This window comes from Dendrobates tinctorius, unplaced genomic scaffold (genome assembly GCF_039654945.1).
Source record: "Dendrobates tinctorius isolate UK_male_01 unplaced genomic scaffold, ASM3965494v1 ptg000083l, whole genome shotgun sequence".
Classification (NCBI taxonomy): domain Eukaryota; kingdom Metazoa; phylum Chordata; class Amphibia; order Anura; family Dendrobatidae; genus Dendrobates; species Dendrobates tinctorius.
Window position 1 is genome coordinate 18,256,052 of NW_027361751.1, and position 72,089 is coordinate 18,328,140.

The window sequence follows — 72,089 nt, forward strand, 5'->3', positions numbered from 1 at the left end:
CTATTGTACTGTAGGGAGGACTACCAGGAGACCATACATCCTAGGCCCTTCACGTCTGTGCTGCCTAGTATGATGATGTCTGTAAAGCGCTGTGGAAATATATTAAAAAAATATAGCAGACATTTTGATTTAAACAATAGGTTATTGTTTCTGATACATTTCCTTTAAGAGCAAGAATTCTTTTTCTTGATAGGGCCTCCTGGCCATTATGTAGACATCTTAGGCTCTTTGATCAATAGTTTGTTTCGTAGGGAATTTATTCTAAAGAATTTAACAACAATTTTAATATTTTGTTCATAAAAATTAAAATATAATACAAATATTAATTTGTATAAAATTGGGTGATTTACTGTATTTTATTCCATCAAATGTAATTTATTTTGAAAACAAATCCATAAAACACAGTCTCACTCATATAGAACCATCGCTGGGATCTTGGAAATGTTGCAGTATGATAACTAGTATTCACCTATACACAAGACCTAAGTGAGTCTCAGGATAAAACCTTCTAGATTTTTCTTTCAGGTAGTCCACGCTGAACCCAAGATCTTTCATGTTGGAATGGTAAGTCCTTAGGTCTCTTAGGTCAGAACGGAAGGCGGTTTCTTCCAATTTCCTGACCAGGGCTTGAAGTTCGGAGTTGAGGTTCTGCAAAGCTTCATTTTCATTGTGCAGAATGTTCTTCTCTTTTATGGCGAGGTCACGTTCCCATTTGGCTAGAGTTATCTTCTCCTCAAGTTCTTGCAATCTGTAAGTTCATGAATATACAGATAGTTGTAGTGCAGAAAAAAACAATATAAAATGGAGTTGATGAAATGTTCGGGTTTCTATATAAGGCATCATCTGATATGACGGTCAGTCATAGGGGGTCATACGAAAGCCTAATATCTGTCACACTAATAAATTATAAGGCAGACATGTGAACCTACAGGTGAAAGCTAATCCATTCTTATAACCCTTAAAACTTCCTATATTGTCAAGAAGGTGTTAGTTTCTTATGTGAACCAGCCATCTCTGCTCTAGAGAAAGACCAACCATTAAAGGTGGATGTATAGGGTTTGTGTTCATAAATACCAGTTTGGTCTCTCATGGCATAGACATTTGGGTACTATGTGTTGGGTATCCACATACACATATCTGTTCTTTAGAAGTTCAAAGGGATTTTCTGAAAAATATAAAACGTTTTACTATCCATGGGAAAAGAGATAAATATCTGATCAATGCAAACCCCATCAATCACCAGAACTGACCTCCCTGCTTTTTCCAGCCTAGTAATTTATAAGGGTGCAGTGATCAGACATTCGTTATCTATGACAGATGATAAATGTCTGTCTGAGGAAACCCTCTTTAAAGTGATGAGTCCAGGATAGGTAATGTAAGAGGAGTGACAAAGGCCATGTATGTAAAGAGCCAGATCTAGAGGAGACCTACAGTACTTTAGTCTACATCCAAAAGAGTCTTCCAATCTGGACATCAACTTTCCATCTGCTCTATTAGGATATATTAAATTTATCATGGGGTAAAGTCAACTCAGCACCATCATATTAGCTACAGAGACACAGTCTACAGGAACATTATACAGCGTGACTTCTTAATATATGGCCACCAATTCATTGGCGTGAATGCTTCGTAATACAAAAGTAGCCTCTGCTAGAGAAATACCACAAGCATTTCAGAAAAATTCTTTTGCTTATGAGGGACAGAATGAAAAAAGAACTTGTCTGCTTATTGTCTGAAGGACCTTTTTATAGGGACCATGTGAATTGCTTGTTATTACTATTGGACGATACCAAACCAGCACAACTCTCAATCCAATGTAGACAACTCCTAATGATTTGAATGAAATGATCCACAATGTTTTGTTGATCATTGGAAGAATTCATTGAAATCAATGAACTTAAAGTGCTGGATTTCCCTCCTGGGGAGAAGTTAATTTCTGCTTCTCCAGCTGATAGGAGTCCTGAGCAGTGAACTCCTCAATATTACAGGACAGATGAAAACCTGCATCCTTCCCACCCAAACCAGACAAAATTACTTTTGGTTTTCACACATTAGAGAAGCAACAGACGTATGGGGAATTTGTTTTACAAGACTTGAATACAACATTCATTGACTGCACTATTGGGTCAGACTTGGAGCTTTACATTGACATTATTGATGTACTGTATAGCATGGTGACGTACTTGATCATGAATTTGCTTTGCATCCTTTGAATTTTCCTCCTCAGCTGCATATTTTCTTCTTTGAGTTTCTTGTCATATTCCTTATGCAGCATAATGGATTCACTTAGGACGTGTTTAGGTTGTGAAATGGATGATACTTAGGAGAAAATGTGAAAAAAAAAATTATTACTACACAATTATAAAGCCCTTCAGACACCATAAGCAGACAACAGCTCTCTGACTACTCAGCGTTGTTCTTCCAGTAGCTATACCTGCAATCCCCTCTATTTTAGAATTTTGGATAACTAGAGGAGGAAGACCTGTGAAGACTCAGACGTCAAGGTTAGATTTCAGAAAGGCAGATTTTAAGGGTTTCAGAAAGAGAATTGGAGGGATCCAATGGCTGGATATCCTTAAAGACAAAAATGTCCAGGAAGGATGGGAAATCTTGAAAAATGAAATTCTCAAAGCACAATTGATAACAATTCCGAAAAGAGGGAAGAATAGGAAGCATTTAAGGAAGCCAGGATGGATGAACACAGAACTTAAGCACATGCTAAAAAGGAAGAAAAAAATGTTTATAAAATGGAAAGAGGGAGGCATATCTAAAGAAGAATATAATGCTGTCTGCAGAACCTGCAGGGCACAAATCAGATTATCTAAAGCTGACAATGAATTGAGGCTTGCAAGAGATGTCAAAAGCAATAATAAAGGATTTTGGGGATATGTCAAAAGTAAAAGAAAAGTCAAAGATGCTATAGGATTTTTACAGGATGAAAATGATGAAATGGTAAGACAGGATGTTGAGAAGGCTGAACTTTTAAATTCCTATTTTGCATCTGTTTTCTCTCAGAAAGGAAATGTAACATCAACTGTTCTTCACTGTCCTATTAAGGGAATGGAAGAATCCAGGATATCTATAAACAGAAAGATAGTGAGGAAACACTTAGCTAACCTAAATGAATTCAAGTCTCCAGGTCCAGATGAATTATACCCCAGAGTACTGAAGGAGATAGCAGAAGAAATTTTTGAACCCCTCTCCATAATATTTGAAAATTCTTGGAGAACAGGAGAAGTCCCAGAAGACTGGTGAGGAGCAAATGTTGTTCCTATCTTCAAAAAGGGGAAGAAGGTGGACCCAGGCAACTATAGGCCGGTGAGTCTGACTTCTATACCAGGAAAGATCTTTGAACAAATTATTAAACAACATGTATGTCAGTACCTGGATAAGAATGAAGTGATTAAACAGAGTCAGCATGGGTTTGTAACTAATAAGTCATGTCAGACTAACTTAATTTCCTTCTATGACGGAATCACTGATTGGGTGGATCAAGGAAATTGTCACGCCACGCTCACCTGGGGGCGGGACCTCGGTCCCGACGTCATCTCTTCCGGAGCGGCGGTCACTCCGGGGGTCCCGTCGGGTGCGCATGCACAGCTCTCATCCCCGGGTCTCCTCCTACATGTCACGTTTGCGCGCTCCTGTCAGTGCTGTATAGGGCTCGGTCCTCTCTATGGTAATGGAGGACCTGACCCAGAACCTGTAGTGGTCATGTGCTTTCTGGTTAGGTCCTGACCCGGAACCAGTAGTAGTCATGTGCTATAGCAGACGACCTCCCCCTAGGGGAGGTGCCTGATTATTGTTGTGCTTCCTGGCTTGGTCTGCCGTGTCCCTGCCTGGCTGTGCCTCTTGGCACACGCTCTGAATCTGCACTCTGCCTTGTACTCGGTTGTGCCTCCTGGCACACGCTCTTACCCTGTACTCTGTCTCATCCTCAGTTGTGCCTCCTGGCACACACTCTGATTCCGTGCTCTGTCTTATACTCAGTTGTGCCTCCTGGCACACACTCTGATTCCGTGCTCTGTCTTATACTCAGTTGTGCCTCCTGGCACACACTCGAACCCTGTGCTTTGTCTCATACTCAGTTGTGCCTCCTGGCACATGCTCTGATCCTGTACTCAGTCTCTTACTCTGTTGTGCCTCCTGGCACACGTACCAATCCTGCTCTCTGTCTTATGCTCAGTTGTGCCCTCTGGCACACACCCTGCTCCTGTACTCTGTTACACCTCCTGGCACACCTGCTGCCTGACTTAGTGCTCTGTCGTGCTCCTTGCACTCATCCTGCTTCACTCACACCCGGACGCACGAAGTCTCTGTATACCACGTGTTCCCGTGTCCACGCTTTACACGTTCCTGCAGACACACTCACCCACTCGTGTCTCCTGTGAGCCAGCCGCCTGGTGCCAGCAGTCATGGTGCCTCACCCCCTGGGGCTTGCCCCTGACACTCCCTGTATAGGGGGGGTCTTCACTAGGTCAGCTCGCCCTGGGAGGGTTGGTGTCACGACCCAGAGGGTCCACTCCAGGAGTCGTCACGGTATAATCAGGCCATGGACCCTGCTGGTACCACCACCTCCATCCAAAAGGAACTGGTGTTCCTACGGGAGAGTCAGACCAGGATTATGCCTTTTTGAAATCCATGGAGTCCCGTTTGTCGGCCATGCAGTCCTCTGACCCAGGGAATGCTTCCCAGCTGGCCAGCCTCCAGCAAGAACTCACACAGCAACGCGACACCCAGGCCCATATCCTCAACTATATGGCGTCGGTAGACAGTCGGCTTCTTTCCATACAATCCGTTTCTGCCCAGTCCTCGGCCCCGCACCCGATGCCGCGCCTCGGCAAGCCACCCAGATATAGCGGGGACCCTAAGTTTTGTCGAGGATTTCTGAACCAATGCCGGTTACATTTTGAGCTTTTGCCGCAGCACTATCCCACTGAGCGCGCCCAAATTGCCTTTATTGTTTCACACTTAGAGGGGGAGGCGTTAGCATGGGTGAACCCCCTCTGGGAGCGCAATGACCCACTCGTCTCTCAGCTTTCCACCTTTTTGGACACCTTCCGCAAGGTGTTCGATGAGCCGGGTCGGCTGGCCTCTATCACTGAGTCCCTCTTTAACCTCCATCAGGGTACGCTATCGGTGGGAAAGTATGCCATCCGTTTTCGTACCTTGTCCTCCGAACTCGGCTGGAACAACGAGGCTCTCGTAGGGATCTTTTGGCGTGGCCTGTCCGGTCGGATCAAAGACGAACTGGCAGGTCGGGATACTCCCACCTCTTTAGAGGATCTGATCTCTCTGGCGACATGCATTGACCTGCGGTTTCAGGAACGTGCCCGTGAATTAGCCAGAGAGAGGAGTTCCTCTCACCTCCTCCGTTCCTGCTCCAAGAAGCCGGGAAACTTCTCCGTGATTCCTCTCCTCCCCTGCTCGTGTCTGTATTATTGAATCTCGGTGCCAAGCGTTATTCTGAGGAGGCTTTTCTGGATTCTGGCGCGGAGGGGAATTTTATCACACTCGAGGCGGTTAAAAAATACCGGATTCCTGTCAGATCCCTGGAAACTCCTTGGTCGATTGTTTCGGTCAATGGTAAGTCCGTGCAGGAGACCGTTACCCAGGCCACCGAAGAGATCGAGCCGCAGATCGGAGCCCTGCACCTGGAGAAGATCTCCTTCCTCGTCTTGTCTACCATGTCTTACACACTTCTTCTAGGCCTCCCTTGGCTACGGACTCATGAGCCAACCCTGGACTGGCGGTCAGGCGAGATACTCCGGTGGGGACCGTTCTGTCAGGAGAAGTGCCTGTTGCCTGTCCGTCCGATGAACTCTGCCGGTCCATCCCCGGCACCTACGGGTCTGCCATCGGCTTACTGGTCCTTTGCAGATGTCTTCGACAAGAAGGAGGCCGAGACTCTGCCCCTCCATCGGCCATATGACTGTCCAATTGACCTCATTCCTGGTTCTACGCCACCCAGGGGTAGGATATACCCGCTATCCCCTGCTGAGACCCAAGCTATGTCTGAGTATATCCAGGAGAACCTTGCGAGAGGTTTTATTCGTAAGTCCTCCTCGCCCGCGGGAGCGGGATTTTTCTTTGTAAAAAAGAAGGACGGCTCCCTCCGTCCTTGCATAGACTACCGTGGCCTGAACGATATCACGGTCAAGAACAAGTACCCATTGCCATTGATCCCGGAGCTCTTTGACCGACTTAGAGGAGCTCGAATTTTCACCAAACTGGATCTTCGTGGGGCCTGCAACTTGATCCGCATTCGTTCCGGGGATGAGTGGAAGACCACCTTTAACACCAGAGACGGTCACTACGAGTACTTGGTCATGCCCTTCGGCCTCTGCAATGCCCCAGCGGTGTTCCAGGAGTTCGTGAATGACGTCTTCCGGGATATGCTGTACTCCTGCGTGGTAGTCTATCTGGATGACATCCTCATTTTTTCTCCAGACCTCTCTGCCCACAGAAAGAACGTGCGTCAAGTCCTCCAGCGCCTGAGGGAGAACCGCCTTTATGCCAAGCTCGAGAAATGTGCCTTCGAGCAAACGTCCCTGCCATTCTTGGGGTACATTATCTCAGAATCAGGTCTACGCATGGATCCGGCAAAGGTGTCCATTGTCCTCGATTGGCCACAGCCCCATAGGGTGAAGGCAATCCCACGCTTCCTGGGTTTTGCAAACTACTACCGACAGTTCGTTCCTCATTTCTCCTCGTTGGTTCGCCCCATCTCGTCCCTTATCTGCAAGGGAGCTAACCCAAAGGCTTGGCCCTCTGAGGCTGAAGAGGCCTTCCAGTCATTGAAACAAGCCTTCACCGCTGCTCCAGCGCTTCACCGACCTGAGGTTAGTAGACCTTTCACTCTCGAGGTGGACGCATGCTCTACCGGGGCTGGCGCAGTCCTTCTGCAGAAATCCTCTTCTGGACGTTTTGTCACCTGTGGCTTCTTTTCTTAAGTATTTTCCTCCACTGAGCAGAACTACTCCATTGGCGACAAAGAGCTATTGGCCATTAAGTTGGCCTTGGAGGAGTGGAGGTACTTATTGGAAGGTGCCATACATCCATTCAAGATCTTCACGGACCATAAGAACCTGGCGTACATCCAGTCCACACAGAGGCTCAATCCTCGGCAAGCCAGGTGGTCCCTATTCTTCGCCCGCTTTGACTTTGAGCTACATTTTCGGCCCGGCGATTAAAACGTTAGAGCGGATGCGTTGTCAAGATCATTCCTGTCGTCTGATGCAGAGGAAGAACCCTCTCATATCATTGATATATCCAAAGTAATTACTGTGGCTCCTGTCAAGTTAACCACGTTACCTCCGGGAAGAACCTTTGTGGCTGAGAATAACCGAAAACGAGTGCTAAATTGGGGACATTCGTCCAAAATTGCCGGCCACGTTGGTGTCAAAAAGACTTTGGACTTAATCTCTCGCCATTATTGGTGGCCTTCACTCTCCCAGGATGTTAAAGACTTTGTAGCATCTTGCCCGTCCTGTGCCCAGAACAAGATACCCAGACAACCACCCTCCGGTCTTCTGCTCCCGCTTCCCGTTCCGTCGGCTCCATGGCAGCACATAGCCATGGATTTCATTACTGATCTGCCTTGTTCTTCCGGCTGTACTGTGGTCTTGGTGGCCCACTTCATTCCTCTTCCCGGACTACCCTCTGCTCCTGACTTGACGAAGATCTTCATTTCCCATATCTTCAGGATTCACGGCTTCCCCCAGCACATCGTGTCAGACAGAGGGGTCCAATTCACCTCCCGGTTCTGGAGAGCTCTATGCAGACTCATGAAAGTGTCATTGGATTTCTCTTCCGCCTATCACCCCTAAACCAATGGGCAGGTGGAACGTACCAACCAGATCCTTACATCCTACCTCCGGCATTTTTCTAATGCTCATCAGAATGACTGGGTCGGTCTACTTCCTTGGGCTGAGTTCGCCTACAATAATCACTCCAGTGAATCGTCTACCAAGTCTCCTTTCTTCATCGTCTTTGGACAGCATCCCAATGTGCCTCTACCGGTACTTCCTGTCTCGGGGGTACCTGCTGCCGATTCTCTGTCTGTGGAGTTCTCCAGGGTATGGCAGGAGACCAAAACCGCTCTCGAGAAAGCACGGGACAGAATGAAATTACACGCCGACAAGAGGCGCCTGGACGTTCCTCCATTTCTACCTGGTGACAAGGTGTGGCTCTCCACCAAATACGTCCGCCTTAAGGTACCATCTTACAAACTGGGTCCCCGTTACATTGGTCCTTTTGAGGTCCTCAGGCGGATTAATGATGCTGCTTACAAATTGAAGCTGCCTCCTTCACTCCGTATTCCCAATTCCTTCCATGTGTCTCTCCTTAAACCTGTGGTTCTTAACCGATTTCATCCTTCTCCAGGCCACACACCCCAGCCTGTTGGCTTGGGGGATGAGTTTGAGGTGAATGACATTTTGGCCATGAAGAAGGTAAGAGGGAGAACCATGTTCTTGGTCGATTGGAAGGGTTTTGGCCCCGAGATGAGGTCATGGGAACCCAGGGAGAATATCCATGCACCCCAGATTTTGTCTAAGTTTCTCTCCAGTTTTAGAAAGAGGGGGCATAAAGGGGGGGGTACTGTCACGCCGCGCTCACCTGGGGGCGGGACCTCGGTCCCGACGTCATCTCTTCCGGAGCCGCGGTCACTCCGGGGGTCCCGTCGGGTGCGCACGCGCAGCTCTCGTCCCCGGGTCTCCTCCTACATGTCACGTTTGCGCTTGCGCGCTCCTGTCAGTGCTGTATAGGGCTCGGTCCTCTCTATGGTAATGGAGGACCTGACCTGGAACCTGTAGTGGTCATGTGCTTTCTGGCTAAGTCCTGACCCGGAACCAGTAGTAGTCATGTGCTATATCAGACGACCTCCCCCTAGGGGAGGTGCCTGATTATTGTTGTGCTTCCTGGCTTGGTCTGCCGTGTCCCTGCCTGGCTGTGCGCTGTATTCAGGTCCCCTGCCTTGCACTCTGTTGTGCCTCTTGGCACACGCTCTGAATCTGCACTCTGCCTTGTACTCGGTTGTGCCTCCTGGCACACGCTCTTACCCTGTTCTCTGTCTCATCCTCAGTTGTGCCTCCTGGCACACACTCTGATTCCGTGCTCTGTCTTATACTCAGTTGTGCCTCCTGGCACACACTCTGATTCCTTGCTCTGTCTTATACTCAGTTGTGCCTCCTGGCACACACTCGAACCCTGTGTTTTGTCTCATACTCAGTTGTGCCTCCTGGCACATGCTCTGATCCTGCACTCAGTCTCTTACTCTGTTGTGCCTCCTGGCACACGTACCAATCCTGCTCTCTGTCTTATGCTCAGTTGTGGACTCTGGCACACACCCTGCTCCTGTACTCTATTACACCTCCTGGCACACCTGCTGCCTGACTCAGTGCTCTGACGTGCTCCTTGCATGCATCCTGCTTCACTCACACCCGGACGCACGAAGTCTCTGTATACCACGTGTTCCCGTGTCCACACTTTACACGTTCCTGCAGACACACTCACCCACTCGTGTCTCCTGTGAGCCGGCTGCCTGGTGGCAGCAGTCGTGGTGCCTCACCCCCTGGGGCTTGCCCCTGACGCTCCCTGTATAGGGGGTGGTCTTCACTAGGTCAGCTCGCCCTGGGAGGGTTGGTGTCACGACCCAGAGGGTCCACTCCAGGAGTCGTCACAGAAATGCTGTAGATATAGTATATCTTGACTTCAGCAAAGCATTTGACAAAGTATCTCATACAATCCTTATTGAAAAAATGACTAAGTATGGAATGGACAAGGCAACTGTTAGGTGGATTCATAACTGGCTTAGTGATCGGACCCAAAGAGTGGTTGTAAATGGCTGCACATCCAGTTGGAAGAATGTCTCAAGTGGGGTACCACAGAGCTCTGTCCTGGGCCCTGTATTGTTCAACATCTTTATCAACGATTTAGATGAAGGAATTGAGGGTAAACTGATTAAATTTGCTGATGACACAAAGCTAGGAGGGATAGCTAATACTAGAGAAGAGAGAGAGAGAGGATTCGAAAACATATAAATAAACTGGAGAAGTGGGCAGCAACTAACAGAATGGTTTTTAACAAGGAAAAATGCAAAGTACTACATCTGGGCAATAAAAATGAAAAAAGCATATACAGAATGGGAGGAATAGGGCTAAGCAACAGCACATGTGAATAAGACTTGGGTATACTAATAGATCACAGACTGAATATGAGTCAACAGTGTGATGCAGCAGCAAAAAAGGCAAATGCAATTTTAGGATGTATTAACAGAAGCATACAGTCTAGATCACGTGAAGTCATTATTTCCCTCTACTCCTCTTTTTTCCGACCTCATCTGGAATATTGTGTCCAGTTTTGGGCACCACATTTTAAAAAAGACATCAACAAACTGGAGCAAGTTCAGAAAAGAGCAACCAGAATGGTGACCAGTCTGCAAACCCTGTCTTATGAGGAAAGGTTGCAGGATTTGGGATTGTTTAGTTTGCAAAAGAGAAGACTGAGAGGAGACTTAATAGCTGTCTACAAATATCTAAAGGGCTGTCACATTGTAGAAGGATCAACTTTATTCTCATTTGCACAAGGAAAGACTAGAAGCAATGGGATGAAACTGAATGGGAGGAGACACAGATTAGATATTAGAATAAACTTTTTGACAGAGTGATCAATGAGTGGAACAAGCTGCCACGAGAAGTGGTGAGTTCTCCTTCAATGGAAGTCTTCAAACAGAGGCTGGACAGACATCTGACTGGGATGATTTAGCGAATCCTGCTTTGAGCAGGGGGTTGGACCAGATGGCCCAGGAGGTCCCTTCCAACTCTACGATTCTATGATTCTATGATTCATAGTGCCTCTTTCCACCAGTCCACCATCTAACCAGACAATAGCTGCGGAGAAGCTTTACCACATGTTGGTACCCATCAAGAATCAAGTGTCATTAATTATAGCTGTCTGCTAAAAGCTGCTTACATCTCTTTGCACAGTGTGTGAGTGAGTGTAGATGATAGTGTCTTTGGCTGGAGAGGAGACAGACCTGGCATTCCCTTCGCTCGGACAGAGTGTGTGGTGACACAGGTCAAGCACCCCTAAATCTACGTAGCTCTGGTCACAGCCTCTGAGGAAATTTTCAAAGTAGTTGCTAAGGTGAGGGTCTCCTTGTCAAATAAGGTCATCTTACCTTCAGGTAAAAAAGGTGTTTTGTTATTTATTGCTGTCTGTAAAACTTGTGCGAGGTGATGGTGACCAGTCTCATGAAGTACAGCACAGAAGGATGTGAACAGGTGATGGTCCTTGCTTATTAGCACATCGATAAGTTTGGCCACTTTTCGATCTGAAGACTCCTCGAGCTTTATTTTGTAAGACATAGACAGATAAGGTAAAATATTTACATAGAGAGTTGATGTAAAATAACTAGAAATGGTAACATAGTGATGTGACTTCTATTAGTTGTGGAAATGTAACCTGTTGACTTTACTTTTCCTACAGTAAATACAATTTAGAGACTTGTGTCCTTTCACTATTGGAGCTTCTCTATGGAAAACAAACATGTGAACGTGGAGTGTAGCATAAAATTAAGAGATCAAATTTTACTTGATTGAATTTCAATGTGCATCTACATTATTATGGGAAAATCGAGACATCCGAGTGACTTCGAATGAGGCATGGTCATAGTTTTTGGACTAACGGAGACCAGTGTTTAAAAAAACTACCAAAATTGTAGGGTTTTCTCAGTCAATGGTGTGTACAAGAGTATATTGAATATGGTGTGATAAAAAAAGAACATACAGCAAAAAGAGATCCTGTGGCCATAAAAAATTAGTCACCGAAAATGGTCAGAGGAGGATGTCAAAAATCCATCTGAAGATTGCAGCCAATTACAATACTAAAAATACAACTAACATTTCCAAATGCATAACTCATTCTTCCTTAGCACAGAGGGGTCTAACGAAAGACAACCAGTTAGGGTGCCATAGATATGTAAGGAAAACCAACATTATTTTAGTGGCTAAAAGAACAAAAAAAATTGGCTCACTGGGCAGTGGAAACACTTTGTCTGGTCATACGAATCACAGATTTCTGTTGCACCATTGGTATGAGTGGCTCAAAGTTTAGCACAAGCAGAATAAACTATTCTTTCCTGTCAAGTGGGACCCCCATACACATTTGATAGCTATTATCTCCCAACTACCCCATAGTACTCCATTGAAAACTCCTGTCTTGCCTATGAGAAAGTTGCTGCTAGATTCTTCTGGTTGCAGCTTCTCCCCAGGAGAGCAAAAGGATCAGCCTTTGGAAATCCAAGATGCTGAATTCTTCTCTTCCCATCATCTTACGTGAAAGAGTACAGAGGCCCCATACATTTTAGGCCTGTTTCACACCTACGTTGTCGGCGGTCAGCTGAAATCCGCCAAAGGTGAAAAACAACTGATCCGTCTCCGTTTAGCGATGTACGGATGACATCGGACCACGCTGTAGTACAGATCCGTGGAAGAAGGAATGCGGCGTTATTTAAAGTGACCGCGGCCTGCATCGCTGCGATCTCGCGGCCTGGAACGGGAGGTCATCGCCACGATCTTGCGGCCTGGAGGTCATCGCCGCGATCTCGGGGCCTGGAACGGGAGGTCAATGCTTATCGCCGAGAATCGAAGCGAGGGAGAGTTCCGGTGAGGAGAGAGAGAGTATTTTAGCGGCTCCCGGAATGGCATTACATGGTTAAAACTGCTCCTGGGGAAAACCTTTCGGGCATGCGCAGTTAAAAATAGCGGACCGTCAACAAAAAAAAACATTGCAGTGTCCGTCTGGTCCGCCCGAGAGCCGATAAAATTCTCACGGATCCGTCAAAAAACGGATCCAAAGGACGACCATCAGTCAAAATCCGCCACTAATGAAAATCAATGAGGAAAAAAACGGATCCGCCCAAAAATGCGCGGATCCGTTTTTTTCTAAAAGTGGCGGATTTTGACTGACGTCAAAAAACTGAAGTGTGAAAGAGGCCTAAGGCTGCCAAGCGATCTAGCCGATATCTAGTCTAATCTAGTCTAATGTGTATGGAGCCCTAATAGTCCACAGATCTTAATCGCACAGAGCATCTCTGGGACATAGAACAGACTGTTTAGATCATATCAGTACCGCTATCTAATTTGCGGCAACTACAAAAAGTCATCTTGCCCACATGTACCAATATTCTGTGCATAAAATTTTCAAAACTTAAAAGGGTATTCCTTTTATTATTATTATTTATTTATAGGACACCATTTATTTCATGGTGCTGTACATGAGAAAGGGTTATGAAGCGCCCCGGGGGCCGTGGGGTACTCGGTACTGGGCTCGTCGACTTCAATAGGGGACAGTGTCACAGTGGCCGCGACCCGGTCCGTGGCCCCAGGCGGTCAGATGAAAAAGGAAAGTTGCTTGTTGTTGAAGTGTAATAAAATGGGAATAAAGGTGTATAGATGAATACGTGACGCCACCTGTGGTATTCTGGTCAGAGGTGACCAGCGCTGCTTTGTTGTTCTCCTGAGACTGTTGGTGTGATGCAGCTTAGGTGACAATGGCTCTCCAAAGGTAGAGCAATAGTCCCAGGGTTGTTGAGAGTTGTTTTCAGGGGTGATGTTGTCAAGCGGAGTGGAGGATCTAGCAGTGCTGAGTGTTGGATGTAGAAAGGAGACAAGGACTAGGTGGAATGCAGTACCAAAGGGCTTTACTCACTGTCTGGTGCACACAGATGTCCACTTCGGTGCTGAGTCCTCCAGGTCAGGGGTCCAGTAAACGTCCGGGTAGATGAGTACACCCCTCCAACACTCCCTGTCAATATATTCCTTCCTTGGCCGTCTCACTGTGCTGGTTTCCACTCTCCTACCCAGCACCTTCACAGTCAGTGTCCCAGGCTAGCTGCCGCGGATCCTGTCAGAATTCGTCACTCAGGCAGCTTCTTGATCCTACGTGGCTGCCTTTCTGGGAAGGTAACTGTGGGATTCACTGTGGCCCAAACAGCAACCACAGCTGTCAGCTTGCTAGTTAAGTTCGTTGTTCACTTCACTAGGCTAGGGGCTGAGACCCTTCTGCGACCTAATTTCTTCCCCCACCTGATGGCTATCACCGTGGGACTATAGAAATCTCACTCCTTTCTTCTGGGAGCTTCCCTTCAAAGCCAATCTATCCAACAGCTCATCCTGACAGGAGCTGCTCCAAGCGCATCCTTCCACCTGCTCTTCCCCTGAGGGAACTCCTCACTTCTGCCTTCAAATCTCCCACTCTTTCTCTAAGCTCCGCTCACTCACTATCACTCATTGGCTGTTCTAAATCACTCCACTTTCTAAGCTCCTCCCTTTCTAACTACCTTCCCGACTAACCCCCCAACACCCTTTCCTAGCCAGTCAGGGATGAGGCCATCCTCCCGAAGGGTACACCCAGATGCACTGACTAACTAGTGTGTGTGTTGGGTGCAGTGTTAGGAGTGTGGTAAAGTGTCTCCATCTTACCTGGTCATGAGATACCACTCCTCTGGATGAGGTGCAGTACCTCTGTGGCTACTGGACCCGCAGGGGCGCCACATTTACATACAAATTACAAATATAAGTTACAGTGAACAAACTAACAATGACAGACTGTTACAGAGGGGAGAGAACCCTGCCCTTACAGTCTTACATTCTACTCGATAATGGGGAAGGAAACAGTAGGTTGGGGGGGGTTGCGGCAGCTTGGGTGGTGGTGGTGAGGTGGCACTGGGGTTATTGCAGACTGTAAGCTTTCTTAAGGCTATGTGCACACGTGCGGAATTGCCGTGGAAATATCTGTGGCAATTCCACAACTCCCTGCCGCGGGAAATTCGCATGCGGAATTCCTGCAAAAAGCTAACGTTTTGCAAGCTTAATTAGCATGCAGAATGCTAGCGTTTTCCAAGCGATCTGTAGCATTGTTTGGAAAACTGATTGACAGGTTGGTCACACTTGTCAAACATTGTGTTTGACAAGTGTGACCAACTTTTTACTATTGATGCTGCCTATGCGGCATCAATAGTAAAAAGATATAATGTTCAAAATAATAAAAATAAAAAATCGTGATATTCTCACCTTCCGGCGGCCGCCGCAGCCTTCCTGCCTCTCAGCGATGCTCCCGGCAACTCCCGCTCCCAGCGATGCCTTGCGACAATTACTCCAGATGACGTAGCATCACGCAAGACCGCTACGTCATCATAGGTCATTGTCGCAAGGCATCGCTGGGAACGGGAGTTGCCAGTTGGTGATATACGGAGGAGACAGCTTTATACAGTTGTGGCCAAAAGTATTGACACCCCTGCAATTCTGTCAGATAATACTCAGTTTCTTCCTGAAAATGATTGCAAACACAAATTCTTCGGTATTATTATCTTCATTTAATTTGTCTTAAATGAAAAAACACAAAAGAGAATGACGCAAAAAGCAAAACATTGATCATTTCACACAAAACTCCAAAAATGGGCCAGACAAAAGTATTGGCACCCTCAGCCTAATACTTGGTTGCACAACCTTTAGCCAAAATAACTGCGACCAACCGCTTCCGGTAACCATCATTGAGTTTCTTACAATGCTCTGCTGGAATTTTAGACCATTCTTCTTTGGCAAACTGCTCCAGGTTCCTGATATTTGAAGGGTGCCTTCTCCAAACTGCCATTTTTAGATCTCTCCACAGGTGTTCTATGGGATTCAGGTCTGGACTCATTGCTGGCCACCTTAGAAGTCTCCAGTACTTTCTCTCAAACCATTTTCTAGTGCTTTTTGAAGTGTGTTTTTGGTCATTGTCCTGCTGGAAGACCCATGACGTCTGAGGGAGACCCAGCTTTCTCACATTGGGCCCTACATTATGCTGCAAAATTTGTTGGTAGTCTTCAGACTTCATAATGCCATGCACACGGTCAAGCAGTCCAGTGCCAGAGGCAGCAAAGCAACCCCAAAATATCAGGGAACCTCCGCCATGTTTGACTGTAGGGACCGTGTTCTTTTCTTTGAATGCCTCTTTTTTTCTCCTGTAAACTCAATGTTGATGCCTTTGCCCAAAAAGCTCTACTTTTGTCTCATCTGACCAGAGAACATTCTTCCAAAACGTTTTAGACTTTTTCAGGTAAGTTTTGGCAAACTCCAGCCTGGCTTTTTTATGTCTCGGGGTAAGAAGTGGGGTCTTCCTGGGTCTCCTACCATACAGTCCCTTTTCATTCAGACGCCGACGGATAGTACGGGTTGACAATGTTGTACCCTCGGACTGCAGGGCAGCTTGAACTTGTTTGGATGTTAGTCAAGGTTCTTTATCCAACATCCGCACAAACTTGTGTTGAAATCTCTTGTCAATTTTTCTTTTCCGTCCACATCTAGGGAGGTTAGCCACAGTGCCATGGGCTTTAAACTTCTTGATGACGCTGCGCACGGTAGACACAGGAACATTCTGGTCTTTGGAGATGGACTTGTAGCCTTGAGATTCCTCATGCTTCCTCACAATTTGGTTTCTCAAGTCCTCAGACAGTTCTTTGGTCTTCTTTCTTTTCTCCATGCTCAATGTGGTACACACAAGGACACAGGACAGAGGTTGAGTCAACTTTAATCCATGTCAACTGGCTGCAAGTGTGATTTAGCTACTGCTAACACCTGTTAGGTGCCACAGGTAAGTTACAGGTGCTGTTAATTACACAAATTAGAGAAGCATCACATGATTTTTCGAACAGTGCCAATACTTTTGTCCACCCTCTTTTTTATGTTTGGTGTGGAATTATATCCAATTTGGCTTTAGGACAATTCTTTTTGTGTTTTTTCATTTAAGACAAATTAAATGAAGATAATAATACCAAAGAATTTGTGTTTGCAATCATTTTCAGGAAGAAACTGAGTATTATCTGACAGAATTGCAGGGGTGTCAATACTTTTGGCCACAACTGTAGGTCAGTGCCAATAGTTTGAACTGGATACGTTGGGGACTGGGACTGGGAGCCAATGAAGGGATTTCGCAGAGGGGAGAAGTGGAGGAATCGTGGGGCGAGAAGTGAATTAGTCGTGTAGCAGAGTTAAGGACAGGCTGAAAAGTGCAAGAGTGTTAGCAAAGAGGCCACAGAGGAGGATATTGCAGTAGCAGGGGTGGGAGATGATAAGGCCATGCACTAACATTTTAGTAGAACAATGGTTGAGGGACGGATTCTGGTAATACTTTTGTGTTGGTGGCGGCAAGAGGTGGAAAGAGGTTGGATGTGCTATTTGAAGGACAGGGCAGAATCAAGGGTTACTCTGTGGCAGTGGACTTGCAGTACGGGAGAAAGCGTGATATCATTTACTGTGATAGATCATAAAGGGGAGTTAGGTGAGATGGAGGAAAGATGATGAGATCTGTTTTGTCCACATTGAGCTTTTGGAAGCGCAATGAGAGGAAAGAAGATATGGTTGATAGACACTCAAAATTTTGGACAGAAGAGAGGTGACATCTGGGCTAGCGAGGTAGATCTGAGTATCATCAGCATGTAGATGGTACTGAAAGCCAAGGGACTTTATGATGTGTCCCAGGCCAAAGGTATAGATTGAGAAGAATAAGGGTCCCAGAACAGAGCCTTGAGGAACACCAACCAAGAGAGGGCAGGATGTGGAGGTAGTGTAAGAGTGGGAAACGCTAAATGTGAGGTTGGAAAGATATGAGGAAATCCAGGAGAGGGCGAGGTCTTTGACGCCAAAGGAACAGAGGATTTGTAGTAGGAAGGAATGGTCAACTGTGTCGAAGTCACATATGTGAGTGGTTCATAACCAGCTACTGCAACGCCTTGGACAGAAGAGAGGTGACATCTGGGCTAGCGAGGTAGATCTGAGTATCATCAGCATGTAGATGGTACTGAAAGCCAAGGGACTTTATGATGTGTCCCAGGCCAAAGGTATAGATTGAGAAGAATAAGGGTCCCAGAACAGAGCCTTGAGGAACACCAATCAAGAGAGGGCAGGATGTGGAGGTAGTGTAAGAGTGGGAAACGCTAAATGTGAGGTTGGAAAGATATGAGGAAATCCAGGAGAGGGCGAGGTCTTTGACGCCAAAGGAACAGAGGATTTGTAGTAGGAAGGAGTGGTCAACTGTGTCGAAGTCATATTTGTGAGTGGTTCATAACCAGCTACTGCAACGCCCTGCACATGGTGTAAGCAACATGGCTAATCAGAAGTACTATACTACATTTCTAATTGGAAGTATTTGCTAATATTATTATTATTACACCTACTACATATTGGGATAGAATGTTGGTGATGGGAATAACCCTTTAATGGAATGTATGTCACAATACTGTGGTTCTGCCACCTATTATACGGGTATTTCTAATATAGTGATCATTCAGTGTAAATACTTTTCCAGTTAGCATAAAGAATAAGGTCTCAGCTTGCCTACATTGTTATATTCAGAATTATAGTGCTATGCCACAGTGGCTTTGTATCTTAGTGTACTCTAAATTTACCTCCAGCAACCCTATCTGCTCAGTTGTCAAGATTCCATTTTCTTTGAGCCTTCTGTACACAGGAGATGTGAGAGTGAGATGTTTCACAATGAGCTGATGGTAATGCTCCAGAACACCAGAATGGCCGATATCCTTTCTTCCTGCAGAGCCCACTAAAATATCAAAGTAGACATTAAAAATCCTGGCAATGCAGTACGCTGTACTAGCAAAATGGAAGAGACATGCAGTTCTCTTTTTTATAGCTGATATTCTGTTTTTATCACTTTGCCTTAAGCTGGCAGCAAATTACATACATAGTTTCTATGAAAGTAGTCTTACGGCACAGGAAGCCCTGTTTGCCACAATTGAACCGTTGTATTTTCGCTATTTCAATTGTCACTTCTGTATCATCAAGATATATGGTAGGTTGCCTTACATGGGGGCTTCTGAAGTATTGGCCTATTGAAAATTGCATTTTTAAATCAAAACCCAAAAAGGACAATTGAGGTTTTGTAAACTTCTGAGGGTGTTTCTATAGGTTACAGCTAGAGTAGATTACCAAAATGAAATGTGTTGATTTAGAGTAAGACTGCGTGGGTTTTATTTGGTCAGTTCAGGGGATGAACTTTATGAAAAATACTGCCGTAGTTATTTGTGCTATATGAGCTAAGATCCAGAAAGTGCAAGCCATCAAAATTGTTAGAGGAATGCCATATTCTGTGACTGACCCAATGAAGTTAAGTTATAAATGCTAAATATTTAGACTTCCTTGCATGATTTACCATATAGCTCTGTTAGAAAAAAAAAAGACAAATAAAAGTATACTTTCCAAATTCACCTTGCTGCTATGTGGGAGATAGCTCAAAGCTTGCTGCTACGTTATAAATACCCCTTTGTGAGACCATGCTCCCTCTACACCCATCAATTATTTTCCGCCCTCCCTAGACAAAACACTCTTGGAATTCTTAGATTCTTGGAGATTTGGGGCATTTTGTGGCTCTCTTGAGATTTGTCTTCTGTTAGTCTTGCAGGTCTCTCCTTTTTGTGAGAACATTCTGGATTTTACGGGAGATCTGACTACTATGACATAAAGCTGTGGGCTCTTAAATCATAACTACTGTTATTACAACATTGATGGTGCAGCAAGAACAAACTGTCAGTAAAGCACGCGCAACTGGCAAGGAGGAGGCAAGAAGAGACCTTTGAAACCTGCAGAGGTTTAGAGCCATAAATGTAATTAAATTTTACTTATTGTACGGTTAGGTCCAGAAAAGAATTGTACAGTGACCTATGTTTTGGCATTGTAGCTATTTATCAAAACATATTCAAGATACAGTTACATAATCAAAATGGGCTTAAAGTGCAGACTTTCAGCTTTAATTTGAGGGTATTCATATCCTAATTGGAGAAAGGGTTTAGGAATTACAGATCTTTAATATTTAGCTGCCTCTTTTTAAAGGGACCTTAATTAATTGGACAATTATCTTAACAGCTCTTTAATAGGTTGCATGGGATATTCCCTCATTAATCCATCATCAATTAAGCAGGCAAAAGGTCTTTTTCTGATTCTAGGTTTGGAATTTGTCAGGCAGCGCAAGCGTGCCCTTTGTACTTCCAGGCATATTCTGTCTCCCTGTCGGGTTACCTCTCAACGCGCTCTGGTTGCAAGGGGTGGTGTGTCGCCTTCGGGGGCGGAGCCAGTGCTATGCCCCTCCGTGCCCGGGTGCCCCATTCCAGGGGTCCTGGCTCAGAGCGTAGAGTGGCTGGGAGGTGCAATGCCATCGCTCCCAGCAATTACACTATTCAGGGGTCACTGGACAGCAGGTTCCCCAGTGTCAGTTGTCAGGAGACATGAGATGCTATGTCTCCTGGTTCAGGTATGTGGTGAGAGGTTCCTATCTCTCTGCACTGCTTGCCCCTTTCTCTGTCTCTCTGGGCAGAGGGTGAAGTTTGAGAGTTACCTCAGCGGTGTTAGGTGATCCATGAGAGGGATATTTAAACCCACCATATCCTCTACTTCACCACTGATTGAGTTTCACTTTAGTGGTACAACTGGTAAGTCTTTGGTGAGTGTTTCTTTGGTTTGTGTTTGGTGTCTTCTGGTTCCTGTGCCCCTGTTCATGCTTCCTGACCTTCCAAGTTTGTTAGGTTTGTCTCTCCTCGTTATAGTTTACCGGCATGTTTGACCCAACTGTGGCCAGTGTGCCCAGCCACTAAGTAACCCTCTATTGGCACCTGGGAAGGACTCTGAAAAAAAAACCCCTCCCTTAAGTGGAAGTGGGTGAAGAGTACCCCAGCCCTCTAGGGTGTGCCTTAGCGTGATCGCTTGCATGAAGTGTGCCTGGCATACTGCTATTGATGGCCTTCAGTCCGGTCATCTCACCACTACTTGAGTGTTCTACTGTTGCTGTGAACCCACAACTTGCGGTCAAATGAGCTCTCAATGGAAGAGAAACATCACTAGGTTGAAGAAGAAATCCATCAGAGAGAAATGTTAGAAGTGGCCAAATCAACAGTTTGCTACGTCCTGGATGTCCACAACAGACAACATCCATCCAAGTGAAAAACACTTTCCAGGAGGTAGGTATTTCATTATCTAAGTCTACCATAAAGAGAAGGCTTAATGAAGGAAAATACAGAGGGATCACCACAAAGTGCAAACCATTAATCAGCCTCAAATATAGACTTTGCCAAAAAACATCTAAAGAAGTCAGCCCTGTCCTGGAAAAGCATTCCTTGGACAGATGAAACTAAGATCAACCTGTACCAGAATGATGGAAGAAAGTATGGAGAAGGCTTGGAACCTCTCATGATCCAAAGGATATTACATCCTCCGTAAAACATGGTGGAGGCAGTGTTATTGCATAGGCATGCATGACTTCCAATAGAACTGGGTCACTAGTGTTTTTTGATGATGTGACTGAAGACAACAGCAGCTGGATAAATTCTGAAGTGTACAGGGCGATACTTTCTGCTCAGATTCAACTGCGGGGCTGGGAATCTTGGGCATGCGCAGTAGTTCTCTGCGGCTCTCATGCCCAAGATTCCCAGCCCCGCAGTGTGAATAAATCATAAGCAACTGCGGGGCGGGATCTCAGGCCGTGCGTCCACGCAGGCGCGATAGCCAGGCCATGAAATGATGTGAGAGAACGAGCAGTGCTAACTGCGCATTCCCAAGAAAATATATTACAGCGCAGGCGCCAGGATTTGAAATTGAACACAGAGGAGGCGGAGCAAAGACATAAGGACGAAATGAATGATGGATGCGAGGCGTCGGTGTCAGAGGGGGAAAGACCTGCCACCCGGTCAAAATTCTGCTATGTCTGACCAATTTTATAAACGATTATTTCTGCGGTGGAAGGGACGCTAAATAAAAGAGCCACCTTGACAGAATGTAGCATTAGTGCTGCACAAGGTGGCTCTTTTACTTAAAAACCCCTGGGAGGGGTGACAGGTTCCCTTTAAGACAAAAATTTAAGGCAGAAAGACCCACAAACAAGCAACTATTGAGGTCAACTGCAGTAAAGGCCTGACAAAGCCTCACAAAAGGAGGAAACCCGGTATTTGGAGACATCCATAGCTTCTAGACTTTAGACTGTAACTTCTAGACTTTAGACTGTAATTGCCTGCAAAGGACTCTCTTCAAAATAATAACAATGAATATTTTATTTATGATAAAATTAATTTGTCCAATTACTTTTGAACCCCTGATATGAGAAGACTTTGTAGAAAAATGGTTACAATTTCTAAACATTTCACACGATTGTTTGTTCAACCCATTGTAGGGATTCACTCTCAGGTAGGCATTAGATAGCATTCACACAGCTAAGGCTACTTTCACACTTGCGTTTGTTTGCGCTGCGTGCGCAGTGCAAACGCGCATAAAAAACGCATCATGCGCTTTTAATGCATTTCCGTGTTTTTTGCGAATGGTTTAAAAAAAAAAAGCATGCGTTTTTAAACGCTGACTTTCGCATGACCATGCGCACGTTAGCATCCCCGTGACCATGCACACGTCAGCGTTCCCATAGACTTTAATGTGTGTTTGGGTGAATTCCGTGCACATTGCGTGCACATGTGTTTTTCTGAGACAGGTCGGACGCATCAAAAAAGCAACAGGTTGCATTTTGTGCGCCTGGGCGCACACTACAAAAAAACGCATTCGCATATAAACGCGTACAAATGCATGGCAATGCGCACCCATGTTAAATATAGGGGAAAAACGCAATCGCATGTATGCACAAAAACGCAGCGCAAAATACTGCAAGTGTGAAACCAGCCTAATGCGATTTGGTCCAAACAGGTGCAGTTTTATTGCTTTCATAAAACTCCAAGGAAATAAGAAATAAGAGAAAAAAGGTCAGCTCACCCCTTAGATGTCCAGGAACCAGAGCACGGAGAGTCTATAGTGCAGCAGGATTAGTAATCGATAGAAGAGGTAATCCAGCTCTTTGTTCCTTTAAAATCTTTGCTTCAATAAATGATGGTTTTTAATGGAACAAAGAGCTGGATTACCTCTACTATCCAAGGAATTCAAAACCAAAAACAGCCTCTTCTGAGCAGCAAATAAGCAGTTCATGGACCTCCACCTCAAATAACTATTTAGCTACCGCTGTCACTATGGGCATCATGGTGACTCAGTGATTAGCCCTGGTTCAAATCCAACCAAGGACTGCATCTGCAAGGAGTTTGTATATTCTTGTTATGTCCCATGAATGAGACATTTTACAGACTGTCCTGTGCATTTTACATGCTGTATTACAGTCTCTCATATTGTTTACTGTTGTTATGTTTTCCTGTGTTTTGCATAGCTGAAATCCTCCCTTTCCATCAAGTTTGTCCCTTCTGTCTCCCTGTCTCCCTCTTCTGGGTGTGATGTCACTTCCTTCTTCTTCCCCCTGTGTCTCATTCTCCATCTTGGCTTCATTAGAGGCACATGTGCTTTCAGCCTGTCTGAAGAAAGACTTTTTTACCTGCTGCTGTTTGCATGCATTCAGCAAGAATTCTTAAAGAAATCAAAGTCTCTTCTGGATTCTTCATAACATGTGTACCGACAGCTGAGTTGAGCTATCTGCGACCGTCGCCAATTGTAAGTAAGGTGAAGGGATCCAGCATCTCACAGAGCCATATTTGCAGCCACAGGCCCCGGGGACAGAATAGTAAAAAAGACTTACCAGATTCATCTGTAAAGCCACCCACAGCTTCTATAAAGCTACAGAACTTCCTGCAGAGCATCCGCTCTCAGCATATAAGAGACTATACAGCTCCCCTTCTCCCTGTGAATCAGGATGGCTGAAGGAATGACTACACAGTCTCTGCCAGACCCATTGTTAGAGGAAGAGTGCATAGAACTTGATCCATCATTTAGTGAGAAGGCTATACGTCCCACAAAACCCACATGAAAGTAAGGGAGAATCTACAATCCAGTAAACATAATCTTCTCCATGCTATAGCAAAGCTATGGCAAAAACTGCTGAGTCATATAGACAGCCTGACTCAGCCTGCTTCTCGCCAACGACCACCAGAGGGAACCCTTGCACAACTGTGTTCAGATTATCAACTTTATGCAAAAATAGCAGATCAGTATATATCAGTGTTAAAGAGACTTAAGGGCCTGTCACACTAAGCGATATCACTAGCAATATCGCTATAACGTCACTGGTTTTTGTGATGTTATAGCGATAATGCCAGCGATATCGCTATGTCTGATACTTACCTCTGGCCGCTCCCCCACTGGTTATCGCTGATCGCGCGAGAACGTCCTGGACCGTTTCTCATCATCAGCTTCCTGCTGGGCTTCCTGTGGAGAAACGAGCGTGGACGCGGGCGGGAGGACGTCAGGATCGCCTAGTGTGACAGGTAAGTAGCGACCCCCGTCCTCTGCTATGTCGCTGGTGAGATCTGCCTGTGTGGCAGCTCACTAGCGACCACTTAGCGATGCACCAGCGATCCTGACTGCGTCATATCGCTGGTCGGGATCGCTGGTGCATCGCTAAGTGTGACAGTACCTTTAATCTGTCAGTTCCCTGCAAAGAGCTACAAGCTTTCCAACAGCTTAACTCTGAGAGAGAAAGCATGGTGCGCGACATAAAAGCCAAGACTGAGGCAGGAATCGCACTAATAGCTGAGATGTCATCTTGTATATCTGGCTCAGCCAGACAGTCAAAGCGATCATCTAAGTCACGCTCCTCAAAATCTTCAACCCTCAGCGAACAGCTCGTAAAAGCACGTGCAGAAGCCGAGGCCACTAAAATGCAAGCTGCCTTCACTCAAAAGAAAACTGAGATGAAAATAGAGGCAGCCGAAGCAGTGCACAGAATAGAGGCCCTAGAGAAGGAACGCGAACCCGCCATAGCCATGGCAAGGTTAAAGGTCCTGGAACAAGCCATCAGTGGGAGCCAAAGAGACTGCATCAGTTTAAGTGATTTTGATACTGAAGACCCTCTTAAGCGTACTAGAGACTACGTACAAAGCCAATACAGCGCTACCCCTGCTCCTGCAATCCTTCCTGACCGCACAGATGCTCCCCTGAGACAACAGGACACAGAGTGTTTTCCCGCATCCTGCACCCGAGGTCAGTACAATATGCTGCCAACCTTGCATCTTGATCCTCCTCTGTGCACCGAAATGTACCGGAAACCTGCTCCTCACCAAATCTTATACACAGAAACATACGTGCAGGCAAGTCACCACACTCCGGTCAGTCACACAATTCCAGTCCCATGTGTGGAAGAAACTAAGCTCGTTAAGCCAGTTAATGTACTGAATGCCTACGCTGCCCCATATGTACCTGCATTCCCAGGTCAAAGCACAGACTGTAGGAACAATGCTATCCAGCCAGCAACAATCCTTCCAAAATCGGAGACTGCTGATATGACCGGCCTTGCAAGGTACATGATTCGGCGTGATTTAACTAAGACCGGTCTTACAAAGTTTATTGATAAACCTGAGAACTACAGGGGTTGGAAGTGCACCTTTAAAACCACAATCAGTGACCTCAGCATCACCGCCGCTGAAGAGCTAGACCTGCTAATCAGGTGGCTTGGGCCACGGATCGGGTCAAGAGACTTAAATCCGTCCACACCAGTAATCCCATTGCGGGTCTCACCGCTGCATGGAAGAGGCTAGAAAGAAGCTATGGCAGTCCTCAGACCATAGAAAAGGCCCTGTTCAAGCGACTAGAGGATTTTCCAAAGGTATCTAATAAGGACAGTACAAGGTTCCAAGAGCTCAGCGACCTCCTGTTAGAGCTTCAGCTGGCCAAAGCAGACCCGTATCTGTCTGGCCTTAGCTACCTGGACACTGCTCAAAGGGTAAACCCAATAGTTTCCAAGCTGCCGTCCAATATCCAAAATAAGTGAGCCATGCTTGGATCAAAATACAAAAGGGAAAAACAAGTCTCCTTCCCTCCTTTTTCCTTCTTCTGCGAGTTCATAGAAAATATTGCAGAGTGTAAGACTGATCCAAGTTTTTCCTATGGAGAACACAGCGACCCTGCTTCATCTCCTAAACACGAGAATCCACGTCTTAACTACGGGAACCGCCGAGCTCCAATGTCTGTCAACAAGACGGATGTTCTTCCCACACCTACAGTATCACAAGATAAGAGTAACAAAGGTGAGAAGATTGAGAATCCTAATCGTATGTGTCCCATTCACAAGAAACCTCATCCCTTAAAGAAATGCATCAGCTTCAGAAAGAAACCACTCCAGGAATGCAAAGAGCTTCTGAAGAACTTTGGGATATGTTACAGGTGCTGCGCTTCTACTGAACACCATGCTAAGGACTACAAAATATCTATTAAGTGTTTGGAGTGTGAAAGTGAGGAGCATGTGCAAGTGCTTCATCAATCCCAATCTAACACTACACATCTTACACCTTCCCCCACCACAAGGCAAGGCGGGGAGGATGCTGTTCAAACAGTGAGTTCTATCTCAATATCTTCTTCATGCACAGAAGTCTGCGGAGAAGGCCTCTGGGACAAGTCATGTGTGAAGATATGCCTGGTGAATGTGTATCCCAAGGGTCAACCAGAGAAAACCACAAGGGTGTATGTTATCCTGGACGATCAGAGCAACCGATCACTTGCAAGGTCAGAACTCTTTGACATGTTTGACTTAAAGGGAAACTCTCACCCCTACACCCTAGGTAACTTCAGCGGTGTTACGGAGGTCTCTGGGAGAAGAGTCAATGGACTCATGGTGACTTCTCTTGAGAACAATGTGGAGATACCCTTACCCACTCTGGTCGAATGCAACCAGATACCGTCCAACAGAGAGGAAATTCCAACTCCGGAGGCTGCACTCCATCACCCTCATCTAAAGACTTTGGCAGGCAAGATACCAGCTCTCGACAACAGCGCAAACATCCTGATCCTGCTTGGCAGAGACATTCTGCGACTTCACAAGGTGCGTCAGCAAATCAACAGGCCACACAATGCTCCATTTGCTCAACGCCTTGACCTAGGCTGGGTTATCATAGGCAATGTCTGTATAGAAAAGATGAAGAAACCCACAAGGATTTCCACATTTAAGACTCACGTCCTACCGAATGGTCGCAACACTTACTGTCAACCATGCCAACATCATTACTGGGTGAAAGAGAAGATAAGCGACAAGTGGAAGAAAGAAACCTCTGACGACACGAATATATTCCTGTCCCGTAATGATGACCTCGGGTCAACAGTGTTCATCTCTACAAGAGAAGACAACCAGCTAGCACCTGCAAGGAAGGACAGAATTTATAAAGATTATGAAAAAGGAATTCGCCCAAGACGATTCAAATAGCTGGGTAGCACGTTTACCTTTTCGTTCTCCAAGAACAAGGCTACCTAATAATCTGCAACAAGCAACGCAAGGTTTTCATCCCTAAAACACACATTAAAGAGAAAGCCGGAGATGGAGAAACATTTTGTCAACTTCATGCAGAATATCTTTGATAGAGGTCACGCGGAACCCGCACCCCCGCTAAAAGAAGGTGAAGAATGCTGGTATCTTCCATCCTTTGGTGTCTACCATCCTCGCAAACCTGACCAAATTAGAGTGGTGTTCGACTACAGTGCTCAGTATGAAGGCATCTCCCTAAATAGCTTGCTCCTCACTGGGTCTAATCTAAACAACAGCCTTATAGGAATACTGATTCGATTCCGACAAGAATCTGTCGCAGTAATGCCCGACATTCAACAAATGTTTGATTGCTTTAACGTGAGAGAAGACAGCAGGAACTACCTCAGATTCCTATGGCACAAAGACAACGACGTCTGCAACAAGGTCATAGACTACAGGATGAAGGTGCACATCTTCGGGAACAGCCCCTCACCTGCAGTGGCCATCTATGGACTAAGATGGGCAGCACGGGAAGGTGAGAGAGTATGGGTCCGATGCTCATCTATTTGTGGGAAGAAACTTCTACGTAGATGATGGGCTTAAGTCTCTTCCCACAAGTGAAGAGACTATCGATCTGCTCTCTAGGACTCAGGAAATGCTGTCAACAGTGAACCTTAGACTTTACAAAATCATCTTCAACAGTGAAAGGGTAATGAAAGCATTCCCATCTGAGAATCACGCTGTTGGTGTAAGGGATCTTGTTCTGGGTTCTGACGTTCCTCCCACGCAATGCAGCCTCGGTCTGCTTTGGGATATTAAGCAGGACACGTTCACTTTCCAGGTGTCAGCTTGCGATAAACCTTTCACTAAACGAGGAGTCCTATCTGTTGTGAACAGCATCTCGGGTTTATCGCACCCATCACCATTCAAGGCAAGATACTGTTGAGAAAGTTGACCGCCGATAGTACGGATTTGGACACTCCGCAACCGTCCCAGAAACAACAAAGGTGGGAGGCGTGGAAGAAGTCTCTGAAGGTCTTAGAGCATTTCCAAGTCCCACGTTGTTATTCCCCCAGGCACCCTTTCAGCCACCATCAGAAGAGAAGTCCACATTTTCTCCGACGCTTCTACAGAGGCTATAGCTACCGTAGCCTACCTGAAGACTTTGGAAGAAGGTAACAAGGTGCATTGTGGATTCATCTTCGGTAAGGCAAAACTAACCCCGAAACCTGCTCACTCTGTTTCAACACTCGAACTTTGTGCCTCCGTTCTGGCAGTGGAGTTAGCTGAAGCTATAAAGGACGAAATGGACATTGCTATTGATTCATTTACCTTCCATACAGACAGTAAAGCAGTACCAGTAACATCAGACCCTGATGCACCAATGATCTTTACTCCTGCTACACTTCTTACTCAGAAGGTTGGAGCTGCCGTAATCCCTCCAGGGAAGTTTGTGGACCGTGACATCTACAGACGTGAATGGATTCTGGTACAACACTTGTCCAATGTCTTTTGGCACCGCTGGAAAACCAAATACCTGCACTTGCTTCAAAGCTGTCACAAATGGCAGACTGTAAAACCTAATCTCCAAGAGGGAGACCTCGTCCTCCTTAAAGATAAATAAGCTCATCGCAACGACTGGCCAATGGGTCTTATTACCAAGGTTACACCAAGCGATGATAGGAAGATCCGTGAAGTAGAAGTCAAGGTTACGAAAGGCGGTTCAACTCGTATTTTCTTCCGTCCAGTCACTGAGCTTGTGCTACTTTTACCAAAGGAGGACATCACATGAAAGTCTTGTTTATGGATACAGCTCACGGCGGGGAGCCTACCGCCATATACTCCTCCAGCTGTGTTGGAACATTTTAACATTTGAACCTTCTCCAGCGGATTATTGGGTTGGTGGAAGTGTTTGCACTTTGTGGCTTCCCCAGTTTGAAGATGGGTTTACATTTGGACTCGGTCTATTCCGCTGTTGAGGACTTCATGCCTCCAACTGAAGATTGGACCATGCCAATTGGACTACAACTGTTGTTGTGTTGTTGTTATTACTTGCATGCTTGTTTACCCTTTGTTTTTCAGGTCTACAGTGACAAATCCAGAGGACATCATAAAAATTATGAAATCTATAGGTTTCAGACGGGGAGTGTTATGTCCCATGAATGAGACATTTTACAGACTGTCCTGTGCATTTTATATGCTGCATTGCAGTCTCTGTTGCTATGTTTTCCTGTGTCTTGCATAGCTGAAATCCTCCCTTTCCATCAAGTTTGTCCCTTCTGTCTCCCTCTTCTGGGTGTGATGTCACTTCCTTCTTATCCCTGTGTCTCATTCTCCATCTTGGCTTCATTAGAGGCACATGCGCTTTCAGCCTGTCTGAAGAAAGTCTTTTTTACCTTCTGCTGTTTGTATGCATGCAACACGAATTCTTAAAGAAATCAAAGTCTCTTCTGGATTCTTCATGTGTGCCGGCAGATGAGTTGAGCTATCTGCGACCGTCGCCAATTGTAAGTAAGGTGAAGGGATCCAGCATCTCACAGAGCCATATTTGCAGCCACAGGCCCCGGGGACAGAATAATTCTCCCTGTGTTGCATGGGTTTCCTCTGGGTTCTGCGTTTTCCTACCACATTCTAAAGATTTACCAATAGGGAATTTAGATTGTGAGCCCCAATAGTGATGATGTCTGTACAGAGCTGTTTAATTAATGGAGCAAGTGAGTAAAACAAATAAGTGATTTAATTACCATGATTGATGCTAATACCGATTGTGACTGTTGCAGTAGGATGTCAGCTATGATATGCAGCTGGAACCCTCTGATGATGGAGCTGACTCTGTGAGTTAGGCTGGAGTTACACGCAACGTATAAAAATACGGTCCGTTTTCTACAGACGAGAATCGCAGAAATGTTCCCTGAACAGTGATCCGTATATCATCCGTGTGCAATATGAGGATGAGATTTTCTCGCATCTAAGCATCCGTGTGATATCCGTATGGCATCCGTACGGCGTGATTTTCTCGCCGGCTTGCAAAATGGACATAATGGATCCATGGCCTCAAGTATTCGTGAAAACATATATACAGTCTATATATATATATATATATATATATATATATATATATATGTCAGTGAGACACATATACAGTATATATATATTTATATTTCATACAGAGGTAGATAGCAGAATAGCCGATAATTCAATTGTCGGATTCTGTAAAATCATTGCGGAACCCAACAGGATATGAGACCTGGTGTACCTACAGTAAACCATTGCATATGCGTTAGATTTATAGATTTCCCTCATTAATAATGTTAGTAGTGTGTGTGTGTGTGTGTGTAAAAATTTGGAGCAGTAGGTGTTAAATGGATTAATTCACGGAAAAAACTTGGGTGGGCTCCCGCCCAATTTTCTCCACCAGAGAGGGCAAGCCAGTGACTGAGGGCAGATATTAATAGCCTAGAGAGGGATCATTGTTTTGGCCCCCCCTGGCTAAAAAAAATCTGCCCCCAGCCACCCCAGAAAAGGCGCAGCTGTAAGATGCGCCAATTCAGGCACTTACCCTCTCTCTTCCCCTTGCCCTGTAGCGGGTGGCATATGGGATAATAAGGGGCTAATGTCACTTTGCTATTGTAAGGTGACATTAAGCCTGGTCAATAAGACACCTATCCATTATTAATCCACTAGTCTGAAAGGGTTAAAAACCACACATTAAGAATAAAGAGTTTTAAATAAATAAACACACATTTTTTCCATCTTTATTTAACTCCCAATCCAATTGATGCCATGGTTCTCCTGTAAAAAATCCAAAACAAAAAAGCAACAATACCTGTCCACCGTACAGTCAAGTCCCACACTGCAATCCATCTGAAGGGGTTAAATAGTTTACAACCGGGAGCAGTGCTAATGCCACTGGCCCGGCTGTAAACCAAAGAGGAATGAAGGAAAAGCTGCCTGCGCAGCCTCCCCGCCTGACCGTACATGAACTCATCATGGGAAAGTTTCTGAACATTTTCCCATGCTGTCAGTTCACCGCTAGTCAGGCGGGGAGTCTGTGCAGCCACAGTGACTATCGCTAACATTTCAACCAAGGTAGCTATCACAGAGGTAATGATCTGGTCATGCCTGATATCTCTCTAGGCCATGAGGGAGAAGTTGCAGGGCAGAAAATTCATGCCTGATAATGATATCTCTCCAGGCTATGAGGGAGACGTTGCGGGGCAGAACATTCATGCCTGATATATCTGCAGGCCATGAGGGAGAAGTTGCGGGGTAGAACATTTCTTAAAAACTTGATGTAACATAAACAATTCTACATGATGTCAGGTTTGTTTTGCACTGAGGTCATTACAGGTCTGGCATTTCAAGTCAATTAGTAGCTGAATATGTTGAACAATACACTGTACATATGTCCTGCAGCATAAAAAGTCCTGAACAACAAAAAACGCAGCTATGACAAAGAGTTCATAGGGCTGTTATCAATTATTGGGATTAAAGGTGTGTTCGGAAAAAATAAAACTGCCTAGGCAACGGAATGTGTAAGAAATAACACAAAAAATACCAATAGCAAAAACATCAAACTCAGTCAAACTGAAGTACTGGCACCCTGCTGAATGCAGGAAAGTCCGCTCCATAGTCTGCGCAGAGACAGGAAGCAGTGATTTCACCATTTCACCAGACTGCTGTGGCCTGTGATTGTCTGCACCAGTCAGGTGACTTTGATCAGCCCATCAGATAATATATGGCACAAGCAGTAATCTCATACAGTAATTCCTAAGGCCTCTTTCACACTTCAGTTATTTGCATCAATTAAAATCCGCCAAAAAGGCAGACAAGCGGATCCGTTCTCAACTGATGTGAACGGATGGCACAGGATCCGTTTTTAGATGGATCCTGAAAATGAGGAAATTTAAAGGAACCGCTGGCAGAGAGAGAGAGAGAGAGAATTTTTTTTGTCCGGCACCCAGACAGAATTTAGGGTTAATTCAGTGTCTGGAGGATCCGCCGGCCAAAAAAACGTTGCAAGCTGCGTTTGGAGATCTTTGAGGATGTTGACGGACACTAACATTGTGGCGGATCCTCAAAAAAACGGATGCAACGGACGGCAATCAAAAAACGGATCCGCAAAGAAAAATGGCGGATCCGTTTTTTTTCAAAGTTGGCGGATCTTGACTGATTGTCAAAAACGGAAGTGTGAAAGAGGCCTTAGCTGCATCGGTGGTTAAATTCCACTATGTTATCTGAAACCCTGTGAAGTGTGCTGCAAGACTATACATATTGGAGTTATTTTTTGAGTGATATATTTGAACTGGGTCACACTGTTTTGTGGAAATACAGACAAATTCACCAAAAAGAAAGGGGTGCTTGGTTAACACTTTGACTTGGCTCCTCGGTCATTGTCCCTCCCCTATGGGGTTCCCAGGAATGTGATATTACTTGATGGGGATATATAATGAAAGGATGAACTATTTTTTTTTCATACAGTATAGGAGCAACTCTAGTGTCATACGAACCCTGTCAAATATATCATAGGGGATAATATGTGATGAATAGGTATTACTCCCCTTCTCGAAATTCATTATTCCCCTAGATATTTTGGGATATGTGCAATATCTGCCTATATACACTAATCTCTACTGAATCTGTGATCTATTTCTTCCTTGGCTGAAACCCTTCTGAGGCTGGGGTCAGACTTGTGAGAAACTCGGACGAGTCTTGCACGTCAATACCCGGCACTGCCGCCGACACTCTGATTGGAGAGTTCAGTTGCATGTATTTCTATGCAGCCGCACGCTCCGCTTTGAGTGCCTGCGGCAGTGCCGGGTATTGACGTGCGAGACTCGTCCAAGTTTCTCGCAGTTTGACCCCGGCCTGATATACAGTATTTCACGGACCATATGGTATATCAAAATTAGGGTATTTTTTTTTACCGGATTACATATGGTACCTTACGGACAACTTTTTGCACCCTGTGTATCCTATAGGGTTGTCTCTAGGGAGAGGGTGGGATAGTGGGGGCGCCATTGCGCAGGACTAAGGGTGCCAACCTCCACTGATAGGAAGGGAGACAATAGTTGCATAATAGGGATTGCTCTCTCCTCTTCCTTCATAGATGGTTAATACAGATCTTTTTGGTTTGTGGGGCTTTTTTGAGTTTCTTTGATGTTATTATACATATTTTATTATCTGTTAAAAGTTAAGTTTTATTAAGAGATATTTATAACCCACTTTAAGTCCAACAAAAAAAAAAGTGTAAAAAAAAAAGGGTTTGGACACTTGATTGATCTTGTTTACTTGTAAACTGAACAGCATTTCTGTCCATAAAAATGGCTGCTGATGGGGGTGCAATTGACTCGTCCTGTCCATCAGCCTTTTCCAAGAAAAAAAGCAGCTATCCCATGTGAGGGGTTTTACAATTGGAGGAGGCTGATGGACAGGTCTGGTCACATGTTCCTCCACCAGCAGCCATTTTATGGACAGAAGTGCTGTTCAGCTTGTGAGGAAAGATGCACTTACAAAAGTGTGGCGCCCCTGAGGGTTCAGTCGCCACAGAGGTACTGCACCTCCTCCTGAGGTGTGGTACCCCACCATTCAGGTAAGGCGGAGACACCTGACCACACTCCAACACCTGCATCCCACACATCATAGTAGTGTAGCAAAGCACCTTTGGTGGCTCCCTGCTTGGAACACGAAGAGTGTTGGGAGGTGGGTGGAGCTTAGTCTGCACAAGAGAGCTGAGATGATTAGGAAAAGATCAGTCTGTGAGAGAAGATCCCTTGAGTGGGATGGATGGAGGGAGGTGCTGCAGCAGTCTCCTGTGACCTGGAGCTGCTGACACTGGAAAGAGATATAGAAAGCCTGATTCTCCATAAGGAAGAAAGATTTGTATGGAACGTAAGGAGAAGAAGAGAACTAAGGACAAGGGTCAGAGTGGAACCCTTCCTCAAGTTCTAAGCACATGGCCGGGGTCCGGTCCCCGAGGTTGTACAGATACTAATGGTCCTGCAGCAGACACCGGAGGAATAGAAGTTGTCACCACTTTATTCCCACACAAGACTTGGGGGCACAACAGCAACGTGAGAGCCGGGACTTGGTAGTAAGGAGTCCCCGAAGCAGGCTACAGCTGTCTGCTGTACAAGTAGAGTTCAAAGAAACATCTTAAAGGAGGAACTTGGGTTTAACACACAACCACAAGTACTTCATTACAAGCGCTAGAAAGGAGACGTTCAGAAAAGGCATATATGTTGGAGGAGTGTTGGAACGGAGTACTTCATCTTGCCTGGAGGTTGGCTGAGCCCCTGACCCGGAGGACATGGCACGGATGCGGGCACCTGTATGCTCAACAGGCTGTGAGTAAAGCTTTGGAACTACATGCCCTGGTGTCCTCTGCTTATTCCTGCGCCAACCCACTCAGCACTGCTACATCTCTGTGCTTAACATTGCACCCTTACGCTCTCCTCACTACCTCTCCATCTACACTGCCCTGGGACTACAGCCCTATCTGTGGAGGGCCACAACATTATTGCTGCACCACACCATCTGTGCCAGAGGATCTGTCTGCAGTGTCGACTTAACATCTTCATTACCGAACACCACAGGTGGCATCACGAACCATCCACTTATAAACTTTAATCATCAGCCACACTATTTCTTTTACATGGACGCCCAGGGCCACGGACCGGGTCACAGCCACTGTGACATCTCCCATTGAAATCAACGGGCCCGGCTCCGAGTACCTCACGGCCCTGGCGGGCGACCCAAGAGAAAATGGCAAACCTCTTTAATACAATGTCAAATTTTTGGAAAAAAAATAAAGGGAATTTGTAAGATCTGCTTCCTTGCCTGAGAACTTGCGTATGTGCCCTCAATTCTGGGAGCGGCACATAAACAGTAAGGTTCTGATGACTGTGAGAGCCAAAGTATTGGTCTGTTCCCTTGAAATGATGGAACTAGTGTGTGATATCAGGTGGGAAGCAGGTGACGTAGATGAGTTACCTGTCACTCAATGAGACTGGGCAGAGAAATAGGGCGAGAGGCCGGAGAGCTGTAAGTGCAGGGCCAAGTTCCCTGCGCTTGGGGCTCACTTGCGTAAAAGTTTGCTGATGTCTTTTTTTTTTTTTAATGGAGCCTTAGAAAACAAAGGTATGAACGTAATTAACATTACAGGGACTTTACATAGATGATATTAGTCTAGGGTCTAAAACCTTTCTAAGGTGGAAAATAGACCTCATCATACATGGGCTATGTGATTGTGTGAAGGGTTGTCTCAATATCAGGACGTAGACATGACGCTACTGATGGAAATATCACCAAGACACAATAATAATAGTAATAATTTTTCTGCAACACATTTTCCTGAATAAAATAAACTTTTCTTAATTTGTAGCAAACACTAGGTTCATTACTTACTGAAGATGGGCTCCTCATTGAAAGTAACCTTTCTCCTGCTGGTTCTCAATCTGTACATCTTCTCATAATAAGATGTCCACCACTATGCAGTATTCATGACCAGAAGATTTCCATATGATTGAGTCCACCGTGCCTATAGCATAGTGCAGCCATGAAGAGAGTTCAGCAGGCGCACCATTGTGTGTGATGTCCTTTTGCTCATTGTTTGAGCTCTCCTATTTCATGTTGCTATGAGAGTGGGAGTTACTGCCTCACTTTGAAAGAACACATTAGAAAAGTTGCCTAGCAGTTTTATCTGCAGCTTTTATAATCCCTTTCATGTAGTGTTTGTTTGCTTTTGCCTCTTGGTATTTGCTCTGAGTTGTACCTGAGTTCAGAGCTCCTTATACAAAGATATCGGAAATGCATCATTTTATGTGATCATAACTTTGGAAAGCTTTAATTTTTCCAAGTGATTCTGAGACTTATTTCTTCATGACACATTGTACTTTTTATGTTAATGGTAAGTTTAGGTTGATATATTTTGCTTTTACTTATAGAAAAAATAAATAAAAGTTTCCAAAAACTTAGAAAGATATGAATTTTTCTAAATTTGAATTTCTTTTAAGACTGGGTTAATCTCCAATTTTCATCTAGAAAAAAATGGATGATTTTTGTCTGTATGGTGGTCAGTATGTAATCCATGCATCATCATTTTTTTTATATCAACATCTACAAGTACAAATACAGTTTTCTCCATTTTGCACTGCAATGTAGCCGTAAAAAAACGGATGTTGTACTGATGAGCCATATAAAAATATTTTTTCCTGCGCACCCATCGACCTGAATAGACGATTCTCATCCGACATATGGAAGAAACTAGTGCATGCTGCGACTTTTATCACATGCAGATTCAGACGGTGCAAAAAACACTCACCTGAATAGCTCAACTGAATAACATTGGTCCTATTACATTCTCTGTGCATCACTCAGACCAAAAATGTGCTTGAGCAATCACACTGCACAAAATAGTTAATACCGTAATTAACATTTACCATATGTCTACTTCATGTTATCGTTATTATTTTGATTCTTTTAGGCTGTTAGGGTGGTAATAAATTAAGCAGCAATTTCATGTTTATATTCTTAAGACATTTTCCAAGTGTCTCTTCAATGACCAAGTAGTTTTGAGGAGGCATTAAGAGGCATTGCAATGCTTTATAACAGCAATCAAACTGCAAAAAATAGAGGGACTACCGTATATACTCGTATCAGCCGACCCGAGTATAAGCCGACCCCCCTAATTTTGCCACAAAAAACTGGGAAAACTTATTGACTCGAGTATAATTGTGGAAACTTCACACTAGACCTTGGAAATCAAGGTCCCAGAGTATGGAGGAAGAGTGGAGAGTCCACAGTCCAAGCTGCTTGAGGTCTAGTGTGAAGTTTCCACAATCAGTAATGGTTTGGGGAGCCATGTCATCTGCTGGTGTAGGTCCACTGTGTTTTATCAAGGCCAAAGTCAGCGCAGCCGTCTACCAGGAAATTTTAGAGCACTTCATGCTTCCCTCTGCCGACAAGCTTTTTGGAGTTGGAAATGTAATTCTTCAGCAGGACTTGGCACCTGTCCACATTGCCAAAAGTACCAATACCTCATTTAAAAACAACAGTAACACTGTGCTTGATTGGCCAGCAAACTCGTCTGACCTTAAACCCATAGAGAATCTATGGGGTATTGTCAAGAGGATGATGAGAGACACCAGACCCAACAATGCAGACAAGCTGAAGGCTGCTATCAAAGCAACCTGGGCTTCCATAATACCACAGCAGTGCCAGGCTGATCGCCTCCATATCACGCAGTATGGATGCGGTAATTGATGCCAAAGGAGCCCGACCAAGCATTGAGTGCATTTACTGAACATACATTTCAGTAGGCCAACATTTCGGATTTTAAAATCATTTTTTCATGCTGGTGTTTTAAAGTACCGCATATACTCGAGTATAAGCCGACTCCCCTAATTTTGCCACAAAAAACTGGGAAAACTTTTTGACTCGAGTATAAGCCTAGGGTGGAAAATGCAGCAGCTACTGGTAAATTTAAAAAATAAAAATAGATACCAATAAAAGTAAAATTAATTGAGACATCAGTAGGTTAAATGTTTTTGAATATCCATATTGAATCAGGAGCCCCATATAATGCTCCATACAGTTCATGATGGCCCCATAAGATGCTCCATACAAAATACACCCCATATAATGCTGCACAAAGGTTAATAATGGCCCCATAAGATGCTCTCTAGAATAATATGCCCGGGGTCCATCGCTGCTTGCTGCTGTCTGGCACGTTATGTCAGTGACGTTCAGACAGCAGAGGGCACGATGACGTGGTTAGTGCGCGCCGCGCCTCCTGCAGTCTGAACGTCACTGACAGATGATGTGCCAGACAGCAGCAAGCAGCGACGGACCGGGAGACAGGTGAATATCTCAGGTGCCAGCAGTGACACCGGCACCTGGACCAAGCGACGGAGAGGTGATTATGTCATTTTTTTTATTTTTAATTGCAGCAGTGGCAGCACATGGGGGCATAACCTATGGAGCATCTTATGGGGGCAGCATATAGGGGTATAATCTATGGAGCATCTTATAGGGGTAGCATATAGGGGCATAATCTATGGAGCATCTTATGGGGGCAGCATGTGGGGGCATAATCTATGGAGCATCTTATGGGGGCATAATCTATGGAGCATCTTATGGAGCAGCATATGGGGGCATAATATATGGAGCATCATATGGGGGATTAATCTATGGAGCATCTTATGGAGGCAGCATATGGGGCCTATTCTATGGAGCATCTTATGGGGCATAGTCTATGGAACATCTTATGGGGCCATAACCTTTACGGAGCAGCATATGGGGCATATTATTCTATTGAGCATCTTATGGGGCTATCATGAACTGTATGGAGCATTATGTGGGGCTCCTGATTCAATATGGATATTCAAAAACATTTAACCTACTGATGTCTCAATTAATTTTACTTTTATTGGTATCTATTTTTATTTTTTAAATCTACCAGTAGCTGCTGCATTTTTCACCCCAGGCTTATATTTGAGTCAATAAGTTTTCCCATTTTTTTTGTGGCAAAATTAGGGGGGTCGGCTTATACTCGGGTCGGCTTATACTCGAGTATATACGGTATTTAAAAAATAAATGAAAAAAGTTAGCGTTGGTCACAGCACTGCGGAGTCACACTGTCAGATGTCAGCGTGACCCCACAGAGATGCTGTGATTCGCAGCTGTACTCCACGGTAAAAAGCTTACAGTAGGTCAGCAGGCACCGGCTGATGAGAAACTACTCCTCCCATCAGGCTATGTCTGCTGTCACTGATAACAGTGACAGCAGGAGTTGCTGATGGGAGAAGTAGTCTCAGCAGCCGACACCTGTGCTCAAAATAAAAAAAAAATTAATTAAATGCATATTCAAATAAAAATAAAAACACACTTAATTCACCTAACACCAAATACCGAAACCCTCATCTACGGTAAAAAAGTAAAATAAAAAACAACATATACTCACCTAAATGGCCATGTCTCCTATAAAAAATAATAAATCAGCATATACTCACCTGTCCGCCATAGTCCACGTAATCCTGAGTGTCTCACGGCGATCTGACGTGTAAAACAGTCACATTTTAGAATGGCACAGCAGCAATCAGTCAGGCATGAGGTATCGGGGTCTGGGGCAGCATTTACAGCTTTGAATTGAACTTCAAATTAAGACGAGGTGGGTGAATGATCAGTGTAGGCCTCCTTTGCTGGAGGCCGTGATACCACATGCAACAGCTCAACATGCTTTGATGCTCAGCCACACTGAGGTAGCACAAATATCAGTTTCGTAGACTACTATTGTCAGAAAAATGTAAGGATAGGGTAGTTGGCTCAAAGGGAGTGGAGGCCTTCTGGTCTCAGATGCCTATTGCTACAGACAACACACATGAAGGAGACGAAACCAGGAATCTACACATTTACAAATATTAGTGGCAGACACCAACAAAGTGGCATCAAATTTACCATAGTACAAATATTATAATGAGGAGCGACATCTCTTCCACTGCAGCCAACCCAGCAGATGGCACCCAACCAGGAGTTTTCACTTTTCCACAAATTAATGTTAACATCTGCAGCAGGAACAAAAGCAGGCACAGAAGCCCCACTAAGGATATCACAGACTGCCATTATGCAACATCAATGCAGCACACTAAAAACTACAACATCGCCTAGTCTGTACAGTCTGCAATTGGGATGCAAAATTCCTTGGAGCAGGGCTGCCACTAGGAATTTCGGGGCCCCATACTGGCAAAATTTTCGGGCCCCCCTTGAGACTTGGCCCAGGCTCCACCCCAGCCCCGCCCTTCACCCCTCGAACTGTCCACAGCCCCACCGCTCTCTCTTGGAAAAACTCCACTTCTCACTAATCACACATTAACAGTTCCCATCTCCAGATCACACACATAGCAAGCAGCTATTGTTATGGCCAAAAGATTTTTTAAATCTGCCACCACAAGGTAGACTCTTTTGGCTGGGCCCTACTCTACTCTAACCTATTAAACATTTGCTAAAATATCCAATACAATGTAGGTATATTTTTTATTTATTTTTCAATTTTTAAAATGACCAATAATATCACATCCAAAGGGACAAATACCACCACACCATGCCCAGACACCATATTACCACCACATGGTGACCAATAATATGACATACAAGGAACAAATACAGCCATACCATGTGCAGACCACATATTACCACCAGTGACAGAATAATAGCACATACAAGGGACAAATACCACCGCACCATGACAAGACCACATATTGCCAGCACATGGTGACTGGATACTACAATACTGATGATTAATAAAAACCATATTACTATCACCATAAGTGCCATTATACACAGGAGATCTGTACTTAGTATATAGTGTCTGTGTACAGGTAATACAGTGATCACCAGTGACAGTATACACAGGAGCACTGTATATAGTGTCAGTGTACAGGTAATACAGTGATCACCGGTGACATTATGCACAGGATCTCTGTATATAGTGCCAGTGTACAGGTAATACAGTGATCACTGGTGACAATCATAGAATCATAGAATCGTAGAGTTGGAAGGGACCTCCTGGGCCATCTGGTCCAACCCCCTGCTCAAAGCAGGATTCGCTAAATCATCCCAGTCAGATGTTTGTCCAGCCTCTGTTTGAAGACTTCCATTGAAGGAGAACTCACCACTTCTCGTGGCAGCCTGTTCCACTCATTGATCACTCTAACTGTCAAAAAGTTTTTTCTAATATCTAATCTGTGTCTCCTCCCATTCAGTTTCATCCCATTGCTTCTAGTCTTTCCTTGTGCAAATGAGAATAAAGTTGATCCTTCTACAATGTGACAGCCCTTTAGATATTTGTAGACAGCTATTAAGTCTCCTCTCAGTCTTCTCTTTTGCAAACTAAACATTCCCAAATCCTGCAACCTTTCCTCATAAGACAGGGTTTGCAGACCGGTCACCATTCTGGTCGCTCTTTTCTGAACTTGCTCCAGTTTGTTGATGTCTTTTTTAAAATGTGGTGCCCAAAACTGGACACAATATTCCAGATGAGGTCTGACCAAAGAGGAGTAGAGGGAAATAATGACTTCACGTGATCTAGACTGTATGCTTCTGTTAATACATCCTAGAATTGCATTTGCCTTTTTTGCTGCTGCATCACACTGTTGACTCACATTCAGTCTGTGATCTATTAGTATACCCAAGTCTTTTTCACATGTGCTGTCACTTAGCCCTATTCCTCCCATTCTATATATGCTTTTTTCATTTTTATTGCCCAGATGTAGTACTTTGCATTTCTCCCTGTTAAAAACCATTCTGTTAGTTGCTGCCCACTTCTCCAGTTTATTTAAATCTTTTTGAATCCTCTCTCTCTCTTCTCTAGTATTAGCTATCCCTCCTAGCTTTGTGTCATCAGCAAATTTAATCAGTTTACCCTCAATTCCTTCATCTAAATCGTTGATAAAGATGTTGAACAATACAGGGCCCAGGACAGAGCCCTGTGGTACCCCACTTGAGACATTCTTCCAACTGGATGTGCAGCCATTTACGACCACTCTTTGTGTCCGATCACTAAGCCAGTTATGAATCCACCTAACAGTTGCCTTGTCCATTCCATACTTAGTCATTTTTTCAATAAGGATTGTATGAGAGACTTTGTCAAATGCTTTGCTGAAGTCAAGATATACTATATCTACAGCATTTCCTTGATCCACCCAATCAGTGATACCGTCATAGAAGGAAATTAAGTTAGTCTGACATGACTTATTAGTTACAAACCCATGCTGACTCTGTTTAATCACTTCATTCTTATCCAGGTATTGACATACATGTTGTTTAATAATTTGTTCAAAGATCTTTCCTGGTATAGAAGTCAGACTCACCGGCCTATAGTTGCCTGGGTCCACCTTCTTCCCCTTTTTGAAGATAGGAACAACATTTGCTCTTCTCCAGTCTTCTGGCACTTCTCCTGTTCTCCAAGAATTTTCAAAGATTATGGAGAGGGGTTCAAAAATTTCTTCTGCTATCTCCTTCAGTACTCTGGGGTGTAATTCATCTGGACCTGGAGACTTGAATTCATTTAGGTTAGCTAAGTGTTTCCTCACTATCTTTCTGTTTATAGATATCCTGGATTCTTCTATTCCCTTAATAGGACAGAGAATAACAGTTGATGTTACATTTCCTTTCTGAGAGAAAACAGATGCAAAATAGGAATTTAAAAGTTCAGCCTTCTCAACATCCTGTCTTACCATTTCATCATTTTCATCCTGTAAAAATCCTATAGCATCTTTGACTTTTCTTTTACTTTTGACATATCCCCAAAATCCTTTATTATTGCTTTTGACATCTCTTGCAAGCCTCAATTCATTTTCAGCTTTAGCTAATCTGATTTGTGCCCTGCAGGTTCTGCAGACAGCATTATATTCTTCTTTAGATATGCCTCCCTCTTTCCATTTTATAAACATTTTTTTCTTCCTTTTTAGCATGTGCTTAAGTTCTGTGTTCATCCATCCTGGTTTCCTTAAATGCTTCCTATTCTTCCCTCTTTTCGGAATTGTTAACAACTGTGCTTTGAGAATTTCATTTTTCAAGATTTCCCATCCTTCCTGGACATTTTTGTCTTTAAGGATATCCATCCATTGGATCCCTCCAATTCTCTTTCTGAATCCCTTAAAATCTGCCTTTCTGAAATCTAACCTTGACGTCTGAGTCTTCACAGGTCTTCCGCCTCTAGTTATCCAAAATTCTAAAATAGCATGGTCGCTACCTCCTAGGGTCCCAGCCACTTTTACCTCCTCAACCATTTCCTCCCTGTTTATAAGGATTAGATCCAAGGTAGCAGTTCCCCTTGTTTTCTCCCCTACCTTTTGGAAGATAAAGTTGTCAGCAAGAGAGGATAAGAATTTCCTTGACCTGTTTGTTTTGCCTGAGAGAGATTCCCAACAAATGTCTGGATAGTTGAAATCTCCCATGACAACTATGTCATATTTTTTGGAGAACTTGGCCATTTGATGCATAAAGAGTTCATCCATATCTTCAGCTTGCACAGGCGGCCTGTAGTAAATGCCTACAATGGTGTCCTTTCCATTGTTCTGTCCTTGTATTCTTACCCAAACAGTTTCCACAGAACTCCCAGTCTCTGAAGCTTCAATCTCTGTGCAGATATACGCGTTTCTAACATACAATGCGACACCCCCTCCTCGTTTATCAAGTCTGTTTCTTGCAAATAAGTTGTATCCTTCTAGTCTTGTATTCCAATCATGTGTATTGTCCCACCAAGTTTCAGTGATTCCAATGACATCATATTTCTTTTCCTGTGTTAGTAGTTCCAGTTCTCCTTGTTTGTTGCCCATGCTTTGTGCATTAGTATAGAAACTCTTTAGTTTGTGATTGGTTTCTCTTTCTCCAATATTTTTATTAATTAGATTCTTTTGTCTTTGTTCTTCCTTTCCACTTCTAATAGCAGAGTTCTCAATAGCATTTGTCAGGTGTATGGCTTTTTCTGGTCTTTTGCTTCCCTTCCCATGTTGTTCTAGTTTAAAGCTCTCCTTACAAGTGTAGCAAGGCAACTTCCAAATACATGTTTTCCAGTCTTCGTAAGGTGCACCCCATCTCTAGCAAGTAGTCCATCGTATAAGTAGTTCACTCCGTGATCCAGAAATCCAAATCGTTGCTGACGGCACCATCGACGTAGCCAGTTGTTCACCTGCAGAATCTTATTCCACCTCCTTGTTCCATGGCCATCCACTGGGAGGATGGAAGAGAAGACCACCTGCGCTCCCAGTTCTTTCACTTTCTTGCCTAAGTCTTCAAAGTCTCTGCAGATGGTTTCCAGGTCGTTTCTTGCGGTGTCATTTGTCCCCACATGTAGTAGCAGGAATGGGTAGTCATCTGTAGGTCTGAAGAGTCCTGATATCCTGTCAGACACATCTTTAATTTTTGCACCTGGAAGACAGCACATTTCTCTTGAAGTTATATCCGGTCTGCAGATAGCGGCCTCTGTTCCTCTCAACAGGGAATCCCCCATGACCACCACTCTCCGTTTCTTCTTCACAACATTTTTCTTTCTCCATCCAGGTGGACTCTGAAGACGTACAAGGTTGCTGTTTGTTGGCTAAGTCTTATCCTGATGTATTTCTTCATCGCTTTCCTGCGTGAGAGCCTGGTACTGGTTTCTGAGCAGTATGGGTGCTGACTGCCTCCTGATCCTCCTGCTTCTCTGGGTCACATGTCTCCATTCCTCTGTTTCTTCAGGTGCACTTTGAATTTCTTCTCTTTCTGTAACATGAAGAGATAATTCTGCTCTGTCCAAGAACTCTTCACCTTCCTTAATGATCTTCAACGTAGCTAACCTCTCTTCGAGATTTTGCAACTTTTCCTCCAACAGGGACACAAGCTTGCATTTGTGGCATGTGAAGTTTGGCTTTTCCACTGGTAAATCTGTGAACATGTAGCAAGAAATGCAGCTCACCAAATGGCTCCTGGCCTCTTACATCTTGAGATTTCTTAAAAACGATGAAAGACGAGCCAAAATTCGCGCGCCTATCGGCGCACGGTTTTTCCGATTTCAAAAACGGCCAAAACCCAGTGATCGTTGAGCTCGCGGAGACTCTTCACTTATCCCAGAAGGCACTGGGAATATGCAAATGATCTCCTCAAGACTCTTCCCCTGGTTTTCCGATTTCCTCTTTTCAGCTGCAACGGCCAAAACCCAGTGATCGTTGAGCTCGCGGAGACTCTTCACTTATCCCAGAAGGCACTGGGAATATGCAAATGATCTCCTCAAGACTCTTCCCCTGGTTTTCCGATTTCCTCTTTTCAGCTGCAACGGCCAAAACCCAGTGATCGTTGAGCTCGCGGAGACTCTTCACTTATCCCAGAAGGCACTGGGAATATGCAAATGATCTCCTCAAGACTCTTCCCCTGGTTTTCCGATTTCCTCTTTTCAGCTGCAACGGCCAAATCCCAGTGATCGTTGAGCTCGCGGAGACTCTTCACTTATCCCAGAAGGCACTGGGAATATGTAAATGATCTCCTCAAGACTCTTCCCCTGGTTTTCCGATTTCCTCTTTTCAGCTGCAACGGCCAAAACCCAGTGATCGTTGAGCTCGCGGAGACTCTTCACTTATCCCAGAAGGCACTGGGAATATGCAAATGATCTCCTCAAGACTCTTCCCCTGGTTTTCCGATTTCCTCTTTTCAGCTGCAACGGCCAAAACCCAGTGATCGTTGAGCTCGCGGAGACTCTTCACTTATCCCAGAAGGCACTGGGAATATGCAAATGATCTCCTCAAGACTCTTCCCCTGGTTTTACAATGTACAAAGGCACTCTGTATATAGTGTATAGTGTCATTGTACAGGTAACACACTGACTCACCAGTGACGTCTCCAGGTAAAGTCCTTCATCTTTGCTTTTCATCTTTCATCCAGCACAGATCACCATCACGTCTTCCAGCCAGGGCTCGTCTCTGCAGGAAATAACACAGTTATCTAGAGCTCCACTTGCAGAACACGTTACTTAATTTTTTTCACAACTTCTACACTACACCAGATGAAGAAAACAAGGTGACATAGTGTCACTCTACACAGTAACAGGACCGCCCCCCATTTAAAACAGTATCCTCAAAAAAATAAAATAAATACATCACTGCAGTAATAATATCCCTTAATTAGCCCCTATGGTAATAATATCCCCCATCCTGGCACCAGCCATATTTTCTCTCATCCTGCCCTCATGATTATCCATTCTGCCTCCACATGATCTCCAGATCCTGTCCCATCTGTCTACATCGCATCCATCCTGCCCCATGATCCTGCACCATGTGTCTCCATCCTGGCCCCTGTGTCTCACATTCTGCCCCCTCCTGTGTCTCACTGTCACATTCTGACCCCGTGCCTCACATTCTGTCCCCTCCTGTGTTTCACTGTCACATTTTGTCCCCTGTGTCTCACTGTCACATTCTGCACCCTCCTGTGTCTCACTGTCACATTCTGCCCCCTCTTGTGTCTTACTGTCACATACCTCCATGTCCATTCTGACCCCGTGTCTCACATTCTGCCCCCATGGTCATTCTGCCCCCGTGTCTCGCATTCTGCCCCATCATGTGACTTACTGTCACATTCTGCCCCCATGTCTTGCATTCTGCCTCTATGTATTGCATTCTGCCCCCAAGTCTTTTATTCTGCCCCCATGTTCTGCATTCTGCTCCCATGTCCATTCTGCCCCCATGTCTTGCATTCTGCCCCCATCATGTCTGCATTCTGCCCCCATGTCTGCATTCTGCACCCATGTCTGCATTCTGCCATGTCTTGTATTCTGCCCCCATGTCTGCATTCTGCCCCCATGTCTGCATTCTGCCCCCATGTCTTGCATTCTGCCCCCATGTCTGCATTCTGCCTCCATGTCTCGCATTCTGCCCCATGTCTTGCATTTTGCCCCCATGTCTTGCATTTTGCCCCGTGTCTACATATTTGGCCCTGTGTGTCTCCAATCCTGCCCCGTCTCCATATTTTCCCCTGTGTGTCTCCAATCCTGCACCCTGTCTCCATATTTGCCCCTGTGTGTCTCCAGTCCTGCGCCCTGTCTCCATATTTGCCCCTGTGTGTCTCCAATCCTGCCCCCTGTCTCCATTCTGCCAGGGATACATACTGCCCCTTTCAAAAATAAAAACTTTCTTCTTACCTGACCTTGCTCCTGCGCTGAAGATGGAGCTGCTGCTGTGTGAGCTGAAAGGACCTGAGGTGACGTCATCGTCATGTGATCAGGGGGCGGAGCTGATCAATGCTGAAGGCCTGTGATAATGATGACGTCACCACAGGTTCTTCAGCACTTCTCTATCTTTCGGATGTTGGGCACTGTGACGGCTTTGCTGATGTGTGCCCTGCAGGCCCGGCTGCAGCGCACACTTGGGGTCTGACCGCAGCGCACACTTGGGGCCCGACCGTAGCGCACAGCACTTGGGGCCCAATGACAGGCAGCACAGGAGCGGGGCCCCTGATCTGTGGGCCCCCTTCTGTACTGCTGTTCACCAGGCCCCATACAGCAGTAAGGGCTGTCAAGCCCTGATGGCGGCCCTGCCTTGGAGATCCATGACTTGTTCATCTTGATGAAAGTTAGGCGGTCTATACTTTCAGTGTACAGCTGACTGGGCTAATCCATCAGGACACCACCAGCAGCGCTGAAGACACTTTCTGAGAGAATGCTGGCTCTCAGGCATGGTAAAACCTCCAAGGCGAGCTCAGGCCACTCATCCATTTTTGAAGACCAAAATGTCAAAGGGTCCAAACCCTACCTGATTTTATTGATATTCAGTTCTAGATACTCCTGCACCATCCTCACCATTCATTCACCACGTGTTAGACTTGGGCTTGTTTAAAAATGTATTGGTATTATGTTGCTCATCCATATCGTATTACATCTTCTTGGGTACATTGTGTTGCTATATAAGGCTCAAAAAACTTGTTAAACTTTTTTTATCAGTATTAGGCTGTGTGCACACGTTGCAGATTTAGTGTGTTTTTATCTCTTTTTTTCTCTGCGGATTTGTGACAAAACCTGAAGCATGTGTTACGGGCTGGCGGAATGCACCAAATAATAAAGAAGGTATTTAGGTGCGTTCGCAGCCCGGGGTCCACCGTGCAGAGATGGTAACTGCTGCTTGGTAATGGCGGACATTATATGGCGGTACAATAGAGGAACACACGGGGTTAACTCAAACTAGTGTGTACAAAGGCGGACTCTGTTACCTCACAGAGGCGCCTGATCGCCAAACACAAATGCCGCAGCCTGTTTATGCTCACAGAGCTCAGCAATGTGAGCACTGGTGTATAGACACAGGACTCTACCCCTGAGACACTGGGTTAGAGTCTCTGTAGTCACACTAGTGCTCGGCACCGCAACTGTGGTGCCAGGAAGGAACAAATAAATAAATAAAGGGCACTACGTGCGAACTCCACCGCTATGGCGGATGCCACAAACCACCCGGACAAGGGAGGAAAGTGCTAGACTTGTGCACGGCGTCGCACTGGCAGATGCAGCCGCTTGATGCGGTACTGAAGGTGCCCAGAGCTGGACGGCGCCATATGGCGCTGAGTGAGGTGCTGAGGCGTGGAAGCACTGTGGCGCAGACCAAGCCACTAGTAGGCGCTAACTCTAACTCTATAGCCCTATAACATACGTATCCAAGGGAGGGGAGTTATAATGAGTCAGTCACCAGTTTCATGCATCCATCATCATTCACACAAAATACAATAAGAGTCTATACTAGCGCATGGCCGAGCGGCCATGTTAACCATTTATAGCAGTGTCCTTCCGGGACCTTCCTGATGGTCCAATCCGAGCTGCTTGAGGGACCTGAGCATGTGACCTCTGACCTCCAATGCTCAGTAGGCTGCAAAAAGGACTTAGCCTATGGAGCTGCTCGCTGCTAGCTAGTGGGGATTGCTAAAGCTGAACCAGAGGTGGCAGCAGCAACCACCCTGACAGCAATAGCTTACTAGCTTGAGCAAGATGCCAAGATCGACGCCTTTGCTGAGCAGCTTCCTCTGCGGTCAGGACTGAATGGGAGACCGCAGAAGGCAAGGCTCGGGATTCCTCCTGTTCAGAGGCAGGAACCCGACACCTAACAGCATGTCAGCAAAGAATGAGAAACCTAAAGTGTCATGCACATGTTGAGTATTTTTGACTTGCAGACTTGGTGCGGAAAATAATGTGCAGCACGTCAATTCTCTTTGTGTTTTTGCCCTGCATTCTTCACCGTTGACTTCACTCCAATCAATCAAAACCGCAGGGCGAAAATGAACCAAGAAAACAGCAAAAACACATCAAAAATGCTTTTGATCCGAGTCGTTATAATAAATATGTGTGGATGATATCCGCGCTGCTGTCACAATTCAAATACAGATACGGTTGTAATACATTCTGGTGGTTTATTCAATGCGTTTCAAAGTCTATGACTTCTTCTTCAAGAAATTACCACAGAGACCGCACGAACACTGCCAGAAAAAGCCGAAGACTGCTGAGTGCAGTGAATACTGGCGGAAGTTAATGAGTGGCCCCGGAAGCAGATGCGGCCAGGAGACAACAGGAAGAGAGGACGCGTCGCCTTACAGGTAAGTATAATTATAATGTTTATAATTAATTTTAAAACATATTATACAGGAACAAATGTTTCTTAACATTTTTTTCATGTAAACTACAAATTCTTGTCGATTTTGAATGTTTTATTGTCAGTCCTTAAAGTAGAGTAAAAGTGTGACACCATTGTTCTCAGCAGCGATCTGGAGGTCAGAGATGCTTCTAGGGGTCTTACTGAAGAAAAATATATCTCTTCCTTACTTACTTTCAAGTAAGTGCACGGTTGAGAATTAAAAGTAAAAGCAATGTTGAATTGAGGATAAAATAAATCGTGTTTAATTGTTCATTCAAAAAGTGATTACAAAAATGAAGAAAAGTAAGTTCATGACATGCAATAATCATTTGAAGAGAAAAACAAGCATCGTTCTTACATATAGTCTTGAGCAGCTGTGGTCCGGGTGTTCGAGAGTCTCAGGGATATGAGATCTCATGAACAAGAGTTAGGTTGGCTTATATACTATTTTGACCTATAAACTACAACCACATATGGTGGCTTGCCTCTATGTTCATAACTTCTTCCTTATTAAGTGAACCCTAGTTATTTTAACAATATGCATACAGTTATTTATGCATCACCTTAGTCTGAGATATTTAAACCTAAAGCCTGAGATCTTTAGAACCATTCATTACCTCTAAATAGTCACATTTTGACAGTTCTGTTAGCTAGACTCTGTATGTGAGAATTAATCTATATTTTTTTTATTATAGAAATACTGATATTTTACACTTACCCATCCTGTTCTCCTTCCATTCAGCTCTTTTTCCATCCATTTCAACATTTTCACTGCCCCCCTAGACCTCTTCGTGGAGTCTGTGGGAAAAATGCTCAGACTTCCCATTGACTTCCATTATACTTGTTACTAGAAACGAGTATTTGAGTATTAGGAATTGCTCGGTTTGAGTAACGAGCAGCCGAGCATTTTAGTGCTCGTACATCTAGTAATAATGAGAAATGACAGGGAAACACCAAGGTTACTTACCGGTAGCCGGTTTTTCCGGAACCCGTGACAGCACACCTGAGAGAGGGGATCTGCCCAGTCAGGACAGGAACACTACTGAAAATAAAAGGGCGGTACCTCTCCCTCGTTTCAGTTGGTTTACAGAGCATGAGAGGCCCCCCTAGATAGTACACATGGTAAAACTATCACGACATTATATTAACTAAAAACACCCAACTATAGCGCACACAAAAGGAGTGATAAGGGGGGAATGTACGGGTGCTGTCATGGGTTTTGGAAAAACCGGCTACCGGTAAGTAACCTTGGTGTTTTCCCCTCCCCCATGACAGCACACCTGAGAGACTATTGGAGTATGAAACACCTAAGGGAGGGACTACCACTTGCAGCACCCTGCTACCAAAGGTTAAGTCAGCAGAGGATAGATCTAGCCGGTAGTGTTTGAAAAAAGTTGATGGTGAGGACCAGGTAGCGGCCTTACATATCTGATCAATCGATACCTCAGCCTTTTCTGTCCAGGAGGTAGCCTCTGCTCTGGTGGAGTGAGCCTTGATGCCTTCAGGAACTGGAGCACCACTCACAGAGTAGGATAAACTAATGGCTTCCCTGATCCATCTGGCAATGGTACTTTTAGCTGCCCCGTAACCTTTTCTGCTACCCTGGAAGGCTACAAATAGGGACTGATCTTTCCTCCACTGACTAGTCACGGACATGTACTGTAGCATGGACCTTTTCATGTCTAGAGTATGGAACTTTTCCTCACCTGGATTCATGGGGTTGTTACAAAATAATGGCAAGGTGATCTCCTGTCTCCTATGGAATTTAAGAACTACCTTCGGTAAATAGGCTGGATCTGGTCTTAACACTACCCTGTCGTCAAAAACTTGAGTGTATGGAGGGCATATAGACAGGACCTGTAAGTCGCTCACCTTACGGGCGGATGTTAGGGCCACTAGTAACACCGTTTTAAGTGTGAGAAGCTTTGGTGACAATTCTTGTAATGGCTCAAAAGGGTCCCTGGTTAAAGCCTCCAAGACTAGATTCAGGTCCCAGGGAGGAATTTTTGGAACAATGACTGGCCTATACCTGCTACATGATTTTATAAAACAGGACACCCACCTATTGGATGCTAAGTTGAAATTATCTAGGGCCCCCAAGGCTGACACCTGAACCTTGAGGGTACTAGTTGCTAACACAAGAAAAATTAGAACAACCAGCTCACTTTAATGGACTGTGGTGTGGGGAAGCAAGGAAACCTTGGAGCCATCCCATGTAATCCATAGGAAGAAAAAGAGGAAAAAATCCAGCTTCATTGCAGATAAAACCAGAATCCAACAGGACAAAGCTCATATAATGTGAACACTAGCAACGCGTATCGAACAATGAGGCTGGAGTCACACTAACCTGCGCAAAATACGGTCAGTATTTTACATGCGTAATACGGATGAATGGCCCCTAAACAGTGCTCCGTATGTCATCCGTAATCAAGGTGTGGTCGCGTATTTTGCGCATGTAAGCATCCTTATGTAATCCGTATGGCATCCGTATGGTGAGATTTTCTCGCAGGCTTGCAAAATGGACATATAATGGAGCCCTATGACAGTTTTAATAAAGAAATGAAAGAATAGATATAGACACATAGAATGCATATATATATATATATATATATATATATGTGTATTCTATGTGTCTATATCTATTCTTTCATTTCTTTATTAAACCTGTCAGTGTGAGGAGTTTACTGTATAGCGCACTGAATTGCCGGCTTTGCTAAAAGACACCGGGTGCGTATTTCTCGCAAGTCACACGTGTGGTCCGTGTGTAATCCGTATTTTTTGCGCACCCATAGACTTGCATTGGCGTACTACGGGCGTAGTACGCTGACAATCGCAGCATGCTGCGAGTGGCACGGAGCGTAGGATACTGAGGAGAAATATACGCCTGGTGCGAGTGACCCCATAGAAAATCATTTGTCCGTGTCTAATGCGTGCTTTTTGCGCCTCTCACTCTCCCGTATTCCTCGCCAGTGTGACCCTGGCCAAAATGTTCTTTCTCAAAGCTAAAGGTAAAGAACATTCATTGTTCGAAAAGCGTTGCTAGTGTTCACATTATATGAGCTTTGTCCTGTTGGATTCTGGTTTTATCTGCAATAAATTTGGATTTTTTTGTAAGCTGGATTTTTTAAAATCTTTTTCTTCCTACTAGTTGCTAACCCAAGTTGCAACCCAGCCTGCAGAAACTCTAAGGCTAAGTTCACACGTACCGAAACTCTCGCGGAAATTACCACGAGAATTCCGGAATTCCATTCCGCGGGAAAATCGCATTTTAAATTCCCGCGATTTTCCCGCGGAAAAACTAGCATTTTGCAAGCATATTTAGCTTGCAAAATGCTAGCGTTTTCCAAGCGATCTGTAGCATCGCTTGGAGAACTGATTGACAAGGTTGGTCACACTCGTCAAACATAGTGTTTGACAAGTGTGACCAACTTTTTACTACTGAGGCCGCCTATGCAGAATCAGTAGTAAAAGATAAAATGCAAAAAAAAATAAAAAATGGTGTTATTCTTACCTTCCGACGTCCCGCGCAGCCGTTCCCAGTAATCCTTTGTGAAAATGCCCGCGATGACGTCCGTTCTCACGGGATCGCGATGTCTCGCGGTAAGTAATTTGCGATGACGTCGCGCGAATGACCGCGAGAACGGACGCCATCGCGGGCATTTTAGCAAAGGATTACTGGGAACGAGAGCGTGGAAGGCTGCGCGGGACGCCGGAAGGTGAGAATAACAATATTTTTTATTTTAAATTCTATTTTTTACAGGGATATGGTACCCAAAGCCCGGAGGACAGTCTCCTCTCCTCCGGACCGTGGGTACCATCCGCAAATGTTCTGCTTACTTTCCGCATGGTGTGCACAGCCACATGCGGGAAGTAAGCGGAACAATGCATTCCTATGGGTGCGGGATCGTCGCGATTCCGCAAAATTAATGAGCATGCTGCGGTTTTTACCGCGAAGCGATTCCGCCGCTGTAAAAACCGCAGCATTAACACAGCATTGCGGAATCCCATAGGAATGCATGGGATGCTTATTTTTCGTGTTTTCACGGCAAAATCGTGCGGTCAAAACCGCTGCGGAAACGCAAAAAAAACCACCACGTGTGAACTCAGCCTAAGATAGGTCCCACCGGCGCTACGTCCCCCAAAGGTTGACCCAGGAATTCCAGGAACTTTTTCCATGATCTACCATAAATTCTTGATGTGATCGGTTTCCTACTTTTCAGTAGAGTGGAAACTAGCCCTGGTGAGAATCCCTGGCGACTCAGTAGCGCCCTATCAAATTCCAGGCTGCCAGATGGAAGCCCTTCACCTGAGAGTGGCACACTGGACCCTGAGTAAGTAGGTCCGGAATCTTCGGCAAGATCCATGGATCTGCAACGGACATCCGCCTTAGCAGGGAGAACCATGGTCTTTTCGGCCAGAACGGGGCGATGAGAATCACTCTTGCCTGATCCTCTCTTATTTTCCTTACGACCGCCGGAATCATTGCTACCGGGTGGAACACATAGGCCAGGCTGTAGGGCGTCCACAGCAAATGGGATTTTCTTCTGGATCTAGAGAGCAGAACTTCCTGACCTTCCTGTTGTGTAAGGTGGCAAACAGGTCTATCTCTGGTTTGCCCCAAGCCTGCACTATTAGCTGGAACACATGAGGGTTTAGGGACATTCCCCCTGTCTCAGTTTTCTGTGACTCAGGAAGTCTGTTTGGACATTTTTGACGCCTTTTATATCTAGTGCCGTGAGAGACAACAGGTGTTGTTCTGCTAATTGAAACAGGAGGTTTGAAACCTCCATGAGATCCCGGGATCTTGTCCCCCCCTGGTGGTTGATATAAGCTACTACTGCTATATTGTCCAACTTGACCAGGATATGGTGGCCCTGAAGTAAGGGGAGAAAATGTCTCAAGGACTTTTCTACAGCCCAAAGTTCCTTTATATTTGAACCCTGATCTCTTTCTAGAGAAGAACAGGTTCCTTGTACTGAGTGGGTTCCTAGGTGTGCTCCCCAACCTGAACCACTCGCATTGTTTGTGATAATGTCCTCGACTGGTCTCAAACACTGGACCCCTGATGTCACATGATCTCTTACGGTTCACCAGGTTAGGGAATCTCTTACGGCCAAGGAAAGATGTACTTTTCCTTCTAAACGTCCTTTCAATGACCTCTGTGCTAACAGGACTTCCCACTGTAACGGTCTTGGGTGAATTTGTGCCCAGCCTACAGCCGGTATACATGATGTTAATGAGCCTAGTAGGGATATCACCCTCCTCAATGTCATTACAGGCTGCTGTCAGAGCCAGGCTCCTTATGTTGACCACCTTGCTTTCTGGCAGGAGGCAGAGCTTTCGTTCAGAATCCACCATCCACCCTAGGAAGGATTGCACCTTCTGTGGCTCCAACTTTGACTTGAGGGTGTTTACCACCCATCATAACTCCGTTAGGGTTAACATTACTTCCTTCACCTGATGAGTACAGTGAGTTTCCGACCTCTCCACTACAAGGAAGACGTCCAGGTATGGGATGATCACGATGTCCTGGGATCGAAGGTATGACATTACCTCCACCATCACTTTGGTGAAAACTCTGAACTGTAGATAGACCGAATGGAAGGGCTGTGTATTGATAAAGCCTGACCTGTCCTTGGACCCTGAGAGCTACTCTGTTACTTTTGATACTCCCGATGGATTGGGATATGATAGTAGGCATCTCTTAAGTCTATTACTGCCATGAAGCAGTGCTGGAATAACATTTTTATGGCAGTGTTTATTGACTCCATCTTGAAGGAGCAATTCTCTACCCACTGGTTGAGTCTCCTCAGGTTGACAATGGTTCTCCAAGAATCATCACTCTTTTGTATCAAAAAGAGGGGGGGGGGGTAAAATCCCCTTCCTTCCTCCTGCGTAGGGACTGCTTGTAGCACCTGTTTCTGCACTAGACTCAAGACCTCCGTCTCCAGGGCTAGTTGTTCCTCCTGGGATTTTCTGCAAGGTGTTAAAGCAAAGGTCTGCTGAGGTGGACGGATGGATGAATTTTATTCATAGGCCGTATTTGATGATATTCAGTACCCAACTACTGGGGGAGATATTTACCCAGGCAGGGAGGAAAGAGAGCCTTCCCCCTACCTCTGACCTGACGTCATTGGGGGGGACTTTTTTGATGACGAACAGGGCCCTTTGAACATGTAGCCAGACCCTTTCCTGTCCTTAAAGTCCCAATTTTTTTCTCTTTCCCCCAGGGGACAACCCCTATTAAATTTCTCCTCCGAAAGGAAGGCCTTTTGGTCTCATCAGGAAAACCCTTTCTTTTTATCCCCTGCCTTCGCCAAAATATCCTCCAGCTTCTGCCCAAAGAGGAATTGACCGTCACATGGGATGGAACAGAGTCTATTCTTGGACGGTAAATCACCCGGACACCCTTTAAGCCACAGGGCACGTCTCGCCACATTAGACAAGCCTGCCGCCCTGGCTGCCAATCTTACTAAGTCCCCTGAGGAGTCTGCTAAGAAGGCTGCCGCCCCTTGCGCTGGACCCATATTGGCTAGGATCTCATCCCTTGGCACCTTATTTCTCAGCTGATCCTCTATCTACTGTAGCCAGATCATGAGAGAGCGAGCAGTACGTCCCCGCTATCGCTGGTTTTAATCCTCCTGCCTCCCAAATGTCTCAAGAATCTATCTGCATTTTTGTCAAGTGGGTCTCTTAGTACTCCAGAATCTTCTAAAGGCAGGGATAATTTTTTTGACGACCTAGCCACAGCACCATCGATTTTAGGGATTTTCTCCCAGGTCTCCGAGTCTCCTCAAAAGGGTACCTGCGTTTAGATGAGGAAGGCAAGGTACTCACCCTGTTCCCCCCCCCCCACTCTTTTTCTATTAGCGCTTTTACTTTTGTATTAACAGGGAAGTTGCACTTCCTTTTTTCCTCCAGTCCTCCATACAGATCCTTAGAGGATGTTGTGTTTTCTCCTCTTTTAGGCCCATTGTAGATCTGACCGCTTTAACCAGTCTTTCCACATCCTCAGCTGGGAAGCATGGTCGGCCCCCTATATCACTGTTGGTGGAGGAGTCTGAGGACAGGGAGGGGAGGCAGGGGAGATCTTTCACGACCAGCCCCACCTAGAGAGGCTTCTGAGTCTGTAAGCATCTTACGGCTTCTCTCACCCCCTTTTTTTAAGGGCTGCCTTTAAGGAACCTTTTACTTTTGCCCTTATGGCTCTAAGGCCATGACGAATTCGGGGGTCTCTTCCTGTATTGTTTTACCAATACAGTCAGCGCAGAGTTTCTTCTGCCACTGAACTGTCAGTGGGGCTTTGCAAAGGGCACACTCCTTGTTCTTTGATTTGGCGCTAGCTTTCCTCGACCCCTGGTGATCAAGCAGAAAATATGGACCCTCAAAGTGACAGAAGTTTAACCCTTCATGTGCTTCACAGGAAATAAAGCACATGAAATATTGATGACAAACATTTTTTATGCATCACAAAAGAAAAAGTTTCTTTAGCCCTTAGTTTATTTTCACAATGGTAACATGAGAAAATGGCCCTCAAAATAAGTTGTGCAGTCCCCCGGTACACCGATACCCCATATGTGGTTGAAAACTGGTCACATGATTTGGCTCAAAAAGGAAAGAGCACTATAATTATTTTAAATGCAAATTTGGCTGGAATTTTTTTTTGGAGAGCCCCCAATGTGCTCAAAAGTTACGAAATGTGTATAGGTAACAGCAGGTTCGCAGGATGCAGTGACGAGACGTGAGACTGGTTGAACTTTGAAAAGCAAACTTTTATCATTTGAAGCCGCTAGGGCTATACTAAGCAACCAAAAAGGGGTAACAACAGTTGTCCTCGCAGGGACTCAGTACAACCAAACACTATTTGAAAAGACCACGACTAAGGCCTGTTTCACACTTCAGTTTTTTTGTGTCAGTTAAAATCCGCCAAAATGGTGGAAAGCGGATTCGTTGCTAACTGATGTGAACGGATGCCACCGGACCGTTTTTTTTGAGAGGAAGAGGAGGAGGAGGATTTTTTCCGTCCGCCAGAAAGGATTTCAGGGTTAAATTTCCAGCTGACTTCCTTCCTCCGGGCATGCGCAATGTAAAATGCGGATCCTGCAGCAAAAAAAAGTTGCATGGTCCGTCCAGGCATGTCGACGGACGCAAAAAATTTGGCGGATCCGCAAAAAAACTGATCCAACGGATGGCCATCCGTCAAGATCCGCCGGTAATGCAACTCAATGGGGAAAAAAACTGATCTGCCAAAAATAATGGCGGATCCGTTTTTTAAAAAAACGGCGGATTTTGACTAATGGTCAAAAACGGAAGTGTGAAACAGGCCTAACCCGGCCGAGGCCGGTTATTATGGGGCCATGGTATGGCCATCTACGGGTCCTTATACTCTATAATGTCACTTATCCGTCCTGACGTCCCTCGGCGTCTCTGTTGGAGCTGCGTTGCGGATGAAGCTGCTTTGACGTCTTTGATGAGGCTGTTGTGGCGTCTTTGATGAGGCTGCCTTGGCGTCACAGCCGCTGGGCCCAGCTGCTGAAGATTTAGAGTAGTCTTCGGGCGTTCCAGCGCCCAGGAGTTGGGGCACAACAGGCCCTGATGGAGTCCTGAGATGAAGTAACCCCCCTGTTGTAACAGTGGGGTTGCGCTTGTTAGCGAGTTCAATGGGACTCCTGCCCCCAAGCAGGGTTGTGTCGCAGTTCTCAAGAGTGGCGATTTACTGGCCACGTGCACAGCCTGAGGCTGTGTGCAGAGTGTGTCTGTTGACGAGGAACAGGCCCCAACTGCCGACTGCAGCGGGGTGAAGGCGGCTGTGAGCGGTGATAGACAGGCCGCAACCACAGGCTGAAGTGAAACAGCAGCGTCCGCGGGTAGCAGTGGGCATGCCATAACCGCGGGCTGAAGGGGGATGGCAGCAGTCGGGAGAGGGAGCAGACAGGCCGCGGAGGGCTCGAGCTCAGCGGTAACGGCCGAGGATGACCGGGGGCAGATCGTAACCCGGGATTGGGGTGAAGAGGCAGTCCCATGTCTGTAAGCTCGGCGCCTCGTTCCTGAGGGCCACTGCCTATCTACCCTCTGCTGCTGGTCTCTTCTCTCAACTGTCAGTGTCCTTCCCGTGCTCTCACGCCCCCTCCGTCTCCTGCTCCGTGTCTGACGTATCACCAACTGACTCCTCTGCGCGCTCCCTGTCCCTTTTATACTCGCCCCTCCCCTTGCTGTCCTGTCACTCTCAACAGTCCACTCTCCTCCTCTGTTCCCCGGGTACTGTTTCCTTAGGAACTCAGATGGCGGTCCCCTTGGTTCCAGCCCGGACACTCTGTGGGGGTCCTCCTCCCTACACTCACCCATCCTGTAAGCTCGCCACTTCTCGGGCAAGGACCTCAGTATCTTGGGCTGGTCTGCGGAGGTGTCAGTTTTCGTTGCCATATGAACTGGTCCTGTTCGTACCGTTCGGGGGGTTTGCTGGCTGTTGACCGCTCGGAGCGTCTTAGTTCGATGAGGGTGGAGTCTTCTGGGGTGGTGGCCGGTGGTGGTCTAGCTGGTTCGGGCGGGCTAACTGTGTCAGTTGGTTTGTCATTGAGTAGAGAGCCCCTGGTTATTGTGGGGAAGTCTTCTTCGTCGTCCGAGTCCCAGAACACGGGCAATGGTTCAGAGACCTGAGGAACAGGTTCAGGTTGTTTCAGGTCGGTGGAAATACAGGGGCGCAGCATATTCCGATGCACTATGCGGGTAGGCAGCGTTTCATCTTTCTCGGGTCGTATTTCATACACAGGTCCTTCAGGGTTTATACGGCATAGGACCCGATAGGGACCCTCTTCCCAGCGTTGCTCTAATTTGGTCTGGGGACGTTGGTCTAGTACGAGTACTCAATCTCCACTTTGGAGGTCAGGAGGTAGAGATGAACTGTTTCCTGGGTGTTCTAAGTCTTGAAGTTTGGTATGTACGATTCGATGAAGAGTTTGCAGCCTGTGCTGGTGATTTCGGACCCATGATGATACCCCAGTCCAGGGCTGAGGTTCCTCTGGATCCAACTCTACCTCCGTGATCCCCTTGTCCTCGCGTCCGAACAACAGGGAGTAAGGGGTATAGCCGGTAACTCGATGTACTCGGTTGTTATAGACACATACTAGTTCAGGGACATATTCGGGCCAACGGGCCTTCTTGTCACTCTCCAGAGTACGCAACATTTGGATTAATGTCCAATTAAATCGCTCGCAGGCCCCGTTTCCCTGTGGGTGGTATGGCGCGGTCCGGGATTTGTCAATACCGTAGAGACGGTGTAGTTCCTCCATTATTTTTCCCAAAAAACATGCTCCTTGATCAGAATGTATCCGTTGAGGGCAGCCGTAAACTTGTATAAAGTTTCTACAATTTGCGGAGGCGGCCAACTCCGCGGTCTGGTCTCGAGTGGGGGTGACCACAGCGAATTTAGTGAAATGGTCTACCATGACGAGGCAGTGTTCATACCCCTGGAATGCGGGACCAATGGTCAGGTAATCCATCGTCAGAAGCTCGAGGGGCGCTGAGGTCACGATTGTATGTACTGGGGTTCGCTGTGCGGGCGGTTTAGCTAATTTGCATAGGCGACAGGTCCGGCAAGTCTCGTCCACAACAGCATGCAAGCGTGGATGGTAAATTTTCTGTTGTAACCATTGCAAGGTCTTTTGAGCTCCGAAATGAGCCCCTTTTTCGTGGGCTTCTCGAGCCAGTTCGTTAACTTGAGCTCCGGGCGCAACTACCTGCCAACTCGTCATAGATGTTGTTCGTGATGTCATTTTACGATACAATAGTCCCTTTCGGATAACCAGTCTCTCCCATTGTCGTAACATCAGTGACATGTTCTGAGTCAAAGTCTGTCTTTGTGAGTCAGTGGGCAGTTTGCCAGCGGTTACCCATTTTCGGAGAAGCCCAATTTCTTCGTCTTCTTGCTGCTGTTGGATCCACTTATCCCGGGATTGTTCCAGCATGCCCCTTAGGGTCTCCGTGGAAGGTACTTCCTGGGTGGCAGCTGTAAGCATGGCAGCGGTGAGGGCGACTCTTCCCTGGGGTTGTATGTCGAATCCTGGAGAGAGCATCAGCGTGTACATTCTCGACCCCTCTTTTATAGATAATTTTATAGTTGAATTTCGCCATCCGGGTCACCCATCTTTGTTCCAGAGCTCCCAGTTTGGCGTTTTCCAAATGGGCCAGCGTGTTATTGTTGGTCCGCACCACTAGGACTGGATGCCTTTCTTGAAAAGTATAATATTACAGGGTATATGCACTAGTTTCCTTAATATTGCGTTGATCCAGGGAGCTAGTCTGATTGCCATATGTGGAGTCAGGAAGGAATTTTTTTCCCCAATGTGAAGCTTACTGGTTGCCACATGTGGTTTTTTTTGCCTTCCTCTGGATCAACATGTTAGGGCAAGTTAGGATAGGATATGGGTTGAACTAGATGGACTTAAAGTCTCCCTTCAACCTTAATATCTATGTTACTACTTCGGAGTCCGCCAGGTACTCTGCGAACCGCTCCGTCATGGCCCACACTACTGCGAGGAGCTTGAGCTTAAAGGAGCTGTAATTGTCAGGGTAGCGCTAGGAATCATGGAGTGAGCGGCTTCCATAAGCGATCACTCTCTCCCGGCCATCTTGAACTTGTGACAACACAGCCCCCAGCCCGTGAAGAATTCCGTCAGTGTGCAGGATGAACGGTTGCGAGAAATCCGCATAAGCTAACACCGGAGCATCCGAGAGCGCAGCCTTAAGGCCTTGGAAAGCCTCTTCTTGAGGTTGTCGCCACTGGATTTTTCATCCATTTGCCCCAGCGGGAGCCCCCTTCAGCAGGTCATGCAGGGCTCGAGCCCGGCATGCAAAATTCTTTACAAAACGACGGTAGTATCCGGCCAACCCCAGGAAGGCCCGCACGTCTTTTATCGTCTCGGGGGTACTCACCTCCTCTGTTCCCTGGGTACAGTTTCCTTAGAAACCTCAGATGGCGGTACTCCTCCCTACATGCGCACGGCCAATTTTTGTACCATACTTTAGCCTTTGTATGGCACTGTTCTTTGTGGACCTGATCTCTAACCCCCTATGAAATTCTAAATCAAGAATACAATATGGCTTTGGGGCTTTTGTTGTGGTACCTCAGAGAGTGACAAGGGAGGCTGTTGTCATGGTGAATGCTTGTCAAGAAAGACATGCATCTTGTCCTTCTACTTGACCACCATGCTGCTGCATTGGGTCAGGCTGTTGCCTCTTCTCAGCAATTGGCCAATTATAGGCCCCCAATTTCTTACAATGGTGCCACATGCAAGTGTGCTTCTACCAGAGAGGGTCATGGGATGCTAGTGCAAGAGTTACCTGCTTAGAGGGGGGGGGGGGGGGGGGGGGGGGGTGTTCAATATAATCATTACCCAGCAATTCCCACTCTGCCCCATAGTCCTAGGGGTTTCAGGGATAGTCAGCATGTCCCACCATTTGCAGACCACAAATCCATGTATGTAGCATGAGATACTCTGACAGCTTGTACAGTTCCATACTGGAGGTCCTCTTATACCCATGATTAGGGTGCATTACCATAATTCTGACCATGGTTACCCAGATAAGGGCTCACTGACATCTGTCCTGCACCCCTTTATAGCACTGGCAGAAACAAGGCAACTTCACACAAGATACCCCATTATTAACTAGAGCACATCTTAGGCCTGTTTCACACTTCCGTTTTTGTGTCCGCCAAACGGATCCGTTTCCGTTTTTTTGACGGAAACTGATGCAAACGGATCCGTTTTTTTAAAAACGGATCCGTTTTTTTGACGGATCCGCGGTAACCGTAATGGAAGTCTATGGGACAAAAAAAACGGATCCTGCAAAAAATGGCGGATCCGTTTTTTTACAGAAAACAACGGATTTTGACGGATTTGAAAAAACGGAAGTGTGAAACAGGCCTTAGCTTAGATCACACAAGCTATGTGTCAAGAAGACCCATAGACAGTTGAATTGCAAAGTTTTATTAAAAATTGAATAAAAATAAATATAAAATCTATTAAGAGCATATATTACAGAGCATCAGTTTCCAGCTATGAGACATTCTTGGCCAAGGCAACTATGAGCTCTCCGTTAAGTTGTGGCAGGCAACTGATCCTCATCTGTTGACTCCTGGCATATTTGTCTCTGACAGACTGCAAGAAAGGAATTAAAAGTGAACACTTCAATTATACTGTGGTGGTTAAAGCATGGTTACCCAGATTTGGCTGAGTGGGTTGATGGTGTAAACTGCTGAAAATTTGAGTGGCATCATTAGCCATACCACAAATCTTACTCTAGTGATAACATATCAAGAATTGTGGCAAGCCACTTATCAGATGTTCTGGATTCATTTAAGAGGCTTGTGCCTAAGGGCCTAGTCACACAGCGAGATTGCTGTGGCATCACAATCAGCAATCTTGCTGTGTGTGACACTTGTCCGCGACCAGCCCCTCTGCTGGGTATTGCTGATCGCGCTCAAATGTCTTGGGCCATTTTGATCGTTGGTCTCCTGCTGGCCAGTGCGCATTGCGGTGTGTGGCAGCAGGAGACCATCAATCAGCGACACTGGTTTTTAATGTAAACATCAGGTATCTAAGCCATGCAGTGCTAGAAGCATGATATTAGTAAGATGTGTTACAACTTCTGTAGTTACACCTAGCTCAGACAGCCATAGCCTCTTGTGGACTGGATTTCTTACCATGAACTTTGTAAGGCCTTGGTTAACTTTTAGAACATTCTTTGCCAAGTGTTCCATGACTGGGACCAGAGAACTTTCAGTGTAGACCATGTAGTGCTGTAGAGTTGGTGTCTGTTAAGGATGGATAAACCAGTGAGATTTGATTTGTATGTCACAAGGCTGTTGCATATAAGGACACCTTTGCTTTACACTGCATAAAGTTAATTTCCATAAAGCATTTAGTTTGTATGCTAATGTCAGAGCTACAATTAGATTATACCTTACAGCTTGTAAACTCACCCATTCACCACCATCAAGAACCTTCTGGGACAGATGGAAAGCTGCAGCGGCCACCTGCGATGGTGGAAAGTGAACCATGTCGTAGTCCAGCATTGCCAGTTCCATCAGGTACTTGGCCAATGTGTGCAGTGGGGCTTCCACCTAGAGTGTCAGGACCAGACAAGAGTTCAGATTAGACAATTATGGCTACACTAGTGTTATGTTAAGTCATTACATCACTGGTATAGGATACAGAACATGTTACTAGGTCATGTGTTCACTTGCCTCGCTAATCTTTGATGCTCTCCTCAAGAAGTGCAGAGGTAGAGGTCTTCCAATATCAAATTTGAGTGCACGGAGGATCTGCATTTCCATGTTTCTGATCTGCGCCTTTGTGTAGGTGTGATCAGTCACAAATGAGAAGTCACCAATTGCTGGGCAATAGATTTCTTCATATTTACATGCAAGGAACAAGGCAGTTATTCCAGCTAACTGCAAGAGCTTCTTTGGCACAGGATTCTCCTATAATAGAGGACATTGCATTATACCCCAGAATTAACTTCAGAGGTTGTCCACTACTTTTTCATAGAACTATTCTTAGGATAGTTCAGTGTCTGATCAGTCAGAGTCCGACACCCCTGCCACCAATCAGCTGTTAGTGTTGACGACCAGAACTGCTTGCAGCACCACTGTCTAATGGCTGTGGCAGGGTACTATCAGAAGACAGATCCACAAACAGAACAGCTGATCAGTGGGGATGCCAGACCATGATGACTTGTCCCAAGGATAGGTTGATGAAAAAGGAGAAGCCAATTATGTTCTGTGGCTACAGCTATGAGTTCTGATGTCCAAGAGGGTGCAGATGCCTTCAAACATTGGATTGGTGAAAATTCTACTATGAACTGGTGCTCAGCCTCACAGTAACATCTGTAGGTTAATCATATGTTCTGGGATCTCATATATTAAAAAAAAAAAAAAAAAAAAAAGAAAGCTTACCTGCAAGAAGCGATCCAGAAGAGAAACAGTCATAAACATAGTCTCCTGCAGCAACTTAAAGCGGATGTGCACTTGCACCAGCCAATCAACCAGGATAGCCCTCATGTTACCATTGATTTCCTGCCCCTTCAGGTAGTTCATCTTTATTGGTTGCTTTGTCTGTGGAAATAGACTTAACAGATGCCAACACAACCTCCTTGCATACTAGGCATGCACTTTACAGCAACATGCTGGTGGAGTAGAAGCCACAAGTTTCTAGACTTCATGTATATCTGAAGTACCAATGAAGTTGTACACAATATGTTTCACAAGACCCCAAAGTGGTCTGTATACATCTAGCCTATAATCTGATTATCTACTAATTCCGTATAGACTAGTTGCAGAGCCCACTACCCAGTTTCACTTTGCAACTCCTGCCGTAAGGCTGTGTGCACACGATGCAGAATTCCTGCGGATCTGCAGCGGATTTTACCGTGCAGAAAAGCTGCGGATCCAGTGTGATTTATGGTAGCATGTAAATCAATAAAAAAAAAAAAAAGGAAGAAATCCACAGGAAAAATGCAGGTCGTCTGACCTGCAGATTTCTTAAGTTCTGTGTGGAAAAATCCACAGGGCAAAAAAGTATGTGTGCACTCAGCCTACGTGTTGCCCGGTGTGCTGCACACTGGCTATATCGAACAGTCACTTAAGCTCAGCTATGATACACTAAGCACCCGATTAGAGATGGGTGCCTGTGTGCAGTTGAACTAACGGGATTCAAAAGGCTGAAATTGGTGGCAAGGCCACATCTTTGTAGGGTGCTAATGGTCATATATCACTTAGATGATTAACACCCACCCTGCGGTTGAATACAGATTTTAAGCTATGCTACAGTAGATTACATGTGCGAGTCCTCTTGGTGGCCAAGTTCATACAATCCCCTTTCCCCAATAAATGAGTGCAGGAGAACAAAGTTTGAGGCCAACAGGACCTGGTTGTTTTGGGTTTGTTGCACTGATTTAGAAGATCCATTTTTTCTGTCAATTAATTTTTAGCCACCAGTTCATTATAAGTGACTGACTGCACAGGGGCAATACTAATCAGCACCCACCTCTAGGTCCATCATATAGCAGTAGATGTCCTTCACATAGTCACTGCAGAGCATGGGGTTGCCAGAGTCCTCTCCATCCACATCCTTTATCTCAAGGAGTGCATTTGAGAAGGCCTGGCTCTGTTCTTCCATAGGAGAGGCCCCAGGTGTTTCCATGGGACTTGGTGAGGCCTGCTAATAAGAATAAGTACCAAGTCTTAGGCTGTGTTCATATGTCCAGTAATCCCATTAAAATGGATTCAGCAGCAATTTGACAAAAAAAAATTTACAACTTTGCCAGAGGATTTGGTACAATGAATGGTAATACTGTATATTGTAAAGATTTACAGTCAGTGTAAACAGCATGGTTTTAAGACAGTCAGTTTTTCCATAGAGTTTGTTAAGCACCAACATTCATGTCAACAGCACCATGGTGTGACGCCTGCAGTGAATGGATGTCGTGGAGGTGTGACCAGAGCTTTAAAACCATTAAGTTTACTTGGTCAAATGTCGTGATCCAGAGTGTATGTATATATTATATACACACAGGGAATAAGTCTTATCTGATGAGGCCATGCACCTACTCTGAAGATAGATCTCCAGATGGCTATACAACATGATGCCAAAAGGACAAACTTGAGATTAGATCCAGATAGAAATCTTTAAGGCCATATTCCAACAATGGGCTTTCGAGGTTGCAGAATTTCTGCACCTATTTAACTTGGTTTCTTGTGTTTGTGCATGTTTTGACACTGGGTTCATCATATCTTAAATCTAACAAATGCCAACAAGTTAGGAGACAGAGCCAGCACTTTAGACCAAAAAGTTATTTCTACAGGTGCAAGGTAATGTTTCTTGTAAAGTTGTGGGGGGGGGGGGGGTCTCACAAAATGTGGGTACATTTTAGTAGTTAGAAAAGTCCACCATTTGTGTCGAGACAGTCAATGCTCCCCTGCTATAAACTGTCATTTGCTGTGTCTGACCATGTGGAGCTCCTCCAGTTCATGGTCCACACATACCAGAGCTCCTGTCCAGGGAAGCAAACACAAGGGCCAACAGCTACCATATTTCCCCTGCATGTTTTATCACAGTCTGACCTGACTTATGAGCTAAGGACTGATGTAGGAGTCGCAGCAGCTGTTAATCCTTGTTCATGGACTTAATTTACGATGCGCTCACAGGACATGTGATAGAAACTCACTCCTGTTATAAAACATGCAGGGAAATATATTTCATCATACAAACAGCTATGAGCCCCTTCTGTTTAGAACAGTCAATTTTAGAACTTTGGTCGGGATGACAATTTCCTCTACGTTTTATCATTTATTGCACAAAATAAAGACTTGTTGAGGCAATAGAAGCCAAACTCTTGACCATCAGTTCTAATGCTGCAGTCTCAGCCTACAACAAGTCCAAAGCAAATACGACTTACCATCTTCTCCTCCTCTTTAGAAACTTCTCTGACAGGTGCTAGTTTCACAACCTTCTCGGTGACATCGTTTTGAGAAGCCTTAACTTCCTACAAGGACAGTTCATGAAGGAATAGATCAGCATTTGCTTAAATAGTTAGTCTTATTCTTCATATAAGACTTGTAAGTTTATATAGATTTGGGGGGGGGAGAAGTCGATTTGTAGGACCTGGTCCAGCAGAAATGTTAGCCACCAGTTGCCATTGTATGAAGCTCTGAGAATAATGGCCTCCGCAGCTAATCATGATTACCTAGTGTGACACTGCACACTGGTGAATCAGAGGAACTACTCCAGGATCAATGGACCAAGTCCTGCAAGTCTATTCGCACCAATACTGTTTATTTAGTAAACACTTGTTTACTTTTTGCCAAGGAGTCTGACCACAGGCTGTCTACTTGATAAGCATTGCACTGAAGTCAGCCAGGTTTAAGAAGCAACTGTGCACCACAGTGATCCCTGCCAGCTTCACCACGCTTATCAGCTTATTAGAAAAACAGCTTGTAAGCGCTGCATGTTATGTCTAGCAGCAGTAGTCAGTATAACCAAAGTTTAGAGGCAGTAGAGTGAAAATCTCAGTTTCATCACTAGAGAGAATATATATATATATATTCTCTCTAGTGATGAAACTGAGATTTTCACTCTACTGCCTCTAAACTTTGGTTATACTGTTGGCTTTGGGGTACTAAAAAATAAAAAAAATTCCCTTTTATATATATGGAATTTTTTTTTTTTTTTTTTTTTTTTTTTTTTTTTATTTAATAGTACCCCAAAGCCAACAGTCTAATAAATTGGGGAGGGGAAGTGGGGCAGTCAATGTCAATAAGCAGGCGTTTGGGATTAGAGTTTGACAGCCATTGCTCCCCACAGAGCATCAATGTAGACAGTCCAAGCCTCATTCTGTCTGCATTGAGGCCTTCAGGTCTGGGATCATACAGCAGGCAAGAGATAGTTACTGTGAAGACAGGGACCCAAGAGTGCATACCTACAGAAGTTGTTAGCACATGGATATGCCTTAGATTAAGAAACCACAGGTCCTTGTACCAAAACTCTGAAGTCTTCAAGGACAACTCATGACCTAATCCAGCACGTGTGCTGTAGCATTAGCCCATTTACGAGACTGGAGCCTCCCAGTGACTTGTGGCCACCACACCTCTTACCTTTTTCACAGCCATTTTAGGTTTCATGCAGTTTCCAATATCTCCCAGAGCATTTCTTTGCCGCTGTCTGGCAGTCGCTTTCTTCCCAGCGACTGCAGCATCCATGTTGTCCGCATTAATACGCATGCTCTGGAAACAAGTCAGAAATACTGAGGTGACCGCAATGTTCTCCAGCAAGTGGGCACATTATAGGGGGCTGTGGTTGTACTGGAACATGTAATTTATGGCCATTTAATCAGCATCCCCTCCCCCACACTGATGGGCTAAAGGTCAATCCTAAGCCATACAAAAAAGGCTACATGTGCAGTCAGTGCTAGGCCAGTACTCAGCCCTGTAAGGCGAGTGTAAACAACACTTCAGGAAGCAACAGGGCTTTTTTTTTTACTACTTCACTCCTTTAGACCAAGTTCTAGCTTCTGCCAGGAGACAAATATGTATGATTTGCACCCACATAAACAAATCCCATAAAACAGCAGCACAACACAAGAGTGGCATTTACCTATAACCAAACATCATATACATAACTTAACCATTACATCACCTAAAGTACCAGCCAGAGCACTTCCCCTTACCCTGGTCATCACAGCTGCCATCTTTACACCAACACACAATCTGCTGACTGCTTCCTCCCTGTGCTTTAAATCCTGGAAACTGTCATGAGATTGGCCGAGAGACCATCAGTAAGCAGCTGCTGCCATTTACGCCTGATTTCTAGCCAGGATTAGGATTCATTCACATGATTACCAACTGCTGCTGGTGTTAAAAAAAAAATCATGACTGCACATGGATGACAAGTGAGGAAAAAATCACCCCACTTTTCTGGATGAAGTTTAGGCTGTGTGCCCACGTTGCGCTTTTGTAAGCGTCTCCACAGTGTTTGAGCCGGATCAGACGCTGCAGAAATGCTTACAAGAAGCTTCCCATTAAATTTAATGCATTTTTGGCTTTTTGTGCCAATGCATGAGTTTTTAAACGCTCAGAAAACGCTTAGCGGCTAAGAACGCAGCATGCTCATTAATATCCGCATAGCTGCGTGTTTGTAGCCATTTCCAATGTTCCCAGAAAACGCGCGGAAATAAAACGCGCGGTTTCTGGGAAGGAGTCCGGTTTTCTGAGCGTTTATAAACGCTAACATGGGCCCATAGCCTTAAACTATTTTTTATACGTTCATGTGAACCTCTCCTTAGGTGAAGACTGTGGAGCCAATACATCAAAGTGTTTCCACCAGAAAACCGGCATAAAACATTTTGAAAGCATTTTTTGCGCAGCATGAAGTTGTGAAAAAGATTTGGTGTTTTCAAAATAGGTGGAGCTGAGGTGGATGGTGAGTCTCCACCCAATCAAATGTGGCGGCAAAAATGTTACTCCAGCCTCCGAGGTGAAGTGTATGGAGGCACAAAACACTGATCTCTAATTTCTGCGTGCCCCTCTTTTAAGCCTTATACCCCAATTTATCACTGCTGATTCTCCAGTTCTCTGGTGTAATTTGCTCTTTTTCAGGCCTGTCTCACGCTTCAGTTTTTTGACGTCAGTCAAAAGCCGCCACTTTTAGAAAAAAACGGATCCGCCCTTTTTTTGGCGGATCCATTTTTTCCCCATAGACTTACATTAGCGGCGGATTTTGACTGATGGTCATCCGTTGCTTCCGTTTTTTGAGGGATCCGCTAAAATTTTAGCGGTTTCCAGGCGTAGCAGACGAACAATGAAACGTTTTTTTACACTGGCGGCCCGCTTTTTCTGATTTATCGGCGATGCTTTTTAACCCTACGCCGTTCTGGAAGCAGCGAAAATCTCTCTTGTCACTTTAAATTTCATTAACTTGGCAGCTAAAACGGATCCGTTTTTTCACTGACGTCAAATAACTGTAATGTGCAACAGGCCTTCATGGCCTTATTATCTGCGCCTTAGGCTAGTTTCACACTAGCGTTTTTGAGCGCAGCGACGGCCTGCGCACTGCCGCTGCTAAGCCCCGCCCCCTGCCGCGCCTCTGCCGGTAGCTCCGCCTACCGGCGCATGACGCTGCATGCGCCCTGCGTCCCCTATCTTTATCACTGGGGGCGCAGGCCGTGCGCAGTATGCGTTTGGCGGCGCATGCGTCCTTTTCACAGTGCGCCGACCTGCGCCAAACGTAACCTGCTGCAGTTTGGTTGTGCCGGCGCACCGTCAAAAAGGCGCATGCGCCGCCAAACGCATACTGCGCACGGCCTGCGCCCCCAGTGATAAAGATAGGGGACGCAGGGCGCATGCAGCGTCATGCGCCGGTAGGCGGAGCTACCGGCGGAGGCGCGGCAGGGGGCGGGGCTTAGCGGCGGCCGTGCGCAGGCCGTCGCTGCGCTCAAAAACGCTAGTTTGAAACTAGCCTTAGGCCGGGTTCACGTCACTTTTTGCCACAGATCACATTTGAAGCCCTGAAAAATGGGATTCTCTGATGATGGTGCTATTGACTTTAATGAAGCAGAAGGAGTCGCTGTGTCAGACCTGATTATCGGCAGTATCCACACAAACACGTGGTCAACTGCATATTTATGCCCTCATGAAAAAGGAGAATACTGATGAAAATGAGGTGAGATGGAGCACAAAATGACAATGTGGAGTCATAAATTCATTGGCCCTTCAGCAAATACTCCTGAATCCAGTTATTCAGGACTTCAGATGGCCACTGACACGTGGCAAAAACATGATGTGAACATAGACTTAGGCTATGTGCACACGCTGCGGATTCACCCACGGATTTGTATCTGCGGATCCGCAGGTAAAACAGCAGCTAAAATGACCTGCGGATTGGCCTGTGGTTTTCCCCTGCGGTTTGACACCTGGACAATGGAATAGGTGGCAAACCGCAGCGGAATCCGCAGATAGAATTGACATGCCACTTCTTTCTGCGGATTCAGAACCGCAGCTTTTCCGCAGTTGAAAATCCGCAGCATGTGCACAGCGGATTGTATATCACATTCTACATTGTACTGTACACTGTCTGCAGAACTGCTGCAGATCCGCAGAGGCCAAATCCGCAGCGGATCGGCAGCGTGTGCACAGAGCCTTACTCTCTATGACCCCAGTTCATTATTTGTATTTTTTAAAGTCACTTTTCTTTTTCTGTCTTGTGGTATTTGCTGCCGGTTTCTGCACCAAATTCTTCAAAACGAAGTAACACAGTTCATGAATTTGACACAAAATCATAAATCCTCTTTATTGATTGTCTTTAACTGTTTTTTTTATTTTATATATGTGTGACTTTATTTGGCTGGATTCACATTTGCGGTTGTGTCCGCAGCGTTTCAGCCGCATACATCCACATGCGTCGTGTTTTCCTATGTTTAACGTTGTGGACGCAGGTACATGCGTTTGTAGGCATTTGGTCGTGTTTGACAATGCATGTGTTGTTTCAGCTTGTGTGGCGGGGCGCGGCCAACGCAATATGTTGCAATTTTGGTGGCGGCAATTTGCCGCCTATAAACGCATGCGGACACTTGTGGAAGGAATGCGTCAAAACAATGTATTACAGACTATGAGAACACATGCGAACGCAAGCATGTGTGTTCGCTTGCATTTTCATACGCATATGTTTTTCCAGAGTAAACCTGTCTAGACACTGATTAGCCACCCCCCCCACAAAGATATATAAAAAGAGGGTGTGGGCACTCATTGTCCATTACTCTCAAGCCACTGGAGACGGCAAGACAACACAAGACATCTGTGAAGACACTGAATTCAAGCAAAATGTGAGTATACAAGCTAATGTCTGTTTTTGTCCCTGCAGGCTGTAATAATGTCTGTCTCTTTCTTACAGCATTCTTCATCATGGCCTCTAGCCCTGAGCACACAGGACAGGATTCTGAAGAGAGTACCTTTGCAACTGATTGGTAAGGCCTCTTTCACACATCAGGTTTTTGCTGTCAGGCGCGATCTGGCGCTTTTGACAAAAACCGGCAAAATGCAATGCCGGATCCGTTTTTCCCCCCCCATTGACTTGCATTAGAGCCAGATCGAGCCGGATGGCCATGCGTTTCATCCGATTTTCGCCGGATCCGGCAATGTGACGCGATCCG

At 45.4% G+C, this 72,089-nt stretch overlaps 2 protein-coding genes across 3 annotated transcripts; both read right to left on the reverse strand.

The window, feature by feature from the left end:
- Window positions 1-326: 326 nt before the first annotated feature.
- Window positions 327-35,872, reverse strand: LOC141097229 (uncharacterized). The gene is made up of 5 exons (XM_073584342.1): window positions 35,662-35,872; window positions 18,452-18,603; window positions 11,183-11,351; window positions 2,184-2,319; window positions 327-748 (listed from the first exon to the last, which is right to left on the reverse strand). Exons 1-5 carry the CDS (start codon window positions 35,717-35,719, stop codon window positions 466-468), a joined length of 798 nt encoding a protein of 265 aa, XP_073440443.1. The 5' UTR covers window positions 35,720-35,872; the 3' UTR covers window positions 327-465.
- A 26,486-nt stretch (window positions 35,873-62,358) lies between these two features.
- CCNB1 (cyclin B1) lies at window positions 62,359-68,765 on the reverse strand. Of its 2 annotated transcripts, none has more exons than XM_073584183.1 (9): window positions 68,613-68,765; window positions 68,041-68,169; window positions 66,846-66,932; window positions 65,435-65,605; window positions 64,345-64,503; window positions 63,634-63,870; window positions 63,370-63,510; window positions 63,091-63,201; window positions 62,359-62,545 (listed from the first exon to the last, which is right to left on the reverse strand). In XM_073584183.1, the coding sequence occupies exons 1-9, from the start codon at window positions 68,631-68,633 to the stop codon at window positions 62,444-62,446; spliced, it is 1,158 nt and encodes a 385-aa protein (XP_073440284.1). In that variant the 5' UTR covers window positions 68,634-68,765; the 3' UTR covers window positions 62,359-62,443. The 2 variants fall into 2 exon arrangements, with proteins under 2 accessions (XP_073440284.1, XP_073440283.1); XM_073584182.1 differs by having other exon boundaries at window positions 65,435-65,608.
- Window positions 68,766-72,089: the final 3,324 nt, after the last annotated feature.

Bases quoted from the DNA above. Each gene is read 5' to 3' on its own strand.
- LOC141097229 (XM_073584342.1), bottom strand. From the start codon at position 35,719: ATGTACAGATTGAGAACCAGCAGGAGAAAGGTTACTTTCAATGAGGAG. The intron at 11,352-18,451 runs GTAAATTTAGAG...TACAAAATAAAG, and splicing joins AGCAGATAGGGTTGCTGGAG to CTCGAGGAGTCTTCAGATCG. The intron at 749-2,183 runs GTACGTCACCAT...ATGAACTTACAG, and splicing joins CAAAGCAAATTCATGATCAA to ATTGCAAGAACTTGAGGAGA.
- CCNB1 (XM_073584182.1), bottom strand. From the start codon at position 68,633: ATGGCAGCTGTGATGACCAGG. The intron at 64,504-65,434 runs GTGGGTGCTGAT...CTATTTCCACAG, and splicing joins GCTATATGATGGACCTAGAG to ACAAAGCAACCAATAAAGAT. The intron at 63,202-63,369 runs GTGAGTTTACAA...CATCCTTAACAG, and splicing joins TTCTTGATGGTGGTGAATGG to ACACCAACTCTACAGCACTA.